Source organism: Bactrocera dorsalis, chromosome 1, assembly GCF_023373825.1.
Source record: "Bactrocera dorsalis isolate Fly_Bdor chromosome 1, ASM2337382v1, whole genome shotgun sequence".
NCBI classification, from domain to species: Eukaryota; Metazoa; Arthropoda; class Insecta; order Diptera; family Tephritidae; genus Bactrocera; species Bactrocera dorsalis.
Window position 1 is genome coordinate 109,603,419 of NC_064303.1, and position 72,089 is coordinate 109,675,507.

The 72,089-nt window shown below is 36.6% G+C and overlaps 2 protein-coding genes across 5 annotated transcripts; one reads left to right on the forward strand and one right to left on the reverse strand.

Moving 5' to 3' along the window:
* Positions 1 to 5,168: 5,168 nt before the first annotated feature.
* On the forward strand, positions 5,169 to 33,662 carry LOC105222727 (uncharacterized). Of its 4 annotated transcripts, none has more exons than XM_011200168.4 (4): positions 5,169 to 6,409; positions 20,659 to 20,746; positions 22,792 to 23,129; positions 23,231 to 33,662. In XM_011200168.4, exons 2-4 carry the CDS (start codon positions 20,737 to 20,739, stop codon positions 23,816 to 23,818), a joined length of 936 nt encoding a protein of 311 aa, XP_011198470.2. In that variant the 5' UTR covers positions 5,169 to 6,409; positions 20,659 to 20,736; the 3' UTR covers positions 23,819 to 33,662. The 4 variants fall into 4 exon arrangements, with proteins under 4 accessions (XP_011198470.2, XP_011198471.2, XP_011198469.2 ...); XM_011200169.4 differs by lacking the exon at positions 5,169 to 6,409 and adding an exon at positions 9,248 to 10,001; XM_011200167.4 differs by lacking the exon at positions 5,169 to 6,409 and adding an exon at positions 18,143 to 20,019 and having other exon boundaries at positions 23,234 to 33,662.
* A 2,573-nt stretch (positions 33,663 to 36,235) lies between these two features.
* LOC105222728 (uncharacterized) lies at positions 36,236 to 39,885 on the reverse strand. Its single transcript, XM_011200170.4, has 5 exons — positions 39,596 to 39,885; positions 38,694 to 39,545; positions 38,154 to 38,476; positions 36,976 to 38,096; positions 36,236 to 36,907 (listed from the first exon to the last, which is right to left on the reverse strand). The coding sequence occupies exons 1-5, from the start codon at positions 39,653 to 39,655 to the stop codon at positions 36,738 to 36,740; spliced, it is 2,526 nt and encodes an 841-aa protein (XP_011198472.2). The 5' UTR covers positions 39,656 to 39,885; the 3' UTR covers positions 36,236 to 36,737.
* Between the last annotated feature and the right edge of the window lie 32,204 nt (positions 39,886 to 72,089).

Sequence of the window (72,089 nt, forward strand, 5' to 3'; positions counted from 1 at the left end):
TCTCAGTTTGTATGGCAGCTATATGCTATTGTGGTCTGATCAGTAAATTTTTCTTCAGAGATCGTAGCGTCGCTTTGAGGAATGACATATGGCAAATTTCGTGAATATTTCTCGTGAAAAGAAAAACTTTTCCATACAAGTGTTTAACTCCAATTCTTCTTGGGTAGGAAAGATGTGCGAAATTCCAGATCGATATCTCGAAAACTGAGGGACTATCCGACGTTTCTTTGGGTGTTGGAAACATCCAGGCAAACTTAATATATCCTGTCTATGGTTTGAAAATTCATAATTCCAACTTCACCTCGGAACAAATTAAATCCACCACTAACAAGGCAGTTTCAAAGCCAACGCAATGTTTCCCAAAGTATAACAAATATGAGTACAGTGGTGGCAAAAGACAAACAATTTAGGTATATATAGAAGCCTGTTAATGACATTCTCTGATTATATTATTAGAAAACAAATCTGTTGCGGTGGGACTGAAGGCTTAAAGTAATATTAAGCCGAAGCAATAAATAAATAATAAACCGGGCATCTTACAACTCTAGGAAATCCATAAGAATATGATCGGTATTATTCATGACGACCTCGACTCGACCATTTGGCCGAAATACAAAAATTAACAGTAAGTGTAGGCTTAACACTCATAAGGCTCTTCAAATTATTTCCTGAATTTCATTCTCAGATGGGTGACCGGATCTCAAAGATGTGGTTCCAAATATAACTTGAAGAGCAATGAAGTGTATTCATTAAATAAGAAACCAAAGTCATCGCTAATTACCAGAGAAATTGGCATTTTTCAATGCAACTGAGAGAGTTCTACGAAAATTGCAGTGTTGGAAACTGAAACTTATCATTTAATAATCGCTCATGCGCTAAACTTGAATACCTTACAGAAATAATACCTCAGCGTTTGCCCAACTCATAAAAAAGACTTTTGGCAAAAAAAAAACGAAATAAACTCAAGAAAAGATACACAACCAAACGATATTTGATGCCAATGAAACAGGAAGAGAGTTGCACAAGGCCGTTGTAGATCACGCCGGACTAACCTTCCGTTTCAAATTAGGTTAATTTGAAGAGGTTGGAGCCATATGTCAAAATTCATGCAGGTAAAGAAAATTCTCTGAATGCCATTCACTTGAGATTGCCCAGTAAAGATTATATTACATATGGCTCAAGCAGCTCACGACTTCCGGTCTTAGACCAAGTATCTTCTGGATAACCAAAAACAGCCGAGTTAATGTGAGAAGGCGAAACATCTGTTGTGCGCTAGGTTTGGAACCCATCAAGTAAAAAAACACCCGCAATGAAAAGATACTCTGCTATAACCGCGAAAGTGGTGTCTACTAGCTAGGGAAGAATATGAAGTGAGTTTGTAGTCGTAGACATATAAGTTATAAAGGTCTAAGAAAACTAAAAATTCGGTCTGGTGGATGCTTAATCTACGAAAATTCAACAAATAGTAGAATAAACGATCGTCACTAGGATTATATATTACAGATATAGGCTTATTAATGATGTTATATATATACAAAGCTTTAACTGTTCAATACTTTTAGTCTTGATCTTTTAAACCAATCGTTGCGATCTTATGGTATGATGATAAGAAGACAAAAGTATAAATAATATACTATATACTGAACTTATAAACAGTTGGTTAAAGCAAGAAGGTCATCATCGCATGCGTGGTTCCTCAATTCAATTCCGTTTCACGACGGTTGGGTGTAAGTGACCGGAACGACCCAGATATTTAAATGGCCAAGGTTTGTCAACTCGGCACCATTCCTCGAATATACTTCAGGAATCTTTTCTGCCGCTACAATAGCAGGTTCTGCGATTCAATTATTAAGAAGTCTACTTACGATATTCATAAGCGCAATAGACATGAGCTATTATTCAAGACGAGTATCTACAGAGGAACAAATTAACTCCAAATTCACTTCCACTTTTGGGAACTTTACTAATATAAAATATGTATTGTCAATAATAAGAGACTCACCTGTTTCAAATGCAGAAGTCATTCATACTCCGCGTAGACTACATATACACTATTTCATATCTCACAATATTAACTGAAAAAAAAAAAATAGTAATTAGTTATTAACACATTATAATTGGTAATTATTAAATTTTTTGTTAAATAAATATACTACAGTATTTTTAAAATTAACCTACTTATATTTAACTAAAAATTATTTTGTTACTTTTTATATTTTACTCTGATTTTTGCATGAATATTAATTTTGATTTTTGTCCTTGCCTTTTTTTCAATTAAACCACCCTTTATAACGGAAACTTTTTGGGTAGCGTACTACCTATTTGCTCACCACTGTACAGTTTAGAAGCCGATGTATTATTTACTGGCCGCTATGCCACTAAACTGTCAGTTTGAAATTCAATCACACCTAGTCTCAATTCCAATCACACCAAACTGTTCTCAGTGCCCTTCTAACAAGCCAAACAAAACATAAAACCTGAGTCTGGATTTCAATATCAGTGGCAATTAGTATCAATTTTCTGATATAATATCTATGTTCTTATTGCTCACTTTGGAAAAGAGTGTTAAAGACAGATTTCGTAACATTTTATCGCAACCAAACGAAACAACATTACGACAGGAAACTTGTCACAGTTCCATGCGAAATCGCTGAGATGGTCTGCAAGAATCATATTCCTACAAATTTATTTACAATTTATATAACTACTAAGTTCCAAAAAAAGGATAACTATTTCTCATGGACTTCGTAACTGAACTCCCTCTGGTACCGCAAAGGACAAACACTGGTCTATGCGGGGCTCATTAGCTCGCCAGACTAACCTAACTTATTTAAAGTCTTTCCGGGCTATGCAACCAGATTCGACTGGGAACGAAGTAACAAAGGGTGGCGTTCCATTTGTCTTATTGAGAGATTTACATCTGCGCACCTGCGTCCAGGTCCCGCTTTTTCTGCGAAGCAAGATTGCTGCGAAATTCTTGATAGTTTCCCAGTTTGCTTCACTCTCCAACATTACGCTGACTAAATTGTCCGCGTTTATTGCGTTCTTGTCGCCAGCGCACACATTCGAAGAAGGTGTGTTCAGCGTCGTCTTCTGTCGCGTCGTTATATAGGCATGACGGCTCTTCGACTTTTCCCATTCTGTACTTTTTGAAGTATCCGTGACCGGATAAAAGCTGGGTTGTGTAAAAATCGACTTCTCCGAATTTACGGCTTGTCCATAAGTCTAGATTTCTTGGCCGTCCATCTGCCGCGACTTTCGTTCTCCCATCTTTGTTGCCATGCTGTTATTGTATCTTTCCTTATTTGTTGTATTGCGCTCATGTTATGATCGGATGATTTCTTTAGCTCCCACAGCTTTTTCCTTTCGTATGCTAGTAGGTCGATTGGAGCATTGCCGCTTATAACTAATATTGCATCGCCGGATACTTCACTCTGGCCATTACCTTACGCCGCTTTTCCTTTTTAAGCGCGTCTGCCCAGATCTCGGCTCCGTATAGTAAGACGCTGATTGTCGTCGACATTAGGAGCTTTTCTTGGCTGGGACCTCCTATGTTGGCCATTAATCGGCTCAGTTGAGAGGTGATCTTCGCTGCCTTTCCTGCGGCGTGATGGATTTGTACCCAGAAAGTCTGGGGTCCAGTCTTACGCTTAGGTAGTTTACTGCTCTTTGTGTCCTAAGAATGTCCGTAGTTCTGTGCATGCTTATCTCGAGAGGTATGTGCTTGTTTGTTAACAGTAGCAGCTCTGTTTTTTCCGTAGCTGGCTGGAGGTTGTGGGTGTCAAGCCATGTTTGCGTCCGTATCATGACCTGATTCAGCTTTCTTCGCGCTTCTTCTGTATCCCTTGCTGTTGTTACTGCCGCGATGTCGTCCGCGTAGCCAATTAAATATTATTCGTCTGGCATTTCTAGTTTTAATATAGCGTCGTAGCTAATGTTCCATAATGCCAAAACCATAGTACTTGGCCTAACTATACTTCTTCTTTACTGGCGTAGACACCGTTTACGCGATTATAGCCGAGTCAACAACAGCGCGCCAGTCGTTTCTTCTCTTCGCTACGTGGCGCCAATTGGATATTCCAAGCGAAGCCAGGTCCTTCTCCACTTGGTCCTTCCAACGGAGTGGAGGTCTTCCTCTTCCTCTGCTTCTCGCGGCGGGTACTGCGTCGAATACTTTCAGAGCTGGAGTGTTTTCATCCATCCGGACAACATGACCTAGCCAGCGTAGCCGCTGTCTTTTAATTCGCTAAACTATGTCAATGTTGTCGTATATCAAAAGGGGAGTCTCTCATCCAAGGCTGATTGTTGGTTTTCATTGGGGGTGTTTTTTTACGTGGCGGATCCCAAACCCAGCGCACAACCCTATGCAGGGGATGTTTCGCCTTCTCACTTTAGCTCGCCTTCAAACGGATGTTCTTAGGCTACCCAGAGGATACTTGGTCAAAGACCGGAAGTCGTGAGCTGCTTGAGTCATATGTAAAAGAATCGTTTCTGGCCACTCCCAAGTGAATGGCGATCAGAGAACTTTCCTCACTTGCGTGAACTTCTACACATGACTCCATCCTCCCAGAATCGAGAAAACAAATATTTGGCTTTTAAAAAGAAGCGCTTTTAATGAGAAACTCTTTAATAGGAGCTCTATAATGCAAACCAAGATATAGACATGAAAATATCTGCACTTTAAATACTTTAACACAACGCGTGTTGAAGCAGAATTCTGTAATAACAATATTTCCAGATCTCCTTTAAATGAAAATAATACGTTTTGAAGCCCCTGTATTTTGAGCATAGAGCTGCAAGAGTTACGCTCGGCGTTGACTTGAAAGAGTTATTTGTTGTTTTTTAAGTATACGAGAGAGTTGCGGCTGCATGCGCCGGGCGTAGAGTACAAGCATAGCGCAGCGCGGCCTGAGCAATAGTGGGCGCTGCTGAGCGCCATAAAGCACGCGCCACACGCTGCTGGCGCTGTTTTACAATGAAAGCGTAAAATTTATTTTTTTTTATATATTATATTCTGCTGCACTTCCTTACCACCGGCGAGAGCGCTTAAGTTGTCTGCAAGCGCGCAGCCATAATAAAGTGCTCCAGAGAGTGTCTACTTAGCGCTCAATGTTTTTTTGTTAATATACTTTGTGTATTTTCACTTGCGCTGCTGCTCTACAAAATTCAGCGCCGTAGTTGGAAAAAAATCTCCAACAATACAGTGTTCATACATCGATTGCGCTGCCAGTCAGCGGTGAAAACAAAACGCCAGCAGTACCTATTATCACTACCAGCACGTATAGTCCGTCCGCGGTGCTACTACTACTACTAACTAATACTACTACTGGACAAAATAATTACTACTAGCGCAGCGCGTTGCTTGTTGAGTTGTCCCACCGCACACCTACCACCCGCGCGCGTTGCGAAACTGGAAAATAAGAAACAATAAATAATAAGAAAAGAGCCTAATTTCAACGACAGATAGTCTGCAACGTCGTCGATACAAACAAAAAAACAAGTATTCCGGCAGTCGCGCTGCGCGTTCGTGGCCATTTATGTACTTAAACTCCGGCCGTAGGCGTTAAGACAGCGCAGTGCGCTTGAGTGTTTGCTCGCAAATAGCATGATGTGTAAAACAATTGAGTAATATATTTGAGTATGTGTGTGCGCGCGTGTGTGCTCATACAAAAAGCGATAGTAGTGAGCGCGACTCCTAGTAAAACCAGAAAGTAGTCAAACCACCAAAAGTTCGAGTAGCCGACAGCGCTACGATTCAGTGAATGCTGCTGGAAGAGGAACAAATAAAACTAAAAGTAACACAAAAAAAAAAATTGAAATCAAACAAGAATTACTACAACCGCAGCGGCAGTGAAGGCGGCAGCAATACAGCCCACAACAACAACAACAACAAAGCTACGAGTAGTAAGCGTAGTAGTAGCGACAATCACTAGAGCCACAGCAGCCGCGACACCAAAGCGCTAGTACTGTTGCGGCTCTTGTTGAAGGCGGAAGAGTGCGGTAATATTAGGAGAATAGGTGATGTTTTCGTGACCCGCGTGAGACGCGTCTATGCGCTGCGTACAGCACAAGCACGGTAAAAAAAAAAAACAAAAAAGCTAGTAAAGTTTAAGGTACACGGAGGAAGTGCAATAAAATAGCCGTAAAATAAAAATAAAAAAACAATATTACAGCAAGTAAAAGCAATAAACGCTAACGTTGGCCAAAAAGTCAAGCCGGCGGCGGCAGCACAAAATTAGTAAACGTTGCCAGCAAAGAAAATAAAACGAAAAACAACGAAAAGTACTAACTAAAGAACCAATAGTAGTAGTTAGAACAACAAAAACAGCAAAAAGAATAAGTGAGCGACGGCGCGCTATAGCGTTAACGTAGAGCGCAGCGCTGAAGCAGCGCGCACAGCGAGAAGCGGGTAAGTACAAGTTTAAACTATGTAACGTTATGTATAAAGACGACGCGCTACGCCGCGGTAGGCTATATGCTTTACAAACGTAATGCGCGCTGACAGTTTATGTTTATTGGTGCTTACCATTTGATTTGTTTTACAACGTTATCTTTTTTGCAGCAGCCGCAACTAAGCGCGTATTTGTAGTCACTTTTTGCCATTTTTTTTTGTCTCCCTTAAAAGGTTTTATGTATACGCGCCTAAGTTTAATAAGTTTTTACGAATATTTGTGCCAATAAAAGCAGCGCTGCTAGACTTAAGCACGCGCTGCATTCTCCAAAATGAAGAAAGAGCCAGAAGAGTGACTTAAACTGGTGCGGCGAATCAGCGCGGAAGCTTAGACTTGCTTTATTTGCTTAGCAAACTCTAGCGCGTATATTTTATACGTTTCTAAGTACTTGCAGTACATATTATATGTACATAAACACATTTATTTTCATATAATAAAGTAAATACACGAAATTTATGAAGCAGCGCTCAGCCGTAGTATAGTAGAATATAAGCGCACAGCGCAGCGCGCTGCCGGACGGAGTGCGCTCTTTCTTGGCGCTCATCTTTCATATACTGGTTACCTTCATCCACATCTTCCGCTTTAACATTTTCGTCATTTGCTGTTGCTGGTACTGACGCTGACGCTGACGCTGGTGCTGATTGTGTTTGTTTCTTATTCTTCTTATTGTATACAGTTTTGCGGCTCTTCTATTTGCAACGCTTTGAGATTATCGTATAAGCTTTGCCTTTTTATTTATTATTTCATTTCAATTATTTTTCACCCTTTTTTTCTGTGTACTGCGCTCAACTTGTCAACATCTTTGCCGTTGTTGCCTTTGTCATCATCATCATTATCATTGGCAGCGCACTTTGGCAAAACGGCTGAGCAATCAAGTGTGTGGGCACGTACGCGTATATAAATATTTATAGGCATATAAGCATATAAATAAGCTTGTACTATGTGCTTGCTATATGAAAGAGCGGTCGAGCTCAATGAGCACATTGAAGACGGTGAAGAGAGCGCGCGTAGGCCTGTCTGCTGTTTTACTCCACTGGGACGACGTGTAGCGAGTGACGAGTGGGTGGGTGGCTCTGGCTGTGTGCTCTCACCCAGCTCATGGGAGTATAAAATATTATTAGTCACTTGCTCTCAGTGCGCAGCAATTTGCCATGCTTACCAGCTTGTGATATGGAATATTTTAAAGCTTTTCGTTTTTATTAGACGGGAGTACTGTTTGTTAGTGAAGCTAGTGAGGCACTCATAATTTTTAAATGAGTTTTTTTGAAAATATCAAACAGATAGGAAAATTTCTCAAAATTTCTTCTCAAAATTTATTTTGTTGTAAAACTTTGAATTTTCGTAATGAAATGGGTAGTCGAAAAAGTATTTTCGTATTTTGGCAATAGATGTCGTTGAAGACGTTTATCTTCAGTGCTACTCATCACCTTGTATCATACGATATAAGGTTGGAAAGCTGAGATTTTAAGCTTCCTTTAAAAAAAATTAAAATCGGGGAAGTTGAAAACAGCTGACAGCTGTTCAAAAATGAGAGAAACTATTGAAGAATTTCGTTATATTTTGAAATTTTTGTAAAAAAAAGGGAAGAACATTTGTTTATTTAATTATTAGTATAAATAAAATAAAAAAATAAGTTGAAGTTTGATAAGAAATACGAAAAGACTTTTTCGACTAACCAATATATCAGTTATTTCTGACAGCGTAAGCTAAAAATTCGATGCTAAATATATATAATAAGATGTAGTGAGTCGTAAGCAATAGAAACGTCAATTACCATTATTTTATGACGAATTATAAGTCTTACTAAGCAATGAAAATATTATATCTTATTGCGGACTTCAAATTAATTGATAGGAAAGTATAGATTTTATCAGAAGTTCACCGTAAAGTCGTCCGTATAGTTAAGCAGAGATGGGATTTAAACGCGTGGAACAACCGCCAAAATGTAGGCAACGTTAGTATGTAATTTCAACGTAGTCTACCTTTAGGCGCTCAATGAAATGTATTGCTATTGAAGCCAGAAATGTTTTAGTTAGAGTTTGAATTTCCAATTTCTGTAATTTTAGAATAGAAAAATGTCAAATTTTGTGTAATTTTAGAATAGAAAAATGTCTAAATTACGTGAAAAAGAAAACACAAATATTACCAACTAAAACAATTATTTGGTGTTAAAATTCTAAAAATTTTCTAATATTAAAGAAATTTTAACATTTAATAAAATCAACACAAATAAAATATTTCTTAAACCGCCAAACAACAAATAATCTGGCAGCGCACTGGAAGATGAAAATTTTGCAGCAAGTTCAGAATAGCAGCAACAACGCTGCAACAACCAAGAACCAAACCTCAACACTTTTGAGAGTCACACAGGCACCCAGCAACGCGCTCAACACTCTCGCGCTGCTCGTGTGGCAAGTTCCACTGACTAACGCTTTGCGCAATGCCAGCTAACAAATGTGACGCCACGCTGCACTCGTAACTCACTTTTACGCGAAGCAGCAACAACAACACAAACAAAGCTTTTTGTTGTAGCTATTGGCATGCATGGACACCATTCATTCGCTTGGTGGAGCAGCGCGTGCTGCCATTGTACCATGCATGCACAGCCATAAGCACAACAACAAAGCGCCGTCACTGTATGTACTACAGCGAAGCGAGTAGTATATGCAAGCGTGTCCTTACATACATACTTTCATACGTACATACGTATAAGTCATAAAAGTATGTCTGTATCAACGGGCGCTTCCAAAACTCTTGTGGCTGCTTGGTTTTGGGGCCTTTTGTGACTTAGCGCTCACTGCTAACGCTGCGCTTTTACTCTGCGCCCAACAACGCGCGCCTTACACTCACCGGGCGCCACACTAAACTTTTGCTTTTCGCTGATGGAGACAATTCGTTTTTCAGTTTCAATTTCGTTTTCGGTTTCAGTTCCCTTTTGCAGCTTCAACAGGACACACAGAGCGGACTAACCAAAGCGCCGCAGTTGTTCGCACTTACTTACTACTACTAACTTACTACTACATAACACAGCCAGCTCTGCCAATACTAAATTTTATATGTATACATATATATATACACATATATGTGGAAATATATATGCTAGCGCGCCGCACAAAGTATATGGCATAGTGCGCTGGGGCTGGCTGTGAGTGATTGTTACTGTGAAACAGTGATTTTATGTGCGCCATTGTCGGCGCACCGCGTTGGTCCACGCCATCGATGCAGTGTATAACGCACGTTTGTTTGTGTGTGCCGTTGCGCGAGTGCAGTGCAGTCCCAACTGTCAGTTCAGCCAGTCAGTGAAGTGCCGTGCGGTGTAGAGTGCCATAAGAAAATAGCCATAACCATAGGAGCCGACGGCATCCTAGCTGTATTCAGTGCCACATAGTTAGTCTCAACATTTGGCTAGCATCGTCACTGGACGTCGGCAACGCCAATGTCAGTACTTCGAGCAGGACAGTGCCATAATCTTAGAGGCGCAGCCAAGAGTACACACTACTGCCAGCAGCAGTAGTAGCAGCAGCAGACGCAAGTGGTTCGTGAATTGCAGTAAGTGTGCCAGTTACAATGAGGTTTGACAAAATTTTTAAGGATTTCTGTTAGTTTTCCTTTTGTTACGCGCAACTTCCACAAATTATTTTGTTCCCATTTTGGTTGCCTTCGTATTTTTTTCCATGCGCGCTGCTCACCGCTTTACACATTATTGTCGGCAGCGCTGCTGTCGCGTCAAACAGCTATGTAAGTCATATGTTGTATGCTTGCGCTCCATATATGTAGCTATGGCGCTCTCATTTATTTAGTGCGCTGTCGCCAATTTATCCGGCGAGCTTCAGCGCGTCGTCTATGGCTAGCGCAAAAAAAAAATGTTTGTAGACAAAACGTTAGCGGTTATGTCAGCGCGTTAATTTCTTTTGGACCGCCCTGGCCTTCATCGTCTTCATTGTCGTTGTCCGCGTCTGCATCCGCGTCATCGCAAGCGTTGCCTCACGCCTCGCGCCTTGCAGTTATGAGTACGCAAAAAGTGAGCGCGTTTGAGAAGTCAATGTGTAAAGAGTAAAAGGGTAGAGGACAGTGGCAATGAAGAAGAGCGTGAGAGCGCGCAGGCGAGTGTGGATAAAATATAAATACGTTAGCGGCCAGAAAATGTGCGAATAATTTGTGTAAAAGTGCAAAAATCTTTGCAAAAATAGAAATGAAAATTAAATTGTTCGCGTTGCAGGGGGAATGTTGAAAAATGGCAAGTTAATAATTGGTGGCTTGTGTATATAGTAAGTGTGTTATATTAAATGGTTGGTGGCAAGTAAAATTAAAACATTTTTTTCTAATAATAAACACATTGACGTACTTAATTGAGTTCGAATCAATAACTAATAATTGTCAGCAATTAGTTCAGTATTTAATTGACTTAAATTAGTTGTGGGTAAATATAGTAACTAATTAATGAATGACTTAATTAAATTTAAAATAAATCAGTTATATTTTTTTGGATATATACGAAGTATCCATCTCAAATTAGTGATTAATCTTTGACGACTGTGCGTAACGGAATATGATTTAATTGAATATAATGTGTAATTGATTACTAATGACTTCCGCTTGAATGAACTCAATACTTAACTAGTTATAATAACTTCAATCAAAGAGATTAGAGTCTGCCAAAATTGCTACTAATGAATATTGCACTATTGAATTGGATTGAAAGAAGTCTCAGAAAGTCTAGTCGTGTGAACAACTTGAACTCTTTTCAGATCTTAATTGACTACATTAGCAATTTTTACTCAGTACTATAGTCAATTTACTAATTTAGGAACAAAATCGTAATTAAATAATTTAAATTAATTAATGGCTAATTGACTAATCAATGAATTTTTTAGCTAGTCTTCGATTAATCACTAATTAACTCATTGAGATTAATTATTATTTACTCAGATTAATTTGTACCTAATTAGTGCCTAATTGACTAGTTTGAATTGAAATTCTACATTAAATTGAATGAAATTCTTCGATTAATTGATAATTAACTTATTGAGTTTAATTAGTATTTATTGAGATTAATTTGCAACTAATTAATGGCTAATTGACTAATCAATGAATTTGAATTAAAAGTCGACAGATATGATGGAGTCCGTCTTGAGGTAGTCTCTGATTAATCAATAAATAATTTTCTGAGATTAATTATAATTTTTTGTGAATAATTCGTAACTATTTAATGACTAATTTACTAATCAATGAATTTCAACTAAAAACCGACACATGTGATGGATTTGATTAATCAATAATTAGTTAACTGAGATGTATTATTATTAAATGAGACTAATTTGTTAATAATTAATGACCAATTGACTAAGAAATAAATTTGAATTAAAATTTTACACATGTGATGGAGCCTATCTTTAGCTAGTCTTTGATTAATCATAATTAATTATTGAGATTAATTATTATTTTTTGAGATTAATTTATAACTAATTAATGACTAGTTCACTAATCAACGAATTTGAATTAAAAGTCGATGCATGTGATGGAGTCAGTCATTAGCTAGTCTTTGAATAATTAACAACTAATTTATTGAGATTAATTAATTAATGATTAATCAGACACTAGCTGAAGACTGACTCCATCGCAAGTCATTTTCTGGAAAGGTTATTGTATAATCGATTATAATTCCCTACTCAACTGAGAATAATTAAAAAGTAACTTTATCCAAGGAAGTACGAGTATTAGCAAGCTAATTTACAAATGATTAATTTTATTTTCTGCTTAGTTAACTGACTTAATTAATAAAACATTTCGCAAATCTTACCAATTTTGACTTATAACTGACTTAATTAATTCGTTTAATAGAGTCATTATGTTTCATTCAATTATGCTAACCATTTTCTGGCTAATGGAGCGAAAAAATAGAAGAATTCTAATAAATTTGCTTAACAAGGAAGAAAATTTAACGATAGTCTCTTACTTTCTGGAGAAAAGATATTATTGTGAACGACATTCAGAGTTGATGGCGATAGTTTGTTAGCATTTTGGAAGTCGCTTAAGTATATTTGTCAATTTGTCTTCACCTGATAGTCATTGACTGCAGTGATTGTTGAAAATTATTATTAACTAAATATATTTTTGACTGTAAACAAGTTGAGTTGATCTCTCCGAGTTACATCTATTAATGAGATTATTATTTGCTAAGCGATTACGATTGAATTACATAACAAGTCGCTCAATTTACACATGAATTCCACAAATATCTTCATACGATTAATTTAATTAAATAATACAAAAAAATCCATACTATTAGGTGTGAAATAGGCAGAAAGTCAATTAAGTGAGCAAACTTGTACCAACTTATGTTGTGAATGAATCACTCATCGACTTTTAAACCGGCCGCTTGTTGCAATGAAATTTTTCAACCAAATACAGGTGGCATGCAAGCGCATTTTCTCAATGACTGAGTGACAAGCTAGCGATATTCGCACTACAGCCAGCGGACTGTGTAAGGTGATTAAAGTACATAGCGCACTACATATACGGACTGTAGTAAAATACTAGCCGTCGTAATATGGTACGTGCGTGAGCGCAGCACATAGCTGGCAGTTGGTGCAGGCAGTCTACAGCTTTTGTGCTAAAATTAGATTGGTATGGTACCATACAGAAATTCAAAAGAAGCAATGCAAAAACAAATACTATTATGCACAAAGTGCAGTAGAGCGCCGCAAAACAACACTTTTCTTTCATTACCCAGACACTTCCAGTGCATTGTTGCTGTATGTGCGCGCTTGTTCTTATTGGAATTGTAGTGTTGTATGTTGCGCTTCGTACCCAGTCGCTGCCGCCGCTAACGCGTACAAATATTTGCACAAGCAAAGTGTCTACATATGAATGGCGCAAGAAGTGCGCGATGATTGGCGTGCGCGCTGTGGACGACGTCTAAGCAGCACAAGTGCACTTTTTGTTGCAAATATTAGCAAAAGTGAATCAATAGATACAGAACGCGCTGGGCATAAGCAAGACGCTGCAATGCAGGCGCAGCGCAGCAACGCGCTGGGGACGCGTCGCAACGCAGACTTGCATGTAGACAGACAATAAGGCAACTAGGCAGCAAAGTTGAAGAGTAAGACTAAAAAGGCGCAAGTGTTGCAGCAATTGTAAGCGGCGCTAAACGTAGGCTCGTTGTTGGACAAAGTGGTAGAGTGCAATGCAGGCGGCTGCAGAATTTGAGGAAAGACGCTGTGAATGGTAAAAGGTATGCGCGCATAACGCAAATGTGCAACTATAAGCAGCGCGCTTACCGGAATATTACTACTAAGGCAGCTCACTTTGAATAGCGAAAAAATAGCCAACGCGTCACAGAAAATCAATGAGAAGTATGAAGTGTTAATTAAGGGTACGCGGCGCGTTCATTTTATTAACGAAATATGAGCAATTATCGAAACTTTGTTATAGCTATGAAAGCGCTTGCTGCACGCAACACTTTTACACCCAACAGCGCTTACTACCGCGTGCGTAACGCGCGCTACTCATTGCATACGCACGCGAGTCCACCCATACCGCTGCGACTTGGCGAGCGCACACTAATTGTGACATTAAAGCCAAAGTCTACGCATATCAATGACTTTTCTGCTTTCGCATTGTGTTTGTTTTTGTGTGTTTTATTGCTATATTTGGCGTAGCGTAAGGTCCTGCGTATTACGCGCTGCATAACACACATGCGCTCATACACTCCGTTAAACTTTGGCTCACGCATGTTGCACGCCTCATAAAAGCGAAAACAAATGCACGCAATGGAAACGAAACGAAAATTTCACTACCAAACAGACAAAAATAACAATAGAACATACAGCAGCGCTTCGGCTTTAAACGACAGAGACGCTATGTGCAACTCTTCCGTACCACGAGTGAGCAAGCTTTTGCTACTACTACATGCGCCCGGGGCGCTTCATGCTGACACTTATACGCACGAACTGTCAAACGTTCAGCTAAATTTGACAAGCGCCTGTTTAGTTGTCACTCTCTGGTGAGTGCTTGCGTCAGCCCGCCGCACCACAAGTTGGCACGCCAGCGCGTCCCTACCTTTGACTGTCGGCGCGTCAGTTCGAAGTCGGCTTTGTCAAGTCTACAACTTTGCACACTTCAATCATTACATACACATATGTAAATACCCATGGCGGAAACTTACAAAGAGCACGCGCGCACAACACCAATGCGTACCCGTAAGCAACAAATTCCGCCTACTGCTACCTGCGCCACTCCAGCTTACACTGCGCCTGCAACAAACATGCCCGTTTTGTTGGGCTGCGCTTTCCCTGTAATCGTTTCGTTTGGGCCGCGTACTCGTCACCCAACGCTAGAGCGTAGTGTGCACCCGCCGGAAAATGCCCACCTACGCACAACGAGACAAGCCGATTAGTTACGAAGTTCGTTCGTTTTTACACCTTGGCGCGCGTAATTACAGCCTTCTGGCACTCTCGCACGTTTGCGTGTGTACTCGTATTCTCGCTTTTGCGAGTAAGTTGTTGTACGCTACAACAAAAGCCGCCTACACACCACACACAGGAACCGTACTAATATTGTAGTACTCATACACCTAAGTGGCTGTCCGTTTTACTAGTCTAGGTGCCGTACTCGTAACTCGTAGAACGTACGTTTACTCGTACTTATACACACTGGCGAGTATGTACTCCACAAGCGTACTCGTAATCCCGAGCTTATGTACATACGTATACAGTTAAGTTGACTTTTTTTGAGAGCAGTTTGTAGGTTTTAAAGTGTTGTCAGGGTTTCTTAAATTGTTAGCACTTTTAATAATATTTTTTTTTTATTAATGTTTTAATATAACTAAAGAACTAGCCAAGAGAAACCAAGGCTTCTGCTAATACTTCTTGTTCAGTAGTTGAGACTCAGAGTTCATTAATTTTATGGACTTAAGTTTCGGTAAGCCGAAAAGAAAATCAAAATTACTCATTTGGTTGGCCGAAACCGAACAGATCACGAAGAACCCTATGAGCACCGAGCCACTGCCAGCAATTGCCATTGGGAAGCACCCATTTTGCACGGAGCTTCTATAGCCATCAATTCGCTGTTATGATATACACATTCAACTGATATCTTTACAGTGCCTGCCATCTCTAACAACTTCACTTTACGGTCATTCAAAATTATTTTGTGGTCTTTTTTGATGTTTTCGTCGGTAACACCTCTTTAGAGCGTCCACAGGATTCATCGTCCTCGTTACCCATTTCACCTGGTTCAATCTTAGCAAACCGCTTTTCAATGGTCTTCCCTTTATCGCTGAGTTTATAACAGCGTGCCCGTCTTTCCTCCTTTTCGCTGTTTGGCGCCGATTGGAGATGCCAAGCGTAGCCAGCTACTTCTCCACCTAGTATTTCCAACGAAGTGGAGGCGTTCCTCTTCCTTTGCTTCAACCGGCAGGTACTGAATCGAAAACCTTCATAGCTGGAGTGTGCTCTACCAACCAAGCCTCAACTATGTCAATGTCGACGTATATCTCATACAACTCATCGTTCCATCGAATGCGGTATTCGCTGTTGTCAATGCGGAAAGGACTATAAATCTTCCGCAGAACCTTTCTCTCGAAAACTTGTAACGTTGATTCGTCAGATCTTGTCATTGTTCACGCCTGAGGACTTTACTACTCAGTTGCCTACTCAGTCCGAAGTAACACCTTTGGCAACAGTTCTTCCGCGTTGGATTTCGAGGCTGACGTTGTTATTGATGCTTCCAAGATAGACGAAATTATCTACGACTTCCAAGTTATCAATGTGGGAGCCAAGTAGTGAATGCGACAACTGTTTCTTTGATGTCAGGAGATATATCGTCTTGCCCACGGCACTACCAGACCCATTTGCTTCGCTTACTTATCCCACCTGGAAAAAAGCAGAATTAGCGGCGCTGTTGTTGTAACGAATGGTATCAATATGTTCGGCGTACGTCTGCAGCTATACACTTATAGAAGATTGTACCGTCTCGATTAAGCTCTGCAGCTCGAATTATTTTCTCCAGAAGTAGCTTGAAGATCGCACGATAGATAGTCGCCTTGTCTGTGTCCTCGTTTGATATCGAAGGGCTCTGAGAGGTCCTTGCTAATTCTGATGGAGCTTTTAGTATTGCTCAACGCCAGTTTACACAGCCATATTAGCTTTGCAAGGATACCAAATTCAGACAAGGCGATATAAAGGCAGCTCATATTCGTGCTGTCAAAAACAGCTAGTATGTTTCGATTCTCTTCTCACAGGTCTTTTCCACTGATAATTGCTATTCGGGCAATAGAATTTCCGCTCCATCATCGCCGATTAGGGAGTCGGGTTTATACTTATTACAATTACATTCATTACTATTACTAAAAAAAACTCATAAGATCGCCGATATTAAGGACTAATTAATATTGATAGATCCACAATTTCCTTACAACACCCAAATGATACCGGAACCGCGGTAGTCATCTTATATGGAATCAATCATATTGAGCTGGATAGTCTTTGAGGAGTACGAGCAAGGAGCCAGTGCTTTACGAACAGCTTAGCCGTTATTGCAAACCTCTGACGTTTGTCTACGACGTATTTTCTCAAACATACACCATCCAAAGTAGACTTGATACGACCCTGAGAACTCAATTAAGTCATATAAAATAATCACGGAAAAATCGAATTATCCCTATTTGATTTACAACCTCGGAGATATTAGTAAAACAACTTTCTTAAAAAGGAGTTTAAAGATTTTCCGTTGCTCAGAAAGAAACATCACGTACGTCGGATCTAGGTAACCGGATTAGACCCCGTTTTTTATGTCACCAAGAACTTTCAAATTGGGAAAATTGTTTGCTATTGCTTAGATAACTTGTGCTGAAGACTTTTCCAGAAGATCCGCTTACACCAAATGTTAGTGATAAGCTCATCACAGATAAGTCGAGGAAGTTTTTGAAGATTATGGACGTCTTGGAGCCTGCGCTAGTTCTAGAATAACAAATGAGCAACTAGTCCAACGAAATGTCAAGCAAAGCGGATTGTAAAGTTCTGGTATTTACTTTACCTTCAGAGACTGCCCAATATAACTTTGAGTCTTTAGTTTCAAGCACCTTTCTATAGACCATAAGGTCCGTGAAAATAGCTGATTGAAGTAACAGTAATACAAATTTTATTTTTATATATTTCTTCACTAACATATTAAACGTAAAAAATAAAAATAAATTTCTGTTCCTTCATCCCCTTCTTAAAATTTTCACACTCCACCAGAACCACAAACTGCTCAATGAGCATTGTGACCATGCACAACACTTTCGATAATCGATTACCCTCGCATTGTACATACTTCCGGCATTAATGCTACGCTTGCAAAAACAATCGCTAATCGACGGTGCGCTACTCGAAGCCATGCACATATGCCACACACTCGTGTTGTTTCAGCGAATTTTGTTTTTGTGTGTTTTTTCGTTTTTCCTGTGCTTTAACTTTGCAACGAACTTTGAGCGCCGCAAGACGAAAACAAAATTGCATTGACGCATTTCCAGTCTGTTTCCATTCTGTTTTGTTTTCGATGAATTAAAAGCGTAAACCCGGCGCAACACCGACCCGCGCGAAGGCCAACGAACAAGCTGCACAAGCCGCCGTACGTCAAGCGGCATCGCGTGACGCGAGACGTAGCAGACAGCAGGCGGATTGAAGCGTTTGTGGTGCGCTTGCGTCAAGAGAATGCGCTGGCGAATGAGCATGGAAAAGTGTGAGTAAAGAGAGCGTACGCGCTATAGATAGCAGACTAACGCGCGCCGAAGGACTTTTACGTAGTTTACGTTACGTTTTTTACTATGTAGGCGTATGTGCGAGCGACAGTGGTGGCCATGAGCGTGAATGTATGCGGGTGCTTGCTCGCCTGATGGTGAAGGTGTGCTATGTGCGGGTGGTCACCGCATTCATGCGCGCGTGTGTGCATGTGTGAGTATGAGTATGAGTACGCGCGAGTTGTATTGTACGCGCGCGCGCGCCTATAAATCGGCAACGTTTTACTGCCATACATACTTAGGACGGGATGTTTGCTGGCTTGCATGCGAGAGCAGCGTTGCATAGTTTTTCAATTAGTTTGAGAAAGGTGCTTGCCGGCGACAGGCGTTTGGCAAAGGCGTGCGTGCGTGTTTGTTGTGTTCAAGCTTTTATAACTGTTGTATATATATATGTATATGTGTGCGTTTTGAGTCTCTACTGGTTATGCTATTTATAAGCGCTCATACGTATACCAGACGGGCATGAAAAATAAATTTAAATTTTTGAAAAACAACAATTTTGTCGAAAAGCGGTGAATAATGCGGGCGCCGCGTCAATTGTGATTTGTGCGCACTCACGTAAAGAACAGCAGAACTTTAGGCGAATTTCCGAAACGGAATATTTTAAGTGAAAATTTTGTGCTTTAGCAAATATTACAACAAAAAAGTGAACGCAGTGTGCTGCGGCTGAAAATCGTCCTTACTTTTGCCTGTGTATATTTATTTTATTGGCTTCCGCGTTGCAAAAAGAAACGCACTTGAGAAATGCTTTTGGCAGGATTCGTCGTTAGTCGCCCGTCGTTGTCGACGTGCACGTCGTAGCAATAAAATCGATATTTCCTTGCTGTATCTTACGGCGAAAGGTGCGCAGCAGCAGCGACGACGCCGCGCTGGCAGCGAAGCGCTAACGCTGCACCGCTCGTACACAAATAACAACAATTCATCGTATAACGCTACAAATGCCAGCGACCAATTGAAGTTGCAAGCAAGCGACAAACGCCGGCGCTAACAGCGCGCTGCCAGCGCTAACCCTTGCGCCCACATTGGCGCTGTGGCTTGTGCTGCCAGCATTCACAACTGTGTATATGCAACGACTACGACTGCGACGACGACGACGACTTGAAATATGTCTGCCACAATGGCGATAGCAATGGCGTTGCCGAAGACGATGTCGTTCTTGACTGCGCATTCGTTATTGGCGTATCCGTGTCTCGTTGATTCGTGCCGCTCGGCTATAAACACAATCACAAGCAATACTAGCAACAGCGCAACAACAACTACAAGTAATAATACTACAGCTACTACTACTATGCTGCCATACAGTACATGCGCGCCGTTGTTATTGTTGTTGGTTTTATTATTGTTGCCACCGTCTGCAGTCATAGCATATGCCGTAAAAAATATAAACGTGACTCGTTCGACATTGATGTTGACGACAACGACGACGACGACGACGACTGTAGCGGCAGCGGCGTTCTAAATGCAGCTGCATTTGTATATGAAGTCATAAAGTCAGCGAGCCAGTCAGCGATCGGCGTAAAGTGTGTGCGCGTTGCAAAAAAAAAAAGCATATAAAGTAATAAACTAAATTGTCTGTGGTTCGGCAAGCAGCGTTCGGCGCTGCTAATTTGACAAAAAAAAATAAACGCCGCGCTTAGCTGGAGCGCTTTGTACGCGCCGCAGCAGTCATCATACTCGTAGAAACACTGAGTTGGTATTGTGTTAAAAATAATAATGATAAAGTTTGTTAGGCAAAAGAGTCGCGAGCATTCAGTTAAAGCATCAAAAAGTTTTTTTAAGAAAAAGGTGAGCGGCCGCCGCACACTGGCAAGCAGACATAGCCAGCGAAAAAGTGCACTTACATACACAGAAACACACACACACATACATGCAACGGCAGGCGCGCGCGTGTAAACGCTCCCCAAACACACATACACCCTCACAAAGTAGTAAGCGCCCAAGCGGTTGTTGTTGTTGCCGCTCTTATCGTTGTCGTAGTCGTGAACGCCGTATCCGTCGCCGTTTTCAGTGTCTACTTCTTTGCTTCTGTTGGCTTTTCCTCAACATTTTTTCTTTTGCCATTGCTTTTAGCGTTCTTATAGTTTGCGCTGCGCTTTTCTCTTCACATTTTTCGTTTTCCCCCTCCGTCGCTAAATGAAAATGTTTTGCGAACGCATCCCTGTCGCTAAAGTCCGGAAATTCCGTCGCCCACCAATACAATTATAGTTGTTAGTTTAAAAGGAAAAAATTCAAAAACAAAAACAAAACCTGAGTCAAAATATACATATTCATAGTTTTCTAAATGTGTGTGTGTTTATTTTACTAGCAACGGTGTAGGTGTGTGTGCGCTTGCAATTTATGTATACTACACGATTTTCATACACAAATGTATATATATATATATGTGACGCGCTGTATAACTGTATGTGTTTGTATTGTTTTCAGGGCGAGTCGAATGATTCCGGTACCGAATCTGATGGTGACGTCCTAGATGTTGACAAGCATCGCCCTTTAGACTTGGACATGGAAACCAGTGAGTCTTGCATGCATAACTTGAAAATTATATAAAAAAAAAATAAAAATAATAAAAATTTTATATGTGAGACCCTGCTGTAGTGGTGAAAAGTAAAAGTCCAGGGAGAAAATTAAATTTGAGCGATAGACCTTGTCTAGAACATTTGAAATCAGTTTAAATCAGTTTAGATAACAGAAAGAATACCGGAAAGCGCATTTTATGCTTCCATAGAAGGAAGTTCGGTTGCTAAATCAAAATAAAAGACATTTATGCAGAAAAAGTAGTCTCTAACGAAGATGCAGAAAGTAACTGGTAGATGAGTCACCTTCTTAGCCGTGAAGCTTATTAGGAAGTACTTTGTCGTTAGTCGAAATGACCTTGACACATACTAACTATTACTGCTAACGAAGGTTCAGTGATCACAACAGTGAAGTCAACAGTTATAAACTGGACACAGAAGTACTCGTAACATGCATCGTCTCTTAGACAAACTAAGAAGTAGAACAGAAAAGTTGTCGAGCAAAGCTAAATCTAAACTACAATGTGTCGAGTCTGAGATATCAGATTCACTGAGACAATTTTCTTTCATAGACAGTATGTTTTCAGTGAAATTTTCTATTATATCCGAGAATACTATCACCCAGCACACCTGAACTCAGTTCAACAGAGGTTTGGTAGTCAAGGATTGCGACCGCTCTCACCTTATATGTATATTTATCGTACTGCATCCATAAAATCAGTTGTTTACAACCAGGCAGAACACCATATAACTATCAGAACGGGGAACCAATGCTTTTTTTTTGCCTAAACCGGTGGAAGCTCAAAAGTTTTTATAAGATTCTTGTTAACTTTAAGTTTCTCCCTTCTTCTGTCTGTGATCGGCTTCAACGAAGACTGATTCGATATTATATGCCTAAGCCATACTCAATCACAACCTCAAATACAGAACTTTTAAGAAGGTTCGCAAGCGCCAGACCACGATCAACATTAATTACACTAAATCAATGGGAAGGCACATCAATTTTAGTATCAGTTTAGGAACTTGTCACGAAAAATACTCAAGGATTCATGGATTTTGCTGGGCATTGATAGGGTTCTAATATATCAAATCCACAATGGACCACAAATTGGTTTAAAAAATATCCCAAGGTAAAAAAATGCCGTAGAAAATCTTGTCGGATATAGTATGTATAATTCTGACAATGGTCTATTTAAGACAGTTTATGCGGTTTATCTCAGTTTACAACAGCGCGCCAGCCGTTCTTTCTTTTCACTGTTTGGTGCGAATAGGAGATTCCAAGTTTAGGCAGAACCTTCTCCACCAGTGCATTCCAAGTGGAGGACTTCCTCTGCTAATGTGGCTCAAGCAGCTCACGGCTTCCGATTTTAGACCGTTTGAAGGCGAGTTAATGTGAGAAGGCGAAACACCAGAGTTGTTCGCCGGGTTTGGGACCCGCCATATAAAAAACACTACCAATGAAAAGAATAAAACTTCCTCGGATGAGAGACCGCCCTTTTGACGACGATCACTGCAAACGTATTAAGAATTATGATTTAAGAGCGTGCACCTGAAATGAACGATCCCTTAATTGGGAAAGTACCGCTAACCAGCTGGTTGATGTCCTCGTTAGAGTTTAAGGCTCTCGGATTCACTTAATATTCTCGCATTATTTCTTTTCTGATAGAGTAACTCAGAGGCTCTCCTTTGAGTATTCAGAGAGTGTTAAACACAGTGGTTTGATAGATCTTTAGTTGTTTTTTATACTTAGAAATGTAGTCTTTGTTTTTTTAAATCATTTCCTAGAATAAGGACAAGAAAAGTCCGACTAGAGCGCTCCGATCTCTCAAACTCATGACGTCTACTAAGCAGACTGCTGATTTGTCTATATCAGATTCGATTCTTGGATTCGAAGTAACGTCAAAAAGCTTACTTCTTTATAAGTTATGATCTCATTTTACTCATGTTTTACGAACTCACGGACTCACTGTCGTTTGCTTATTTACGACTTGAGAAACAAAGCTTAAATACATAATAACTAATCACATTTCTCTTCTCGCTTTAGGCTTAAGCTCCTGCGCCGATGTGAATTCGCCAACAACAGACACCGCCTGCTCTTCGTCAGCGTCTTCTGCGATGATGTGTCAATCCCACCTTTTATACGATCAACACAGCTCCGAAGAGGAACTGGAAGTGATCAATGGCCCATCATCGGTAGCAGCCGCCGAAGCGGCATCCAATGTATTGGTGGTGCGTGGCACCACCTCATCACTCATATCGGAGCGTGGCTCGTCGTCGTTGGAGCCCGAAGAGCTATTCGGCGAAGCATCGACATCGAAACGTTCCAGCTCAACTTTGGTTGAGAATCGCAAACGATCTCTGGCGCATAGCTCCGATGATGACGTAAGTTGCTAATGCAATTTTTTGCAAATACAAAATCCCAAAGGCTTACTAATTGATAACGTTTCTTTTTATTGGCTTTTTGCTTGGTTTTGCACGTTTAGCAGCTGAGAAACTTCTTGGAACCAGTATTGACACCAGTGAATTTTCGCACATCACCACCATTGGAAGCTTTCAAGCCAAACCGCAGCCACAAATATCGCTCCACAACGCCACTGATACTATCGGAGGCGCGTTGCGGCATCGAAAATATTAAATTATGTGATAATAGTGTTAATGACGAAAATGGTGAGGCTGCTGCTGGCGGCGCGTCGTCATGTGCCGCAACAGCGGCGTCGGGTGCGTCTAGCGGCAATGCCGCACAGGCCGGCGGTGCATGCGCTGGCGACAACAGTTCAACGAGTGTGATTAAGGTGTGCGCCTCATCGCTTAAGATGAGCAATAGCAGCCATCATATCTATCAGCCGCAACCCAAATATAATTTCCACTATAATAGTTCGCGCAGTAGTCCCGCATCGACGACCGGTCTCGATGCGATGGAGGTGCGCTCGGTTAGTCCACCGGCGAAACTCTTCCATTCGGCTAGATCACCACACCGCCGACCGATACGCACACAACACGCCACACAGAGGCTACAGCGACCACATCGGCCGTGTTTAGATTTTGATAAAATGCAGCAAGTAAGTCTCTAATGCAGCGCCAAATCAAAGACTTTTTACTTCTCACTAATTACAAGTAAATGTACCTAAAAGCTCGCATTACCCATAACGAAAACATGAAATTGAAGAAAACGAAGCAAATACACGATTGCAAGCATGATGATTACAAGAGGCAGAGAGAGAGAGAGAGAAAGAGATAGGGAGAGGCAGGAAGAGAACGGAGTGGGCAAGAGAGATGTTGCAGATTTGGCAATGAAATGCAAATGAATTCGATGAAAATTAAGTTTATGGCGGTTTTGATGGTAAATATGTATGTAGGTTTTGTACAGCAAAAACAAAAATATAAATAACATACACCGCTAAATAATTTTATGTTAAAGAAAGAACCAAAAATACAAAAAATAAAGCGAAAACATGAGCGCCAAAAGTCAATAACAATGAAAGCTTAGTTGTGGCGCTGTGAAAGCGCGCAGTTTTTAAAAGCTTAGGAAAAGCACAATGAATGACAGCGAAAAAAAGCAACTGAAAGCAAGCCCCATTAAGCAAAAAATGAAAATAATAAACAAATTACAACAACAACAATAGCCCTAACTATGCAAATCCCCATAATTTACCGTAAAGAACAGACTTTTAGAAACATAAAATCAAAACCAACAACACTACACGCAAACACTTTACTTAAATGTATGTGAAAATGTAATTTGTAAGTTCCAGAATTTGTGGTCCCAGTTCTTCTTTGTTTATATAGTATATATATTTTTGTTCTGAAACGTTATGTAAAAGCTTTAAGTCTGAAGTCTGTTAAGTAACATCACTCGATTTAATGTAAAAAATATGATCTCGATACTTTTTAGTAACAGGGTTGCCAAATTGCGTAAAAGTTTATACTAAATATTTTGTTGAAAAGCTGAATTCGGTGTTTAACTAGTCTATATATGGTATGAGATGGCCAACTCGCAGTTCGACCGCGGGAAAGTCTAAAATCATGAAACATTTCATACTAATAGACTTCTAATCTCAGCATTCAGAGATATTGTGATGTTAAAAAAACTTTTTTAAAAATGCTAAAATTCCTTGGACGCCAGCTTAAAGCTTTCAAACGAGATGTCATATCGATCGTAAATTCTAAATATTAGACCCAATTTATGAATTTAATATTCGAATGTTTAGCATCATAAAGGACGATCATCAACTTAGTAGTAAAGGCGATAAGAGAGTTGATTTCGTAACAATGGTCGGAAGAGTTATTCTACTTATAGATAGCTAGGTAGAGTGGCTTTCTAACGATGCATTTACGAAGAACATTATAATGCTACTGGACTAAGGTCCCCTGACTCTATTGTCCCCTCTCTGCACCAGCCAAGCTTCTGATAATGTTCATCAGTACGAAAAGTTTTGTCTGTACGACCTCCGAGACGTCGTCAAGAAACTCTCGATCAATACATTTATTTTCTTATATAGAGGCTTATATTCTAATAGAAGTTGTTTTATAGTCTCCTCCTCTTCTAACTTCCAACAGCTTCTACAGTAGCCGTTCTATGGCGTAGTCTACTGTAACCTGTTAACACTCCTACTAGAGTTCGTATATCATTCCATTTAAATTTTAATAGTTCCATGTGCGTTCAGGTCACGCTTGCCAGTTTGCAGAGCAAATCAAGGATAGATTCCATCGAGACTCAGCTATTTTTATAACATATTTCTCGATGATTCTCCTACAAGTACCCAAAGAGATATGAATTCTCTCTTTATTGGAATCTAATTGTAGTATAGTGTCTGTTCTGATTAGTTCATCTGCTTCACAGTTCCCATAGTGATGTCCTGGAAACCATGATAGGTTCTTCTTGCCATATTTACTTATGTATATTAAAGTGAGAACCCTTTGGAAGAACTCCTTTAATCTAAATTTAAAAATTACACGACTTTTAAATGGACTCCAATGAATACTAAATTTCTAAAATGGCGAATGTAACATTAAGTATCGCCTCAAATTATCCATAGAGAAGAGATTTTCGAATACTATAGTAGAAACCCATTGATAGACCCTTAAATTTGTCAGTTCGTAAAATTAAATTACCTTGACGAAAGATTGGTATAGAAAATATAATCTCTAGCTCAACAGGCGTAGCTATCTTTATAAAGGTTTCAGAGAGACATATCAGCAAGCGACTTAGAAGGCAGGTCCTAAATTTCATGTAAAGAGGCGTGAAATCGCTACAATTGTATATTTTCCCATACAAACCACAAAACTAAAAAAAAAGTAATACATACAAGTATATACTCAGATATCTTCTATGGATACTACGTAGGAATTGTATTAGACATCCGGAATTCGTCAGCGATTATATGGTTACCACATAAAAGTGATGATACTGTTTGATAGTTTATTTGGAACACTTTATGGCAGTTACACGTAGGCGCGATTTGCTACTCTCCAATGTTTGGTGAATCGATGACCGCTTTACTAGTGCCGAGTTTATACATAACGTGAAAGCAAGCGGCAAAGATGCTCTCTTAATTAATAAACAGAAGAAAAAACAAGACATGGTCTAATATGTCCAACGCATGGACCTAATGTTTGTCAGTTGAGATCTTACCAGCGTTCTTGAGCATATTTTTTATAAGTTCGGAAAACTTAAAGCTTAAAAGAATTATGGCACAATTTTGAAAGTTTAGCTTTTGACAACCCTGTTTACACTTTTTAAGATTTCTTATGCAATTTAAGGCATTTTTGTTAATTTTTGTAATTTTTGAATGAAGAAATAATAATTTTTTCTTGGACTTAAAGTAAAGACAGCTGTTTTTATGAAATTATAGCATTTTAAAATTTTGATCTCGTTTATATTTATAGGCTATAAAATAAGTTTTTACTGTTTTTCAATGTTGTAAACCCTAAGTAAAGGCCAAAAAATGCATTAAGTTCAGGAGAAATTGTTGTAGAAAAGCATTCTGTTCGCATAATTTAGTATTTCCGAAGGCAGACAAACGAAAAACGAACAATAAATTTGTTAAAGAGCAAAAAACGACAGCACAACAACAATAAACAACTCATAACTAATAACTTTACAACAAAAACAAAAGCAAAAACAAGAGACAGCGAAAACAATAAACCTAAAACTTAACAGAGGAAACCGAAAAACAACAACGCATAAATTTAAAAAAGCATAAGCAAATACAAAAAACAAAAACAAATAAGCAGGCAAAACAGAACATTGAATAAAACAGGCAGTGCGCATGCGCACACACGCTGCATATTAAAATCAAATCAAATACAACAACTAATGTATATTAAAAACAAAAACAACAAAAAATAAGTATAATAACTACAACAACAATACAAAAAAAACATTATACATACATACATAGAAACAATAAAAATTTTGAAATACATTTTTGTAATAGGTGCGATAAAGTATACATATGAAGAGGAGTAAAAGAAAGAAGAAAAGCAGGAGGCGCTGGAAGTAAAGCACAAAGCGAAGGCGCAACAAGTATTGGCGCAAGAGAGAGAGAGAGAGAGAGCGAGCAAGGATCAAGCCAGCGCGTGCAATTATAGAGAAAATGAAGAGCAACTGGAGCTGTAGGTGTGGGCACGAGATGAGAGAAAAGGCGCGAGAGAGAATGAAAGACACAACGCAAGTTGGAGAGGCCCCGGTAAAATTGTTTAAATAAACAAAATATATACATACATACATACAAACAAATAGAAGCAGAAGCGTACATATTTTTTCACCATTTTAAATTACAACAAAAAGCAACAACAACAAAAACAATATATTGAGCAAACAATATTAATTACAAATTAAGCAAATTGATGTAAAAACAGTGTGAAGACAGAATTGGTAACGGTAATAATTAAGATGTAATGGAGGAAAGCAAAAATTCAAACATAAATAAAGCGGAAATAGAAAGAAAGCATACAAAAAGCAAAAAAAAAAAAACAAAAAACAGAAGAGAAACAGTTAATTAAAGGGGCGTGAGAGCGCATTAAACAATTAAGGCAGAAGGGGACTTTATATTAGCGTAAAAGTAAAAAAGGCAAAAATATAAAAACAACAAAAAAACAAAAACAATTTGTAAATATTGTATTTGTGCTGTAAAAAAACATAATAGAGATAAAAAAAATAGCTTACCGAAAAATATGAAAAAATCAGCAGAGAAGAAAACAGCAAGCAAAAATAAAAAATAAGCAGTAAAAAACTAGTAAAAAAAGAAAAATAAACACACAAACAAACAAACAACTCAAGCCGAAAAAATAACTGATAAAAATAATAAATAAAACAAGAAAAAAACACAACAAAATTAAAAAAAAAATATTGAAAATAAAGAATACTACAACAAAAACTGCAGTTACATATACAGAAACAAAAACCCTAAAACAACAATAACAATTTAGCAACAAAAATTCAATGTATTTTAATAAATGGCATACAAAGCATGAATGGCAATTGTCTTACAACGTCTCATAGCGCAGTAATATGTATGTAAAATGCGTCAAAGCGCGAGAAAAAGAGCGAAAAGCAAAAGCAAAACAAACGAAAGCAGCGAAATAAATTAATAATATTTATAAAAACCATAAAAGCAAACAGGCGAGCAAAAAATAATAAGATAATAATTCATAGAAAAACAACAACAAAAAACTACAAAAAAAACAAAAACAACAATAAAAAGGCCCACAAGGACTTTGTACAATTTTTTACAGTAAATAACGCAGTAAACGAACCTAAGCAAATTGCAGCCAGAAATAGACTAGCATCTCAAGACAGCGAAAACAGCCCACATAAAAGTAAAAATCACACATACATACATACACACACAAGCAATCATATACGCAAACTGATATAGACCAACAACAAATACAAAAAATAATTTTTTTCCAACAAAAAAGTCGCGAAAAATAGCATTAAAAAGTATATATGAACAGCAAAAATCCTATTAGTTTAGTAAATATGCAGGCATTTAACAATAACAAAAGTAACAACTTTGCAGCAAACCAAAAAAAAATTCAAAAAAACTATACTGAAAACGCAAACCTAATACTTAGCATGCAGTGGAAAAGGTAAATGCAACTCTGTTGTGCTAATTAGCGTTAAGTAAAATGAGTTATAGTTAAAAAATAGTTTTTTTGTTAAAAAACGAACAGTTATCGATATGTTTCGGTTACAAAAAATACCATTTATCGATATCGATATTTTTAACAAAAAAAATAAATTATTTACATCGATTTTTTTTACAAAAAAACGATAAATTATCGATATTTTCGATTACAAAACCAAAAATATTAAACGAAATATCGCAATCGATATATTTTTTCATAAATATCTGTATTAACTGATAAAATATTAACAAAGATTGAAAACCGATTTTTTCTTTTTAAATGCATTTTTTGGTTACAAAATCGATCAGTTATCGATATTATTTCTTTACAAAATCTATCAATTATCGATAATTTTTGATTACAAAACCAATAATTTTAATCGAAATTCCGATATCGATATATTTTTGCAAACATATTTGCATTAACTGATGAAAACATTAAAAAAAAAAACAAAACATAGGAATACGATTTCAATACCAGTAGTTGTAATCGATATACCAATAACAAGATTTTTGGGCCTAAAAATATCATCAATAATAAAATTTAATAACTTGAGGATTCCATTAATAGTGGATATAAAACCACACAACTTCATTTTTGAATTTTTTTAAATTATTAAATATCGATAATCTTACTCTTCGATATTGATAATTTGTAATCCACATTTTTTGCATTGTCGTAAGAGCTTCAAAATGTAGTATATCGATAAAAAAAATTGAAATATATCGATATATGTATTTCGATATCAATAATTTATAATCGATATATATTCTTTTATGTCTTTGAGAATTCAATGAAATGTGGGCATAAAACCATGAAACTAAATTTTTTAATCAAATCAAGCAATAAAATATCGATATTTTTGCGTTTCGATATCAAGAATTTGTAATCTACATATATTTCTGAATGATTAATTATCGATAATACCAATTTTCGCTATCAATAATTTATAATCTATAATTCTAACTACTTTCTAAATGATTAGATATCGATAACACCACTTTTTGCTATCAATAATTTATAATCATATTTTGTATATCGATAAAAATCAATAATATATGGATATCTTTCGATTTGAACAATTTGTATTCCATATTTTTTACTAATGTTAAATATTTAAAAATTTGCTATATCGATAAAAATCGATATTATATCGATATTGATAATTTGTTAACCATATTTCTTACTAATGATTGAAAAAATTTGGTCCTTCGAAAAAAACGATAATTTATCGATATCGATAACAAAAAATTTAAACGATATTTTAGAAACCCGAAATAATTTTTTTTCCTCAAGAAACCCTTACTTTAAAAAATATGACGTAATTAGAGTAACAGAGTTGTAATTACCAGAAATGTGCTCCTACTAAAATTTTTAACCGAAATTATCAATGTCCTACGAAAAAAATAAAATTAAAATAGAAATCAGTTACTTACAAAATAAAAATAAATAAATTTAATACACTGGATAATACGTTTACTCTTTAAGATTTGAATTGCTCGAACAATAAACCAAACTATGTATATTAAATTAAGTAACTTGAAAATTAAGCAAAAAAGAACAGCATAAGCCAGTCTGGAAAACAGAAACGAAGAAGATATAGAAATCTTTGTATCAAACAATATAAATTCATGTTTTACAGCAACGAATAACTGTTTGCAACTCAAAAATACTAAGCTACAAATTAATAGATTTTGGCGAGCATTTTGTAAGTCGAAGATTATAAATTAAAAATTTAATATATTTTTCATATAAAAGACTTTTAATTATTTAAAAGCCAACACGACAATTTTATTTTTTTTTATAAATTTGGTTTTCGATTACTATTGTATTGAATGTTGGTTCGTACCATAGTAAATTACGACATTGTAGTTTGAGTGTAGCCATTTTAGAATGATTTTTCATCAATCGTCGTTGGCATAGACCATAGGCTTGTTGGGATAGACCATAGACTTAACGTAGCTTCACAGGAAATAGTCTAACGGCGTCAAATCGACCGACCGAGGCGGCCATCGACGGGGCCATTTCGTGAGATAACGCGTTCATCAAACTTGGTTTTCAATAAATCGATTGTGACATTCGCTGTGTGGCTTAAAGTACCATCCTTTTGGAACCACATACTGTCCAAGTCAACATCTTTGGGCCAAAAATATTCGGTTATCATTGAGCGGTAGCGATTCCCACTCACAGTAACGTGCCGGTCTTGATCAACACGAAAGAAGTACAGCCCAATGATGCCGCCGGCCTATAATACGTACCAAACCGTAATTTTTTTGAGATGCAATGGCGACTCATGGAGTACATGTGGATTGCTGCCTGACTATTAACGCATATCTTGCTTATTGATGAAGCCATTCAGCCAGAAATGAGCCTCATCACTGAAGATAATTTTTCGATGAAAATCTGGACCATTTTCAAGTTGTTGCTCAGCCCAATTCACGATCATACGACGATTGTGGTGGCCAAGAGGCATCAGTGCTGACATCAATTTGATCTTGTATTCGCCACAATGACGTGCCAGAGATGCCCAACTTAAAGAAGGACGCGTGAGAGACTGATTTGGGTTTTCCTCAATTGATGCGGGCTACGGGCACTTCTTTATCTCACTGGCACGGAAACATTTCGTACTGTGCCTGTGGATTAAAATTTTTCCACTCGACGCTCAATTGTTGATCTGACAGGACAATTATGGTGACTATGAATTGGATATAGCGCTCTTAAAGTTGAAGCCACATACTCCGAATTTCGGTAGTAAATTTTAATAATTTCGACTTGTTGTTGGATCGTACATCTTTCCATGATGAAATGGCAACCCTTATTGAAGAGAAAAGTCAAAGGTGTGGAATAAAATATGGCGTTGTTTGCTGTCACTATCGGTCTACTTTTGAAAGATCCGTTAATTCTGAAAACACGTTTTTCTCCAGGTTGGCAAAATCTTATTCTTAAGATTATATGACTGTCTGACGGAATTTTTTTGAAAAAAAGGTAATTTCATAAGGAAGCTCGCGTCTGCTTGACAGCTTTCGCTCAGTGCACTCAAAATATTGCTATTATGACGTCACTTTAGCGCTTTCGCTCAAAGTTTATGTGTTCGACAAGCCTAGATTTTGGTCACCGGCAATTTTTGTACTGATTTTTTCACAAAAAATTAGATGTATGTGTAATTTATTTAGATTATTAGAAGCACAGCATAAGACTTTGGTGCTGAAGGCATTGGGAAGATTAAAGCTGTTTCTAGCGAAGCGACTTTTAATCTTTAAAATTTAAATATATTTTAAACACGTGATCGTACATTTCAAATAAATTGTGCAATGCTCTCTGTTTCTACTTTAATTTTTATTATTATTTTTTTTTAATAAATTAATTTATAAAAAAGAATTTTGAAGCCAATTAATTGTGTAATTAGCAATAAAAAATGTGTCAATGTTGAAAAAAATATATACATACATACATATGTATTATGTTTTGTAACTGTTTATGCAGCAGAAAATCAATAATTTCGTAAAAAACAAAAATATATGTATGCAAGCGTGTATTTATGTAAAAAAAAATAATTTCGAAAAAATGGAAAAATAAATATTTTACTTATTTATTACAACATAGCTGGAAAATAGCAAAATAAATCGCTAAATTATTATGTTTACCAATATTAAGACAAAAAGAACTTACAAGTACCGCTACTAATACATACAAAGCTCAACCACCCCACCCCGTAACCCGCTTAGAAAATATAAAAATAAATTTTAAATGCTAAAAATTACAATAACAACAACAAACATACACCTTAACCAAGAAATGCATGGGAATTTATACAAACATACATACACATACATACAAACAACGTATCAACAGCAAAAAAAACAAAAACAAATGAAGCGAGCCCCAAAACTGTGGAAAAATATAAATTAATGCAAGAAAACAGCAAATTTTACAGTAACAGCGAAAAGTAAGCGTACATACACACACAAACATATGTAAAATATGTGCGAGTATGTATGCACACACAAAACAATCGTAAGCGGTCATCGGTGTACAGCGACGACAGTGACGCACGAAGGTCAGCAGACATGTTAATTCATGAAATAAATTTAAAAAAATACAAAATAAATAATTAAATAAATAAAAAATCATAAAAATACTAAAAAATATGCAAATTCATGTATATACATACATACATACATACATAAATAGAGACGACGTGCGCGTGACCAGCGTGTGAGAGAATTTTTAATTTACTTAGGTATTTGAACATTGAATATCATTGACTGAGAAAATACGTATAGTTCGTAAGCATAACAAGTACTTATACATACATAGAAAAACAAAAACAAAAACTGAAACATTATTATTATGACTATAAGTATATATATATAAATATGTATGAAACAACACAAATTTCAATAAAGTCAAGATACAAAGCAAAAACAAAAACAAAAGCATAAAATAACTTCATAACCAAAAGTAAATGCTGAAAAACGGTAAAAATAAAACAAAAAACAAATAATTAAATGGGAGCGTGGAAAATGAGGAAAATTAAACAAAAACAATTTGCATAAGTGTAAAATCGTAAATTATTCATAAGACAAATGTAAGAGAGAACTGCAGTAAAAACCAATTTACGAACGTAGGCAGATAAGTAATGAATAATGTAAACACAAACGAAACACATTCTCATCTAAATATTGTACATATAAGTAAGTACAAGTGCAAGAAGATTAAATAAAACAAAAATAATGAAAGTAAATAAAGACAAAATTAAAGGATGCTCTGCAATAGCAATAAGTCCTGTGCATTTTATTTTCTAAGTTTGGAAGGGGATTGGGAAATTAGAGAAACAAAAAATTATAAAAATAAATTATATAAATATTATTAAAAATAAAAACTAATAAATTGTGGAAAAATAAAATATTATTAAAAAATTATATAAAAAAAATATATATATATACAAAACAATAAAAACAATAAAAAAAAAATAAAAAAAAATATAAATTAATTATAAAATAAAAAAAATATAAATACATTTAAAAAATTATAAATAAATAAAAAAGCTTTAAAAAATTACAAAAATATGACGAAATTAAAAAAAGGTTAAAATCTTTATACAAAAATTAAAAAAAAATATTTTTAAATAATTATTTGCAACCTCAAAAAATTTCCAAAAGGCTTAAAAACTAAAATTAGAAAATAAATTATATAAAAAAACTAAGATATATTTAAAAAAATATATGTACATACATATATAAAAAATTTAAAAAATATACAAAACAATAAAAAAATATAAATACATTTAAAAAATTATAAATAAATAAAAAAGCTTAAAAAAATTACAAAAATATGACGAAATTAAAAAATGGTTAAAATCTTTAAACAAAAATAAAAAAAAAATATTTTTAAATAATTATTAAGAATTAAAAAAAGATAATAAAATAATAAATTATACGAAAACATAAATTATAAAAAAATAAAAGTTAAATAGGAAAAAATTGAGTTCAAAATAATTAAAAGCGGTTGAAGAAATTTATAATCGTGTAAAATGTTTCATTGTTAAAAAAAAAAATTAGGACATATATTAAAAAATAAATAAAAACAAAACATAATTAAAAAAAAAAAAACAAATAAATAATATATACATACTTGTACATATATGTATGTATAGAAAAATTAAAAACGAAAATTATTACAAAATTAAAAAATAATAATGTTAAAAATCTAAAACAATGATAATAAAATTTAGAATTTATTGAAAAACATTAAAATAATTAGATTACAATCTAACAATAAAAATAAAAATGAACGGTGCCAAAAATTGGCAACTCTGTCACAGATAATAATTTCCGATTGCTAAGTATAAAAAAAAATAAAATTTGAAAATAAATTAAATAAAAAAGAAAAAAAAAATAGAAAAAGAAAGAAAAAAATAGAAAAAAAATAAAAAATCAATAAAAAAGAATAATAATAAAGTTAAAAAGCAAGAATTAAAAAATAAAAGAAATAAAATAAAAATAAAAAAAATAAAAAAAATAAAAAAATTAAGAAGCAAAAAGTTTAAAAAAAATATAATAAAAATAAAATAAAAAAATAAAAAAAAAAAAAGCTAAGTATAAAAAAAATAATTTGAAATAAATTAATAAAAAAAAGAAAAAAAATAAAAAAAAAAAAATAATAAAAAAATCAATAAAAAAAATAAAAAAAAAATAAAATAAAAATAAAAAAAATAAAAAAATATATATTTTTTTAAACAAATAAAAAATGAAGAAGCTAAAAGTTTAAAAAAATATAAAATTGAAAAATTAATAAAAAAAATAAATGAATAAAAAATAAAATATAAATAAAAAATAAAATATAAAATATAAACCGAAAATAAAAAAATTTAACTGAGCCACAAATATAACCAATTTGAAATAAGTGCTTAATTTCGATTTGTGTTGAGGAGTTTTAAGTATTAGAACTAAAGGGTTTTCCAAAATTAAGAAAGCTCCGAAGTAAAATACGAGGTATGACAATTAAGTAGTGAGACTGATTCCATAAAAACCGTACATTTAAAAATTATTCTATAACTCTGAATATGGACGCTGTGGGTTTAGTTGAGAGTCGACCGAGTCGAGAGTAAACCGTTTCTTTTGGGCACATACCATCGGTTCTCGACATCAATATCGTGCAATCACCATTGTACGAGGTGATGAAAATTCCCTCACGTTCCCACGACAGTCGGGTGTACGTAGCCGGAACGGACCCGGATTTTTTTTTCGGGCCAAGGACTGTCAACACGGCAGAATTCTGCCGCTACAACTTGAAATTCCCTCCGATGGTTGAGGGAGTTGCGAAATTTAGAAGTGAAACAAGAACGGGGAGAGAACAGCAATCTGTGGGATTTATAGTAATAATTACTTAGTTCGTGCATTTGAAGTAATTTTAAGTGGAAAAATCTTTCTCACCATCAGACCTTTTTCCGAAGGGCATCCTGAAGTTCGACTACTGGATCGAGGTAAGTTAAATGTAAAAAAAAAATCACACTCTCGTATATAACCCTTAAGATGCCATTCTAATGACTCCTGAGTTCCCAACAGTATTCAAACCGGTTTTATACCAGCACGGGCTAGAAACTCAACATCACTGCTTACAATTATTTGAAAATTTAATTCTGCCCTTACAATAACAGCAACAATCAAATAAAATAAAAATTCGAATTTTTACAGTTTTAATAAAAAACATTCGAAAATGTAATCCATACGTCATTTATTAGATACTCATTGAGTTGCGAAGATTTGAAATAACAAACGATTTCGCTTGCACATATGACTATATAAGACATATTGTATGTATATTTTTCAAACTTAAATGCAAACTACCAGAGCGAATGTGGGCACATTAGTGTACAAATTTATTTACCGTTGTGCGTACATACAACTTACTAGATACAGATTATGTATGTACATATATAATGGTTGGTATATAAAGTAGCAATATTTTGTACATTTACGCCTTGAATTGGACCGAATCTCAGCATGGACGCAGAGGCGGCAGCAATTTTTGAACGAAACAAACCACGCCAACTAATACGGAACATACATATAAATACATATATGTACGAAAGTAAATAATGAAAATTAAACAGCGACTTAACTACGAAGATGCATATGTATGTGTAACTTACAAACGAAGTGATGAAAGCGCAACAGTTTGCCGCGTCGGTGGACGCTTTGGATTGATGGTGGCACACCAAGGCATTATATAGAGTTGTGCTGCACTAACTTACATATGTACATAAATACAATTTATTGACGCTGAGTATGTGCATGCGTGTTTGCTCATTCATTATATTGTATTATTTAAAAATTTTTCAGTCTATATTTCTAACTACTTCTTTGCACTTTTTCCACCTTTTGCACTTTTCGCATTTTTCACACCTTTCGCACTTTTTGTGGTCTTTTTAGCGTCGTCACGCTGGTGTATGCGCTCGTGGCGACGCAAATCGCCTATCATGCGAAAACGTTTCGAGCAAATCGCGCACACGTTGGGCTTTTCACCTGAAATGCGCAAGAAAATTGCATTAAAAAATATTTCTCTAGAGTAAGGTACGACTGTGCTGCGTTACCAGTATGTATTCTGCGATGATCCTGTAGATATGTGCTCGCGCGGAATGCCTTACTGCAGAATTCACACTTGAAATTGCGCTCGCTGGTGTGTATGCGACGATGCAGTACCAGCGAGTATTTGCGCGAGAACGCTTTACCGCAATATTCGCACTGGTGGTTCTTATCGTCGGTGTGTTTCGACGTGACATGATACTTCAGATCGCCCCATTGACGGAAATCACGTTGACAATAGTCACATTTATACGGCTTATCGCCGGTGTGCGTACGTATGTGTGCCTTCAGCGCATTTAAGGCCAAAAACGATTTGTCACAATGGTTACACTGATGTGGACGCAGGCCACTGTGTGTGCTTACGTGATATCTAAGCGCATTGCGCGAATTGAATTCACGATCACATTTCGTGCAATTGTATTTGCGTTTCTTGTTTTCCGAGACAACGGGTATATCCTCATCGTCGCAGCCATTATCCGGTAGTATTTCCTCTATTGGATTGTATTCGACGAAACGCACTTCGCTTTCCTCATAGGTGACGGGTTCTTCTTTGCAGATCACCTCCTCCTCCACCACCACCTCATTACTGTCTATAGCATTTCTTAGTTGTGCACTTTTCAGACGCACTGGTACGTCGGCATTTTCGGCCAAATCAAATTGTGACACATGTAATGGTTGAAGTAAGTCCGTGGTTGTGTTTGGCTCTGGCGGTGACTGACACTGTAATTGTGGCTCATCCGCTTCAACACTGGATAAGCTTATGGGCGGTAATTCATCATTATAGTATGTGGTACCGTTGGCTTCGTTTGTAACCACAATGTTGCCACTTTCTTCAGCAATTTCGTTTACAATGTCGTTCACAATGTCATCATCATCATCATCATCATCAACAACACCATCATGGTCGGCAGGTATTTGGAGCTCCATTTTTTGTATGTTACCATCAGACTTTTGGTATGAGAGTAGTTTTTCTGCCGGCGGTAGCGTGTTTGACTCTTTCGGCGTTGTATTGGCTCGTGTTAAAGCGGCGCTACTCATCATGGTCATGGGGGGTAGTGGTTCCGTGAACGTGACATCGCTATATGATTTGTTCTTGAAGGTAATGCCATTGAAGTTGTCGTTAGTGAACCTACATAAGCAAGTCAAATTGAAATTTTCTGCATACACAAGCGAAACAATACTTTACCATGTGCCACGTATGCCATTGGAAGTCATCAAGTCCAGCGCATCGCAAGTGTCTTCGATGGACACTTTGTCCACCACATTACGTATGCCCTCGAGCATATCCTCGCTGTCGCTGAATTCCACCTCAACGGTGCGTTTTGACGGTGGCGAGGCAGGTCGTGGCACAAAAGTCATACATTTACTAATGTCCGTTGTATTCATTTCATTGTTGCCATCGCCTACTGTGTTCAAAACATGACGCATTGGTGACTCGTCCACGCCAGAAAAGTCAGGGAAATTTAAGTGCACATCATTGAAGACTTGATCGACATTCGCGTCAGGGGACTGTTTGGAATTAAAGAAAAAAGAACAGGCGCGCGATTTGAAAATCCAGCGTTTTATATATTCTATATGGCAGCGCTGCAGTGATTTGCTAACAATTTCTTTGCATACTTTTAGGCGCACGTATACCACTCGCCTCTAAAGAAATATAAACAAAATACACCCACAACACTGCCACACATAAACACACTTTTCTCAGCAATATTTCAAAATTTCTCACTTTCTTAATCGCCGTCAATATTTTTTGCGGCTCCAAAGCCTCCAGCGAAGTTTTCATAGCTGCCAATATCGTATCCGGCGTGGTAGGTTCATAGTGCTGCTTTAGATGCGCGAAAAACTGCAGCTGCGAATCCGAAGTATGCCCACAAATCTCACAATTAAACATCGACACATTCAGGCGCCCCTGCTGCTGCAATTTTTGCACCTCACCCAAGGGTACCTGTGCCATTTCATTATCCGCGCCACTCAGCGATACACGCAACTTGCGTGAGATGCGCTTTTTGTGGGGCAGCACTTTACGCGCATTGGACACATGACGCTCATACAGATCATCAACACTAACATTCATAAGGTCCGCCGCATCGTCTAAACTCACATTACCATCGGCTAACAGGAATTGTTGCACAGCAGCATCATCGCCTGCCTGATTGACTGATCCACTGCTGTTAAGGAAATCACCATTTAATGTTATATACTGTGTGTGCTTGTTGTGGCTATAGGAGGTGGCATTGTTGTCAGATCTACTAGTTAATACCATCGGTAATGTTGCTGCTGTTTGTGTTGGCGTATTTAAAGCGCTTAAGGTGGCTTCGGCTACATTTGTTACATTGCTTACGGCCACATCGGCCGGTGTGGGTCGATAGTGGAAAATTGTATTTGGAAAATGCAGATCGGGTGTGAGTGAAACTGTATCAGACACTTTTACATTATAAGCGCCACCACCGCCGCTGCCGTCCGTTGTTGGCACTGTGTTAGCTGAGGTGACTAATGGCGTTGACTCCATAAAATCAATTAAGTAGTTGTTGGTGTCACGTATGAATGAGGGCGCTAAGAGCGATTGCAAAGGAAGATCCTGTAAACGTTGCGATTAGCAGTGGTCTAACGCTGTTGCACTTAACTTACATGATCAATGTATTCTGACTCCTTGCGCGATAGCGCCTGTTGTAACGGTGGCTCGTCCATTACCTTGCCGTTTTTTTCCTTCTTCGACCGCGTTTCACTCCGGCTGTTAATGCGCTGTCACGTCGTTTGCATTGAAATTTACGCGACTTTATTGGTATTTTGGAGAACGTTTTTAGGAATTTTAACACTTTTGTACACAATAAAAGTAATGTAATTTTTGTAATTACTTAAAACCGTGCGTTGAGCAGAAAAAATAAACAGCCGATTGCCAATTGAATGCGAAAGTGAGGAGAATAACAAAATGTCAAAAAGCGATTGACATTTCACCACAGAGAAGCCAAACAGCTGTGAGTGGCAGAAGTGCTTATACCCAGCAGGCAATTAAGGTGTACAGCGAAGTTAACAGCGAGTTTAGAGTATGCAATTGTTTTAGGTTATGGTGAATTTGATTGGGATAAATTAATATACGTTATTTTCGGAACAATTGCGTTTGTTTTATTTGAAATTAATGTAAAAGGGGAAAATCTTTGTTTATTATTTTATATGCTTATAAAGAGCTAGGTGATACTTTTATAATTATATTTTTAACCCAAAGAATTTTTACCGGAATATATTTTTTTTTCAAATTTTTATAAATTTTGGAAAATAATGGAACGAAGGTAGCTTTGTTTAGATTTGACTCACCCTTATTCGATTGCATGAACCAAGTAGTTTTAGATTGTTGTTGTTGTAGCGGCTGTAAATGCTGTAAAGATAACAGCCCTTGGCCCGGTATGTAAGCCCGATTGGGAACCTTAGAGAATCGAGGATTTCGAGAATTTTATTCTAGGTCGGGGAATATATTTTTCTTTGAAAGCAGCTCAATACTCTACTCCAGGCCGGAGTCCAAGCCAACGGGTCTAAGTAAACGGAACTGTGAACTCAGCAAGTTTCCTTCGCTACAACAACAACAACAACTCGAATTCAGAATCACAATGATTATCCTAAGGAAAATATGCTTGTTCTTGCCTCTCTAATGCATGCAAATATATATGTATGTATGTATGTATGTATTTAAAAATAGAAAATATTTTCCAGAATAACGTAAGTAAGTTTGTAGAATAATGACGCACCTTTATTCGAACTACATTTACGCACTTGCCGCACCAATCATAAACAAGTAAACAATAAACAATTAATTATGAAGAAATTTAGACACATGACTATCGATCAAGAAATGGTACAGTGGGGACTCAATAAATGAAACGAGTAGGTAAAATGAAGAAAATACGAAAATTAAAAATTTGATTAAAATTAGAACGAGCACCAAAATGTTGGAAATCGTTATTCATAATAATTAAAACCAACATCATTGTTTGCTGTCATTTTTGAAGTATACCGACTCTACAAGTGATCACCTCTGCACTAATTTACCATAGCCCATTCTCTTTTATGTGCCGTTTTGCATCAAGCCCTTCACACTGCCGGATTGGCTTGTCAAACAAACATCATTTCGCACAAATTTCTGATGTCGGCATGAATATTTCTATTGGATTCCGTTTAAGTAGGCGTTTTGATCTTGCCGTGCCGCAGTTGAGGGTCAACTTTGATCATAACAAACTAATCAGAGAGCACTTGTGGCAATACGCACGTAAACACATGATTATAAAAGAAGTGTAAACACAAATGTACGAACGGAGGTTTTTCTGATGGAGCTGTATTTATAGAGAATTGTTAGATAATTTAAGTGATCGTCACAATTTGAGTGGGTGGAAAGTTTTAATCAGTAAATTTAAAGGAAATTTTTCAGATGCAGTCCTTCTTAAACAGAATTCTTTGCTTCCAGTCCTCCAGAATTCTCGGAAAATTCGTGTGTCAGGATATGACTATGAAAGAAGGCTCTGGCCATTTAGTTATTTGGGTGTATTAAGCGGGACCTCCAAAGTGAAGTTTACAAGAATCTTGAGAAAGCCCTAAAGCATAAGGGTGTTTTTCTTGACATAAGCGAAGCATTCAAGAATGGCTCCAAAGGCGCAGTTTGGAAGCAGCTGGGATAGAAGAATAAACGGGTAAGAAGTAACTACTAAGGATCATATCACATATCTGGAAGTAATTTTGGACAGCAAATTGACGTGGAAACTCAACGTAGAAGAGAGGGTAAATATAAGAAGGTGTTAAGGTCAACATGGGGCCTGTTCTTAGAAACAGAAGGAACAGAAAGAAACAGTTGAAGCGAAGAACTAAGGATCACACCAACGCCTGTACTTGAAAGGTTACTCAAACTGCCATTAATTGACATTGCAGTGGAAAGGTCGGCAGCAATGTCAGCAAGGGAGCCGAAGAAAAATACACCTTTCTACTCACATGGTCTCGAAAAGATTGTTGTCATAGTCACAGCTCACAACTTACTGGCATCACATGCGAGCTGTATGGGTATTATAAACGATGACACATGCAGAAAATGCAGAGAAGTAGGCATGAGCGAGACGCCGAAGCACCTCCCCCACTTATGTCCGGCATTATCTAGACCTCGACTGGAATAACAAGGAGCTTCACAGTTCAAGCACCTGGAGGAAATATAAGCATTAGTCTCCACTAAACTTCGCAAAACGCATTGACGTGATGTATGAAGCTTGCTGCAGCTAATAACTGAACAAAACTCCATTTGGCGTTATAAAGGACCTTTAGGTGTACATATGTATGGCGTGAATCTTAACCTAAAGCTTTGCAGAACGTCTTTTAATGAAAAGCGTTTTGATTTTAAGATCTTACTTTTAGAATACCCGTTTTAGCGATCTGGTTAGCCATAGTGTTGAAATGTATAATTATTTTAATTATCTTGAGACTTGTTATAAAACGAGAAATAGCGTTAGCTTTCAAATCCAAATTTATCATGAAATATGTAGAAGATGGGGGCAGAAGAATAGAGGTGTTCTCATAGTTGGAAAGACTATAGGACTCCAATGCTTAGTACGTAGTAATATTATAAAATAAATCATAATATTATAAATATAAAATATAATTATCATAATTATTAGCCAAAGTGACAAGCTAGATATAACGAACCGAAGAAAACCATATTTCGCTTCACACTAAAGCACTCGGCTTCAGTCTGCATATTAAGAATTTCTTGTATATTTACACTTTAATGTCTGTATGTATCCACGCACACACACATATACACAAATAAATATGCCCATAAATACGAGTATTACTCATGTAAATGATTCTTCCTAGTAATTTGAATGTTTCTAATCCCGTCAGCCACTTGAATTACTACTATGGTTTCCTTATGACAGCCACTTTCAAGTTTTATGAAGCCATAATAATTGTTTATTAAACATTATCGAATTGTTTGAGTGACTGTGCCGCTACCAAATCAGCATAAATGCGACTAATACCCAACAAAACAGAAGGGCAAACGGCAAAATTGGACAAGCAACTCGGCGCAGTGCTGGGAGGGCTAGATGTGGAGACGCAGCAAGTTATTAATGCCAAGGAAAAGTGACAGAGGGCTCATTAAAAATCAAGAGAAATTTATTTATCAGCGATTTGTATCAGTCCATGCAACGCGTATGGGTGTGAGTAGTGCAGCCGAATTGCCCAAATGTGCGCACAACTCAATGAACCACTTAGCGAGCCTCTAAAATGCAATTTACGAGCTGTTACTTGTACAACTGTCGTGGCTGTGGCGGTTGTTGTGGTTATGGCTGTGTTGTTGTTATTGGTGTTTGTGGAGTAGAGGAAGTGCGGGCGGATGCTTAGCCGGCTTGTTTGTGTGTATTTATGTTCACACTCGATGGTGGCGTTAATCCAACCTTGGCGTTGCATTCACCCAGAAATTTTCGGAAATTATTTTATTAGTGATGCAACACAGCTCACGAGGATTAGTGGAGCGATTAGCGGCTGCATAACGATGCTTGTGACCATATGGAGTATGAAAACCGTTTGGGGCAAAAAACAAAAACATGAAGTTTATGAGCTAGATGTACATATGTAGCTGTCAACAGAACTATTGAAAAATAATAGTCGGAACGAATGAGTACGACTTTTGAAAATGATTTGTTGACTGTGGGTTAATTTGTAATTAGTGGGTTATGCGGGAAATAAATAAATATGTGGGTATATATGAGTATGAATTTCTTCAACCAGGAAGTAAGAAGAGATTGCTATCGGAAATCCTATCGATTTAGAGTAGTTGCTTTGACGGAATCTAGTTATGTACTAGTCTAGCGGAAAAACTATTGCAGCTTTTCGTACAACTTTAGCTTTAAATATGAGCCACGACACAATTTCAGAATGTTCAATTCTCTAAAGCGTTTTTACAAGCTTTGGATTCATCAAGTATAGTCCACTAGGATGCCTGCAGATTGGACTTCGATATCGATATCGATCCAAGAACTCGGAATTATTACGCTTGAACATCTCCAAACTCCCATTCAATGATCAATTTGCGGTTGTTTTTGCTCAAAAGGAAGCTTCTCATACTCAAATATTCGTGAATGATATGATGTAGGATGTACATGTTCAGATGATATATTTGGAGCTCCTGCAATTGGGAACAACTTCATCAAAACTATTTTGTGGACTTTTTTGATGTTGTCATTGGTAACAACTGCATTCAACGTCTTCAGTACTCATTTCACCTCATCTAATCTGAGCATACTTAGTCCGGAAACTCGTCATCAAGCCAAGTCTTTGCTTCAACTGTATTTTCTCCATTCAAAAAGCAATATCCTATCAACACGCGAAATTAACTTTTATCCATTTTTCTCACAATAATGAAAGTTGATTCACTTAAAATGATATATTTCAAAAACTAATGATACAACACCTGTCAAATTTATATATGTTTCGTTTAAAGGTTAGGGCTAACTAAAAATCATATGGATTTAATTTTAGTATCGTCATCTTTGTCAGGCCGAGGACTCGATGGCTCAAGTGAAGTATTCATATAGATTATCAAGAAAAAATAATAAAAAGGTTACCAGCGAAGGCTCAAAAGCAATGGAATTTCCAAAATTTTTGATATTTGCGTTAGATATTCGTGCCTATGGGCGCAGTATATATCCTTTTAATCCATCTATCTAGATATCTCTGGCATTTAACTGGAACACTTGAAGCAAAATATCAGTGCAAATATGTTAACCAATATGGGGTTGAGGCGTAGATCTTTAAAGCAAACATAAATACGTTGGAAAAGACATAAGTAAATAAATTTAAAAAAAAAATTATATTTCCTCACCGATTTCCCTGCATTTGCTGTTTGTATACCCAACTCACCAAATCGAAATACAACATACAATTAATGCTAAGCAATTATGCCACGCCTACGCCTCTTCCAAGTAAATGAGAAATGCTCACTCATACCGCTGCCAAGCCAAATAACAAATAACAACAAAACATTTCCACCGTACACCAAACAGCAACTCATTAAAATTTATGTTATTTTATTTATTTCAACAATAAACGCCAAATATTTGCAAACTTTGCGCTTTTACTGTTTGTTTTTGAGCATTTCTCTTCCAAATTTTTAAATCATATTTATTTTTCTTGAATTTATTAAAGAAAATAAACACAATTTGCTGGTAAAATTTGAGAACAAAAACGTCGAGGAAGCGAAACTCACATGAATAGCCAATTTATGCTGTGTGTGTGTGTTTATGTTTGTGCCAGGCAACCGCAGCTGTTGTGCCACAAATTGATTTCCACTATTTTGCTAGCCATCTCTAGCTCGTCTACGCAAATATTTCGTTAACCAATTTGAGCCTTTTGCATTGTCGTTGGCCGAAAGCAAATATTTTCTTTTAATTTGAAATTTTACTTGCACAAAAATATGCATACAAATAAATAAGTAAATAAATAAATATGTGTATAAAGCGGCAGTTGTGCGTCTGAGTGAGATAGTACCTGCTACCTGCCACTGCAGTCGGATGCTGCACAAATGCAACTCACGCACAGCCGGGCATATCCTTTTATCATATCTATCAACTTTATGCACGCAGCTCAAAATTAATTATGTGCATTCGTTACAGCGGATTTACAAATTGGAAAAATCAAATATTTGTCAAGAAAAAATGTCGAATTTCGAAGAGTTGGAAATCGTTTTTTGTATAACTTGGAACGATTTAGGGATTATATTCAATTCTATGTACTTATATTTTTGTATGAAAATAATTATACGAGGGCTGATATATATATTTCTGGCCTAATAATGAAAATAGAAATATTTATCAACGGAAATGTTGTTTTTTTCGTTGGATTTGGCTTGTCTTGGAAGACCCACACGGTCGATTGCTGTTTTGTTTCGGGCTCATACGCATAGATCCATGATTCGTCACCTGTGACGATCTTATAAACGTCTTTTGAAGCACCGCGATCGTATTTTTTCAGCATTTCTTTACACCAATCCACGCGATCCTTTTTTTGAGCGATTGTCAAATTGGCCGGGATCCAACGAGAACAAACCTTTTTTACGGCCAGGTGTTCATGCAATATCGAATGTATGCTGGTGGGAGAAATGCATAGGCATGCCTCTATCTGAAGGTATGTTACATAACGGTCTTGCATTATCAGTTCACGTACGGCATCGATGTTTTCTGGCACAACGGCTGTTTTTGGACGACCTTCACGGAATTCGTCTTTGAGCGAGCGTCGGCCACGATTGAATTCGTTGTACCAGTTTTTCACAGTGCTATAGGATGGTGCTTCATAGCCATACAAAGATTTTAGTTCATCGATGCACTCTTGTCGTGATAATCCACGTCGAAAGTTGTGAAAAATGATCGCACGAAAATGTTCACGAGTTAATTCCATTTTTTGGCCGAGATGAATTTTTTAATTCCCTGTAAATAAAACAATTCACGTTAAATGACAAAACGTTCTGAGTGACGTTATGCTAAAAAATGTCAAACTTTCCAATGGAAATGTCAGATTGCACCTGGCAACACTTAGTGTTGCCTAGGCCAGAAATATATATAGCAGCCTATGTATATACTTGTACATCAAAAGTGCTTATACATAAATAATATATATTTTATTATATAGATTAGACTATAGTAAAGCCTTCTAAACTCAAAAAAATTTACAGATTTTACAGAAATGATGAAAATAAACTTCTCCAGAAGTATACTTTTAGGCCTCCATTACACTTGTCCAATAATTTTATACACAGCAGGTGATTCTACCATACACAAATTCAGACTTTCTGACTTTCTTGGTCAGGTCAAATTACATAACTAGATACCTCAATAATCTATTTAGTAAAGAATCTTGAAATAAAAGTAGATGGAAAAATTAGTTTCCATAAATTTTTTTTGGCGATATTGGCGACAGGAATCTATACAGACTGAAGACGGAACTACTTTGGTTCAGTCCAGTACTTTGGTTATCCCTACTTCTTACTTGCAACCAATGAGGGAGCTATGCCCGTACTTTGAGAAAAAAGGTGAAAGACACTAAAACTACAAAATCAGCAACACAAATCTGATATAAATATGACGAAACATAAACAAAAGAACTTCTGAACAAGTTTTGAAGTGAAATATTTGTGCTCACAGCCTCTATTCGAAGTTATTGGCCTTTTGTGAACATACATACTTCAAAAGGGCTGATTGCATCCATTTTTGAAATTACTCAGGTATACTTAAGAATATACGATTTTAGGAACAAAGATACGTTGTTATTGGTGTCGCTCTATCGTTTTCAGTAAGATAACTCTCATATTGGTCAATATATGTGATATAAAGTAAACCTGTAGTTCGAAAATCTTTATCGCTAAGCGAATGATCCGATTCAACCCATTTTTGGGCCAAGAGTGTACGTTATTATTATCAAAGAAAAGTTCTCCCCAAATTTTCAATAGCATATCGGGCAGATAGACTGATATTTTCGACAAAAGTCAGCCATGCGTACTGGGGTCCACAAATTCGGTATGTGTGGTTTGGACCTCATTTTTAGACTCGAGATGGCATATCTCTCACAGTTTTGCCGAGTAACACTTACATAAAGCTTTATTAAGATATCACAAGTTGTGCTCAGGCTTACACGCTTTACAAAATAGCTTTTTACAGGAGTCTTCTCCCGCCGTCACCGTCCCTCCAGCTGTTCATCGCCAGTTTACTCTATAATTTCGATTCATTAGTATACTCAAGCTTGTTATTTTTGTCAATACAATCACTTTACGTGCAAAAGTAACTATTTTGTCGAGCTTTTATTTTCTATTTGTGTTTGTTGTTTTCGATTTTTATAACACAACCGCTGACAAAAGTGGATATTTCCGCCCCCAATTGCGCAAACTCGCCCTCTTCATATCTCATTAGAAAGTTGCACAACAAAAGGCTGTGAAAATTACTGACAAAAAATAACAACAATAATAATCAAAAAGATAGAAAACACCACACGGAGCTCGCAGTAAACAAAAAATCCATAAAAAATAAACTTTCGACTCAGCTAAAAAAGTGGAAGCAAAGCCTCACACATACTCGAAGCGGAAAAGGAAATTGTCTGACAATACGGCCCCTTGGTATATAACAAAAGCAACAATAACTGCAACAAAGTGTTTCCTTTTTTGGCTGACGCAGTGAACGCGGATGCCAAGTGCCTTCTTTTGTTTTTTGTCACGTTTCTGTGGCGGCCTCGCACTTTTCCACACAGGAAATACAAAAACCCACACACACACATAAAGCTCGTACCCATGTAGCCGAACAAGGCAGTGTGTGCTGTGAGTTAAGTTGGCTGCTGTTTTGAAGTTGCACAGTTCGTGCTACAATTTGAAAAGTGACAACAGCAGGAAAAAATAACAAAAACAACACAACAACAAGCATTATTGCATAAAAGCAACAGCAATATGTACAAAACTTGATAATAATATGTTGCAACATTGCAAAGTGTAGCAGCAACACAAGTCTTCATTATATACTATACATATACCCAGATATATTTGTTTCGAGAGTGCTGTGCGGCATATCGATTGTATTCAATAGGATAAAACAATTATGTAACATCTTTGTGTTGCTGCGGCCCCTGTTCTTCTGTGGAGGTTGTTCTGCTTGCTGCTTTGGGTAACAGGAAGACGCGTGTTCGATGAGGCATCAATGGTTGCCACAAAGTATGGTAGTCGTACGACAAAAATGCGCCACAATGCTTCAGAGTGGTTTTACAAGTGCTTCAAGGAAAAATACAACGCTGAAGTAGAGGTACCAGCAAGTGAGGGCGATATTTGAAGAATGGGGGGTTTAAGATAAAATACGTGAGGAGGCATGGTAACAAAAAGTGAGGTGTGTATTGCAGGGAAGCCAGGAAGTGAAGGTCAAAATAAAAAACTGAGAGTTTCATCAATTTCGTAGCAAACTTAATATGTTCTGTTCAGGGTATAAATGGTAAAATAAGGATTTTTTAAATTGCTTATGGAATATTCTGGAAAAAGTTGATTTTTAATTCAAATATATAGAATATATCGCTGTTTTAACCGCCTTTCTTCAAACTAATATTAATTTTTCGTAATTCCTGATGAGCCCCACATTAATAGAGAATCCGGTTTCATTGTAACAGATATAGTACATTTGAGTATTTTGAAATAAAATAGCAAAAATTGTATGCTCGCGACCCATAAATTGATTCCCAAATCAACGAACAAGTCTAACTAGTAAAATAATCATTCAAAACATAGGCACGTGCTTGTTGTGTCAACTTTCACACCAACTTACTGCACACCACTACTTATCATACATCCATATCATATGGATTATCGCTATCGCGTTCGAATCGCCAGTCATGTTGTCAACAACATCATTAAATAACAAACAAACGCAACAGCAAGAACCACCACAAAGCATATGTAGGTTGTATGCATGACAACCATGTGAAAACATATGTGTAACTGTAATAAACGCATTTAACGCAATTACGCTCATGTAAGCATTTTTTGTGCACAGCATTAAGTTTGGACCCCTAACAAAGTATTGACAACCTGAAACCCAACAGCCCACCATACCAGCAACATCACGTTCATCTAAGCATCCTCCACAACAGCCATAAAAACAACAACAACGACCTCATCTTCAATACAAGTGTCGCGTGCACGTGCCAACCATACCCTTACCAACCATTAGTACGGGTACGTATGTATGTATACATATATGTACATACTTTCCACAACCATGAGGCGTTCGTGCGTGCCTCAAAGCGTTTGCCTTATTTGTGTGTTTGGTCACAAAGCTGTTCAACACTCCAGCGGGTTCGTGCCATTTCGAAAAAGCCTTCGGCACTTTAACGCTTACTAAATGTTGTTGCTTTTTATATTATTACAATTGAGGCTATTGGTAATGCCACTGCCGTTGCAGGATGTTTTGCTGCTGCTACTGTTGTTGTGGCAACATTCGAACAATTCATTAGGAAAAAATACACTAACATTTATACTGTTGACGGTGACAATGCCACGTTTCAACCCCCACCCTCAGTAGATCCGAGAGTCAGACACCCACCCACCCCTTGTACCTTACGGCTTTTGCTGCTTCTGTGGTAGGTCTATTTGTTGTTGTATTTAGGAATGTGACTGCTGATAGCATCACTAAGTAATTGTTGTTATGCGCAGTTTAGCACCGTTTATCCCATTTGTCGCTTATTTATGTCAAATTGACAGATTTTATTATGTCCTTGTGGCGCAGATGTGGAAACCGGGTAAATGCGATAAGGTGAGTTTGATTGATTTAATAAAGTGTGATATGCAAATTAGTCGCATCTGAGATTTTATAACATTATGGGGTTTAACGGTGTATGTTTCACAAAAAAGTTGCGTAAACGAATTTATCAGAGGTTCTGATTTGTTAGGAACTGTATGGTATAGGTTGTATATACTATTTATATACTACTGAACAGGGTATATTAGCTTTGCCACGAATTACAATAACCAAGATCTTTTTAAATATATACATACATATGTACATATGTATATAAATTATTAGGGAGATGTTTAGAGTCGTTTTAGCCATATCCGTCTGCCTGCCTGATATACGCGAACTTTTTCTCCTCATTAAATTTAAAATATTTGTTGGAAGCACTGATATCGGAGCACAAGATAAAATATCTGACATCGATCAAATTAAGTTCTTGTATGGAAAATTTTCATTTGAGAAGATCTGTTTACGAAATCTGGCAAAGATTATTTTCCAAAGCAACGCCACAATTTCCGAATAAATTGTTCAGATCGGACCAGCTATCATGCATGAGACTGATCAAAATCACGATAAAGATTTTTTTATGTTAGAAAAAACGGATCTGCGAAGAATATTATAGCTTTGGTGCAACAGAAATTAATTTTAGTAACTGTTTAGGTAAATTAAATGAGTCCCCGGATTTTTTTTATGAAACCAGAGTTAAAAATAATTCTTGATAAAGAATTGTAATAATAAATTGAACTATTTTGAACGTAATTATGTATACTTATTGCTGTTAATCAGATTAATATCTAATAATATTAGTAAATAAATTATATAAGTTTATAAATATATATAACTTTAGTATATGGAAATAATTTGTAAAAACACTCACCACTTATTTACAGCATGATACTTCTGCAGAGGTTTTATCAGCATTTTATACAAAAACCATTGAATTGCTTTGAAACACTTTAAAAACACTTACACCTAACACACACAAACACTTTATTCGCTTACACGATTTTACAGCTTTTCGATATACATACATACATATTTGAAACTAAGCATGTAAAACATTGCAACACTTATACACCTTGCATTTGCATTGCTTAGCTACACACATCACATACACTATAACACTTTTCATAGGATCACTCTCATTTTTTTGATTTCTCATTACACCACAAGCACTTTTTTATCCTTATTTTACTCTTTGCCTTATTGAAAAAAACTCAAAATTTCGCGTATACTTATTAGCGAACTCTGTTTCTACTTTAACAATGTTGTTGTTATAACATATACGAAAATTACCGAACTTCACTTCCATTTGCTATTGCTTTTGCTTACACCACATACACACGCACACAGATTGCGCATGCTAGCAGAACTTTAGCGCTGCCGACGCCACCCTCTGCTTGCACATTATTTTTACCCGCGAATTATTTAAAAGAAAACATTGCTTCCACTGAAACTTTTACATCAATTGATTGAAATATGCTTCAAGATTGCTTTTATTAACAAATTCTATTATTTATCACACAATTTACCACGGAATTTCAATATTTTCACTAAGCGAACGTTACCGGCCAAATTTTTCGCGCTGTCACAAAAGGAACGGGAACTGAAAAGAACTGTTGGAAGGTGACGTAGGGTTGCAATCAATTTTGAAATATTTAAATTTAAAGTAATGCGTGATCATAAATAAAATTATTTTATATTTAATCAAATGATTATTTTATAATAATTAAATTAATATTTACTTATGCACATTTTAATTATCTAACGAAAATTTATTTTATGCAGGGCGCGAAATTTTTTTAATATATTTATTTTTTTTATTAAAGTGTTTATTTTTAATTTTTTATTTTTAAAACATTGTTGATATATTTATTTTAAGAAATTTAAATACAATATATATATGCGTTTAAAATACGTAATTATTTTAATTTTCAGTTGTAAATAATATTATTAACAAATAATCAAATAAATATTTTAAGTTTTAAACTATAAAAATTAGTTTTTTTTTAAGAAAACTTAAAGTAAAAAGTGTAATTACAAATTCTTAAAGAAAAATTTATTTATTTTTATAAATTTATCTTAGAAATTCATTTTTTTTTACAAAAAATTGAAATGAAAACCTTGAAAAATTATAAATAAATTTTGCTACTAACATTCAGAAAAACATTTTTTAATATTTGATTTTTTATTTGTGTAATATTGGCATCAGATTAAAAAAAAAAAAACAAATTAATTACCAACTGAAAAAAAGTATTAATATTTTATTAAGTTAAAAGAATTTTAAAATATTTCGTGAATTATGTAATTAATATTACTGTTATGAAATGTAGATTTGAAATGTTATGAAAATTATCTAAGGAAACATAAAACAATTTTTTATCTATGTAAATATATTTTGAAAACAATAAATAAATTTACTTACAATCGTCGATCTATGTAAACTTACCATTATTAAAAAAACTCAAAAGCTTAAGCAACCCAACTTCCTCTCTCAACAGTTCTTTTCAGTTCCCGTTCCTCTTGTGACAGCGCGAAAAATTTGGCCGGTAATGTTTGCTTAGAGGAAATATTGAAATTTTGTGGTAAATAGTGTGATAAATAATAGAATTTGTTAATAAAATCAATCTTGAACAATATTTCAATCAATTGATGCAAAAGTTTAAGTGCGCGCAATGTTTTCTTTTAAATAATTCGCAAGTAAAAATAATATGCAAGCAGAGGGTGTCGTCGGCAGCGCTAAAGTTCTGCTAGCATGCGCAATCTGTGTGCGTGAGTATGTGGTGTGAGAAATAAGCAAAAGCAATAATGTAAAGGAAGTGAAGTTCGCGAATTTTCGGGTATGTTACAATAACAACAATGTTAAAGTAGCAATAGAGTTCGCTAATAAGTGTATGCAACATTGTGAGTTTTTTTAAGGCAAGTAGAATAAGGTGATAAAAAAGTGTTTGTAGTGTAATGAGAAATTAAGAGAATGAGAGTGGTCTACGATGGAAAGTGTTATAGTACATGTGCGTACTTATGTGATGTATGTACATATGTATGCATACGCAAAGTGTATTAGTGTTGCAATGTTTTGCAGGCATACATATGTATGTAGTTGCAAATATTTCGAAATATGTTTAGTTTAATTTTATTATAAATTGTGTACTTTATAAATTAAAAAAAAAAATCATATAAACCATATACATACATACATTACATAATAAAATATTAAAAAACGGTACTAATTACATATAATACGAGATATCATAATCCAGTGTTTAAATTGTGAAAACAATTCGAGTTGAATTTATATTTTGAATTTAAATAATAATATTTGGCTGACCTATCACTCCTGACCTAAGTCATATAATCAATTGTATTTTACTTTAGAAAACATGCGCTAAATTTGAAAACTTTAATTTCAAAAAGTATAGCTAAATTTAATTATGTATTAAAACTGATTTTAAAATATTTGCTAACTTTTTTTTATTATAAAATAAGTAAATATTAAAGTTATCATTTAAATTGTTGCGAGACATGCATTTTTTATTAAATTTACTTATTTAAAAAGTTATAAAGTTTGTTCTTATCTAAACCTTGTATTAATCACTGCAATAACATAATTTATTTTAACTTTTATTTATTTCTATTAAACGTTATTAAAAATATTAAAAAAAAACTGATGCAATTCTTTTTTCTCTCCCGAAACAGTTCTTTTCACTTCCCGTTCCTTTTGTGACAGCGAGAAAAGTTAAGTCGGTTGTGCGTCGTGTGTGAAAATATTAAAATATCGTGGTAAATCGTATGTTAAATAATAGAATTTGTTAATAAAAACAATCTTGAACAATATTTCAATCAGTTGATGTAAAAGTTTTAGTGCAAGTAATGTTTTCTTTCAAATAATTCGTAAGTAAAAAAAATATGCGCAGCAAAGCGTTGCAAGCAGAGGGTGGCGTCGGCAGAGGTTGGCGTCGACAGAGCTTGCCGTCAGAAGAGAGCGAGGTCGACCAGGCTGAAGCTCTGCCAGCATATACTCTGCCTTTCGTGGTATGTGTTTAAAGTAAATGGTGTAATAAAGGTGAGGTTCGCCAAATTTCGGGTATAAAAAGTGTTAGTGATGAAAAATATACATATGTATGTATATTGGAAAGTGTTATAGTATAGTATAGTGAATGTATGAATGCATGTATACTTAAGTGGTGTCACTCCTGTCAAGTATTGCCTGCGTTATTTCAAATACTTATATTAGAAAGCTTGTAGAATCAACTAAACTGAATTGTAGTGGAGTTAAATGGTGAGTGTTTTTATAGTATTACTATGGTATACAGTAATATATTATAGAAATATGTATATTATAAATATATAGACTTAATTAGGTGAAAACTTTTTCATATACTATAATTGCTTCATTACATTTTTCATAGCCTTTTTATAATATGAATCAAATACTGACTTACTTTAAAACCTTAATACGGTGTCAAAATTTAGTAAAATAATTTAAATGCATTTTTAATGAATTCATTACAATATGAAATCAATTTTATTTAACATTTGGTAGTTACAATTTAAATATTTTCAAATATGTATGCAAGACTTAACGCATACTATATCCGCCAATATGTGAGTTATCTTAATAAAATTGAGATTGTTTTTTTAATAATGGATCATCTTTTTGCTTAGAATAAAACGAAAATCGTGTGATAACTTGCTCTAGACCCCATATAACTAACAGACCTTATCCACCTGAAGGTATTTTCCTGGCTTTGATCCTGGCAGTTACAAGAGTATGATATTTTCGTTATGTCCGAACTTAGCAGTTCCTTTCTTGTTTTATATTTTTAAATATTGTTAATTTTTTTTACAATTTCGTGTTCGAAATTTTCGTTTCTTTTGTGCACTAGATGCACTAAATATGAATATTAAGGTAGAATGATAACTCTGTGATTTTGTAAACAACGAATATTTTACATAACCGCTTCAGGTAATTAAATATTTTCCTTTAAGAAAAGCAGTCCTTCTTGATTCAAATCAAAATGAAAGTTTTTTTAGTTAATAATTTATCTTACGATATTTATGTACTATAACTTTTCGGTTCGCTCACCTTTGCCATGATATTCGGCCGATATATCGTTTGTTTCCGGATCGTAAGCATAGATCCAAGACTCTCCGCCCATAATAATACGTTTCATGAAAATCTGGTAGTCAGAAAGCATTGTTTCACATACTTTAACGTGGCGGCGTTTTTCGAAATTCGAAACATTCGTGCTTTCACTTTTCTTAGGCCCAAATGATCTTTCAAAATGATTTTCACTGATCATTTCGATATTCCAAATATGCTTTGATGTAACATTTGACACACATGTCTCTAACATTCATACCAACCCAGAAACAAAATGTTTCGACGAAAGCGTTTTCGTGTGAAATATAAGTTAAGAAGTCTCACTATTTTTAGTCCACACATCAATCTGGGGTTCTTCATATTTAGAGTTCGTCACTCGTTTGCCTGTTCTTGGTTTTCTGGTGTATAATGTTGGTTTAATGAATTGTCCATGGCCAGGAAAGTGTGCAAAGTTTCGACGAATTTTGTTTAGATCACAGAAATTCGTACTCAGTATTATGTTGTTAGCCTCTAAAACCAAAAATAAATGATAGAAATCAATTTTTCAACAAATGATTTATATTATTTTAAACGGCATGAACATTTGACAAAGCTTTCGAGTTTTTTTTGACTGTTACTATGCAGTTTTGAAACCCTCGCTCTTAACAAACAACGCTCGTATGGACACTCATGAACATTCCATTGTTAAGAAATGCATCGTACAACATACACTCGCATGCATGTCCCAAATACAGTAAAAAGTGGTGCATGCCACAGACGGGCATCACTGGCCACAACATTTTGTATAGCTTGCAATTCAGTCGAGTGAAAAAATCAATCTCGTATTAAATGTGGAAAAACAAGCAATAATAACCAAGGGAAAAAACAAAAATTGGATAACAAAAAAAAGGAAAAAGAAAACCAAATCAGCACCAAATGAAACAAACAACAAAGCATACCGAGTGTATAGAAAATGTGGTTTTAGTTTTGTATAATTCAAGTTGGGCTGCTGCACGTTTTGTTTGAAGATTATTTCCGATCAAATGAATACAATATGATTTCAGCGCTTTCAAGCATTTGTCGCTCCCTTCCCATGCCACTACTAAACTACTAATGAGCACATAATAGTGTGCGTTGCATGAATCGATTTTGACGACAATTCGAGTGGAATTAAAATTTGACCAACAAACGATTACATTTGGCCGCAATTAAACCGCCCTGTTGACGCTACGAAATGTGTGTGGATGATGATGAGAATAAAAAAAAATAAAAAATAAACAGACTTTACTAAATACTACAAATCAATAAACATGAAAGAAATACGCAAACAGTGGTGAGTCTGTGGTGGAACCACAGAAAATTGTTTTTCCAGTGGTTGAAGTCGGTCGGCGGGAGTCTGCGGCCACCAATGTGTCAATGTTCAATGAGCGCAAATAAATGTGGAAATCAAAGTAAAACGCTTAACAGTATTTTTCACAGCTTCGATGGAGATTTCAATGTCAGCAAAACCTATAGTGAGTGGTTTGTCTCCAAGTGGGCAGCTAATAGCACCGAACACAGTGTTTATTGCGTCTCTGACATGAACCTTGGTTCGTGGGCGTTTGTGTGACCCACAAATGGCACTGGTTAACCGAGCGTCCAAATAAGCGGTGACCTTGATTTGGTAATGACATTGGACACCAACAACTCAAGGACATGCAAAGTTTATGTTAGCACGCATCGCCTTAACAACCACAGCATTTCAACCATTTGCCAAAAATGTAGTAAAATATTTTCAATTGATTTTGGCAATAAGCATACATACTTGCACTCGTACTCTTTTGTTTGACCCACAGTAACTCCTACTGTTTCTTATCGTATCAGTAACTAATGACAAATACAATTGAAACGCCCTATATATACGTACGGCTGTGCCTTTTTTGCAGACCTCGTATGTACGTATTTTGGTTGAATTGAAATTTAGCATTCCAGCGGCGTTTGGCTGCGCATGCGCAGTTGGAAAGAGCAGCAATTTACACCAGCAGCGAGTGTAGCAACAAACAACAACGCACAGGATATCATAGCACGAGGATATGGGCAATTCATATGTAGACCTGGTAGTATTATAAGTATACATTAGGGTAGTTGGTAGTTTCGTAAACTAGTAAACTGTATTTGAAAAGAACTTAAAGGCTTCCTAAACTACGTTAAATCTATGGAGACAACAGAACTAGATTAATTTTAATACGGAATCGCAGGAGATACGTAACGCCGAGGTCGTAAAAATAGTGCTCACCGGCTACTAGTGGCAACTTAAACTGGGCACCGCGGGCACAAGAAGCAGCTATTCAACAAGGGTATAAGCACTTCTGCAAATAGTCGGTTCGGCGACTGTAACCGGAAACTCCACAGCTCCTGCTTTTAGATCGAGTAGCGATATGGTGAGGTAGGCATAAGGCTCTTGGATCCATTAAGTTGTGTAGGGTGCTCATTGCCACAATGGCGCTTATGAAGATATTTTGAATAGATATTGCTAAGCTTACTAGCTTATAACCGTGTTTGAAGCCGAAGTGCATTTCTTCGTGACGAAAAGATTTTCACAACAAAATGGGCCACCTTAACATACACACCAATACATACAAACGTTCGTAAACATGTCAAATCGATCTTATTTTGCAATACATCACAGCTAAAAGGCATAAATTCCAATTGTTCAGGCCAAAGATCTTTGTTGTTTATGCCTCAACTGCACAGCAGCGCATTTGCTCAACTACTTACTCGAATGCTTGGTGAAATCACCAGCACGCCATGTCGATTGTATGTCCTTTCGTGCAATAAATGATAACAGGCTGTTGTCCTGCGGTGTTGTCACATTGTCCAACACTACTCTGCAATGTCAGCTCTACGCAATGCACTTCCTTGCAACAAGGCAGGCTTGGTACACTGCATTGCCGAAGAATGCATGTGGCGCACTGCAGCTCCTTGCAAGCTGTTTTATTTTCGATTTTATTTTCGTCTTTTTGTAGTTTTCTAATTTCCTCTACTATTTATTGCCGCTTCTTTCATTGACTCTGTGCCACTCTTTGATGTCTTGCTGTAATTCCATTTTATAACGCTTTCCACGCCATTGTTGCTGTTGTCAGCAGCATGCGTTGACAGCAAACATTTCAATAAAAAGAAGAAGACGCACAAAAGCATAAAGAATGTACAACAACACTGTTGCACCTAATGGTCCTGTCGCCTAGCAGGAGATTACAGCACTTGGCCTGTCTTCTACATACAGTCTATATGTTGCAACAACAGCAACTGCTACGACAGACAGCAAGCAGCAGCGTGTGTGCCGGACAAGGCGTTGCCTTAATTGTTTCTTAATTTCAAGCTGCGCAACGTACGATTGGTAATTTGTGATTTTGCGCACATTATTGACATCATCATCACCATAACAAAGCGAACAAGTAGATGCGTTGAAGCAAGAGAATGAGCACACAACGAAACTAATAAAATCCATCAGTCTTTCTTATTTGGTGTGTGTTTGCTGCGCATGCGTGTACAGTACATGCGCATGTCCTTGAGCCGTGGAATGTGAATTATTTGTTGATCCACAAATTGGTTGTTGCTTCAACCAGCCTTGTGTTGTTCCTTTGCATTTGGCTCGACTTGTCAACACATCAAGGTCAATGTTCATATTTGGGCGCTCGGTTAACCAGTGCCATTTGTGGGTCTCACTACGCCAGCAAGTATGATTTCGTAGCGTGTATGTCCTCGAGTCTATAAACCACGTTGACTCATTAGCTGCCCACTTGGTGTTCAACCACTCGATTCGCTTGTTAGCTGTGGGCTAGGTGACACTGAAGTCTCCATTGGTGTTATTAAACAAAATTTTGCTAATTGAGACATTCGTTTCGTTTCGTGTTAATGGCACATTTACACTTAATAAATTTGCAATAAGTTTCTTGTTAATAGTCCTTTTAACACAAGGTTGGTTTTGATAAGCCGCTGTTACGGTCTTTGTGGGCCAATATTTTTTCTTCATTTATTTTTTTTTTATGTATCTAACAGTTTGATTACCTTCAACTTGTAGTTGACATTCTTAAAACATAATAAGAAGTTTAACGAGATCCTTTAAAGGTAGTGAATTTAATTCTTCTCGTCTAAGTATGTGGGAACACGTTCCAAACTGTCAGTGCAAACACGTTCCAAAATGTCATCCAAACATTTTGCAAGCTGAGTTATATTCCACTAGTAGCTGTGTAGAGATTCATTCTCAGTGATAGTCTAACGGCACTTCAGGCAATCTCGTCCGTTGAAATTAAATCAATGATGGTACTGAAGTGCATAAAAATACTTTAGAGAACTGACATATCTATCATAACTTCATACTAGCATGGATCCCTGAGCATAGATGCATTAATGTAAATGAATTTGCCGATTTCCTGAAGAAAGAAGCTGCGACAAATAATCCGATAGCACTGACTGTTTCTGGGGGAGTTCGCTACCGAACGGTTCGAGGAATTAATACATCTCTCCAGCAACAAATTAAAGCTGCTTGTGGGATTTTATACAGGTCAGTACAGGCGAAGGTGCCATCTGAAAAGAATACTGCTGTAATCAAAGTACAGAGACACCTCCTTGATTGCCCTCCAATAGCAAAGGGAAAGAGTCAGTCTAACGGGCAAATAAATCCGGTGAGAGGACACATTACAACCATTAATACAAGGGCTCTTTAATTTGATTGGATTCAACGAAGTGTTGAGATAACAGGAGAGGCTACAATAGACAACAGGTCGCAGTGCATTCTTCATTTTTGATTGATTAAAATGGAAACATCTGTATAAGTAATTATTTGCTGTATCAGGAAATTTCCGTTACTGACTTAATTCCCGTCGAAAGTTATACGAAATAATTGAAATTATAATCGAAACAAATCGTGATTTAATTCCATTTTTTGGCCGATGTTACTGTGAACAACACAAAATGGCCGAGATGATTATTTTAACTTGCTGTAAAAAAAGCAAAATGGCGCTCGTATGTCAAAATCGAAAATGTCAAACTATACGACACAGTTGCGAGTTGCCAGATTACAAAACTAGGGTTGCCACATACCGAAAAATAAAAGGCAATCTATGTTCATATGTATAATGAATAACCAACTCTTTCAACTTTTTGAATTAACTGTTCGTAAACCTGATCAAAAATTTTACACGAATATAACAAAAGAACCTTAAATCTGCGAGATATCCTTTAAGATCGCCTACTTGGTTTGACTTTTGGCGTAAAAGATCTAAACAAAATTAACACTTTCGTCCCGCATCTCCTTTAATTTGTCAAAAGGGAATGAAAAAGGGAAAAGGCGTGACATAGTGGAGAATTTTGAATCTGGATACCTTTCGCGCAGTTGCTAATGCTAGGTTAACTCTGTAGATTCAATGCTAATATATGCACTCAAAATTTTTGAATGTGTGTGTGAGGTCGGTAGCGAAAGTCAACGATTAGTCTGTGGAACAAAGATCCACAATATTATTTTCATTTCACGGCTACACACGAGTGTGTATAAGAACAAAGAAGAGACGCAAATATTAATTAACAGAGCAGCGCAAAAACTTTTGACATTTTCAACATACTAAAGTATACCCCTTAAATGTGTTCAAGGTCATTGAAAGTGATCCACGCAAAACGTCACGTAACTCTCCAACAACAACATATGTATAAGGAGTAATGTTTATGTTGACTAAAGTTAACTTCGGGATACACGTTTCCATTGTTCATCTCACAACGACACCGAAATGGGGAATAACACCCATATTCCTTTGTGTCCGTTATCCCTTTTTTGTTTACGTAAAATGTTTAAAGACATTGGAAGCGCTTTTGCAGCTCCTTTTCGAGTTTACATATGTAAGTAAATGTGGGAGTAAATTAAGTTGCAAAACGGCAAATACTCTGAACAATGCAATCATTAGTCGAACTCGATAAACTAGTTTTGAAAACTAGCCTTAGCGGCCTTTTGAAAGCATTTGGGCGCACCTTTCTATTGTTCGCAGCTTAAGGTGCCGGCGTCGACAGGCGATCGAAGGTCAGAGGTAGCAGGTAGTCCTTAGTTGAAGCAATCTTAAATATTTCCATTATCTAAGTATAGAAGTAGCTTCGAAATGCAAATCTTCCACATTGCAATAGTTCATGCTTTCTACGAACGACGCAATTTCATTCCACATAGTCAGGTAAAGTTTGTTTCAGACCAATCAAAATCGCGCACTTTATGTTCCACAACTTTAAACTAAAATGTCTAATTTATGTCTTTCAAATAGACTTTCCGTTAGCGTCCATGAGTATTTGAGAGACAGCGGGAAGCATGCTTTATGTATAATTTTATTTTTTGGGAGTATCATATATATTTACTGTCTCAAGATCATTGAATATAAAATCGTCGGATAACTTTCCTCAGGAGTAAAAATGAGATTTTTTGCAATTTAAAGCTCCACGAAGATTTTGCTTAATTATATGTAGTATACATATAAATTTTCCTAGGAAAAGGTGGAACATATCGTATCTATAAAGAATTATAGTCTGATTTACGCTAGGCATTTAATTTTTCTGCAAAAATAATGATTTTCTGCGCTTCTGATTATTAATAGATATGTGGGTCCAATCTGCAAGCAAAACAATTAATTTGGATGTTCAAAACTTGATAAGGTTGGGTAAGATAAGACGATCGATCCTTTGACGTATATATGTGTACCCCAAATATTATATATGTATATATCTTTATATATATAAATCTTCTGACCGTGTGTTTGCATTTGAACTGCTCCTAAATGGATGGACCGATTTTAATGAAATTTTGTGTGTATGTTCAAGGAGATTCGAGAATGGTTTAGATTTACAATTTGGTTCACTGGAAAATGTTTTTTAAGTTATTTTTTCATTTTTATAGCGGAATTCTGTAACCAGTCTCTAGTATTTTATAAAATTCAGTTTCGTGGCGGTTGCGTAGAATCAATGGTCTTAGGAAAGGTGAAAAGATTTTTAGTGCTCCCACTTGCTTGAAGGATTTTTGTGGAATTGAGAATACAGATTAAAACTTAGAATGATCCCTTAAAAGTATTAGTATATCTTAGTGTTGAATCCTAATTGCGAAATCTTAGACGTCATATCATTGATCATAAATGTATATGCAGCACATACATATATTAAAGCTCTAAAGCAGGACTTTATATCTAAATCGGATAGCTAGTATGTAAAATGGTGCCAACACAGGGAAGAGCTTATCCTTGTGACACCACAACTTTCTCATATATTAAATTAAAATAAAGATATATTAATTCACCGTTCAACTCAATAATGAAATACTCAACAAAGTTGCGCGCGCAAGCCTTCCTCACCTCTCTGCGTCACACGTCAACATTTAATTTTGCTGTCAACACCTAAGCATGTAATCGCTTTGATCATGAAACCAAAATGATGGCCATTAACTCGATCAACGCGATCATTATCGACCAAATGAGGCGAGAGGCAATAAGAAACGAACAACAACAAGTAAGAAAGCACGCACACGTATACTTACCAGCATACATACATGTATGTGGCGTGGCATGCACCAAACGAAGCGCCATGTGCTGCAGCGCTGAAATTAAATCAAAACGGCTTGAAGCAACTCTAATATATGTACATATGTATGTGGATATACGAGCAAGAAAACGACGAAAAAGCGTAGCGTGAAGATCGGCAGAAGAAAGTGTTGAAGGTGATCAAATTTACTCGAACGCTTGATGTCAAATTATGACAAGGCGCCTTGTCATGTTTGCGGCTAATGGTTGGACGCAGTGCGCCAACAATGACGCTCCAAAATGAAAGTACCCAACAAACAAAAAAAAACAACATACAACAAAAACATTGTCAAAGCGACACTTTGGTTACACTTTGGAGCGTGTGCTTGTCAACGACACGCCGGCGACGCTGGTATGCAGCTTGCGCGCGGGAGACGCCATGCGCTGTGGCAAGTATATAGCACATCATTTCTGCTGGTCCCCTCCCCACCATTTCAGCAATTTTGTGGAGCGATTTTCGGAAAGTATTACATGTGTTGGGACATTGGTTGCCGTTGGTTGGCGCTGCTGTTGCAATCACATGTTTTTGTTGTTGCAACGAATGGTTGTTGTTGTTGTTGCTTTGAAATATTTTTTGTTGTTGCTTCGAAATAATTTTGTTGTTATTTTTCTGTCCCCTGTCCTTTGCCACTGACGAACGGCATTGCATTTTTGTGCGCTGCTAGTTGTTAGTGCTGTTGTTGTTGTCGTGTTGGTTTTTGTTGTTGTTATGCTCACACTGCCATTGCTGCACATTGTGTCTAGTGAAATTTGATACATTGTTGAGAGCAAACATATGCAACGCTTTTCGTGCACCCTGTCCGTCCGTCCGTCCGTCCGCTGCAGTTAGTCGCTAACGCTTCCACACAAGTGTATCAAATGCTAAGCATTCAACTTGGCCTGTACTTATGTGCACCCCGCGCCCCACCTACTACAGCCGCAGCGTTGTTGGTGTTATAGCATTTGTTGTGTTCAAAAGTCGGTTAATTACAAAACAAAAAATGCAAAAAAAAAAAGAAAAATCAAAAATTAAAAAAAAATATGAAAAATCTTAATAGTCTACTTACGCTTATGTGGTGTGCTGCCACTTGTTTCAAGGTGTCCATTTGTATGTCACACATGTGTATCCACAATAGTATGCATGTCTGTATGTTAGCTCCCTTTTGTTTGTGTTGTATTTGTATGCGTGTGCGTTGTTGTGGAAGCGAATTAGAAAAACACTTTTCTCAAATTTCAACGTCAACAAGACGCAAAGATCAAAGCGCCGCCGCCGGTAATTGAAATTTTAAGATTTTCATTTTTCGGTTTTTTTGTTTTCGTTTTTGCCTATTACTGTTGCTTGTGGGCGAAGGCTGTGTTAGCACTGAAGCGAAAATATTTGGTTGGAAAAACACGTGGAAAATGTCACTGTGGCATGTAAATATTTTATAATCACGTACATACATATGTATGTACATGTAGATTTGGGTGTGTGGTTGTGTGCACTTGAACACTTCGCGTCGCAATTACCCTTAATATTGTTGTTATTTGCTCCTTGATTTGAGGAAGTGTTTCTTCTTAAGTAAATATAAATATTTCCAAAGTGGTTAATTACTTTGAAGAGACCTTGGATTTATTGTATTAGGATTTTAACGTCTACAAATTTTTTTCATATTTTTATTTTGTACTAACAAAAATTTATTACATTTAAAAAGAAAAGAATTCCATAAAATGGTAACCTTTGGCATCCATTATATTATAGTTAGTTAATTGCAACTCTGTCCAAAACCCGTTATTATCCAATTTCGACTAGGGTCCCACGTTCAAACGACGGTCGCATCAGAATAATCGGAACGGGTCCAGAGAGAACCAATGGGAATGATTTCCAACGAAGGAGAACCAAAGAAAACCACTGAGTATCCGGAAAAGCCAATAAGAGCTAGCAAGATAAATTGTTAAAGCTACTGAGAGCTATTGCGATGCATAAAGAGCCGGCAAGAGCCACTGAGTACCAGTGAGAACCAAGGAGAACTAAAGAGAACAACTGAGAATCAGGGAGAACCAGTAAGAATCACTGGAAACCCGGGGGAACTAGTGAGAGAGCCACTGAGAACCATGGAAAAATAGTCAGACGTACTAAAAAATGGAGAGAATCACCGCAAATAAAGAAGAACCGAAGAGAACCACGAAAAAACTTGGAAAAACAGGAAAATCCCCTGAGAACCGAGAAGAACTACCACTAAGTATCAGGGAGAACCAGCGAGAGCTATTGAGATCCGAGAAGAACTAGTGAGAGCAACTGAGATTGGACAACCAGTGAAAGCCAATGAGATCTAATGAGAACCAGGAAGATCTACTGAGTATCAGTGAGAACCGGGAAGAACAAGTTAAAATCTGGGAGTGTCAATGAGTGCCACTGAGAATCTGAGAGATCCAGGGAGAGTTACGGAATACCAGGGAGAGCCATTGAAAACCTGCGAAAGCGTAAGAACCAGGGAGAAAGTCTGAGAACGAATATGACTTGAACTTCCACACAATCTGAAATTGTATCAATAATCCCTTCTGACCATGGGCGATGAGTATCGAAAAAGATGGTACCACGAACTGTATGCGCTATACGGAGACATGTGTACAGCTAAGCGCATATAAATTCAAGGAAAGCGCTGGCTAGGCTACGTCGTTTGCATGGAAGATGATGCTGTAGCAAAAAGCTCCTTCAACTCGAGATCCATAGGTAGACAACGAAAGCATGGGCGCCCACAGATCCAATGGAAGGACCAAGTGCATAGTGACTTGACTGCTTTAAGATGTACAACTGGCGATATTTTATTGCTTTCCTTTTTCCTTTTTGTGTTCAAAAACGAACATATTTCAGTAAAAATTGAATTTTTTGGGAGCTTTAAGGGTTGTGTTCAATAAAATTGTTACTCAAATAAATTTAAAAATATTTTATAATTTTTTAGTGATAAATTTACATGTCTGCTCGATACTAATTTAATGACTATTTAGCTTCAGATTAGCTTCCCACAAACTATTTCCACCTAACCACGCTTTAATTTCTTAGCTATGCTCTGGTTTAGTAGGTAATGTAGGAGGATAATAATTTTGAAGCCATTTGATTTTTGTTACATTTTCACCTGTTTTCTAAATACATTTTCGAATTTTTCAAGCAGCACTAGCATTTTAGACACGCTCCCATTTCGGAAAATAATAAAAACAGCTGACTTCGCGCTAATCCGCTCAAAGTACTCACATAAATATCGCAAATGCTTCAAGAACGCCGCCCCAATTGACTTCGTGCCATTCTAGGAACATTTGGAACTCCAGCTTACGTCAAATACGCATTAATAAACAGTTAATAATTCAATTACGAATGTTGACACCAACCAAATGATGACATTTCCAACTAATCTCTTCACTTACACGAGAGCCGCCGCCGCTGCATTGCACGGTGCATTGTCAACAATTTTCACCTGCAACGTGACTCTTTGCTAATCTGGCGATTTTTTTGCTATTGTTGTTACGCATTTTTTATCTTCTTTCATGCGACCAACAAATGTCAGTTGCTTTGTTGCCACTTGTAGGCAGGTTGAAGTTGTCGGCGGCGGTAGCTTCTACAATACGCTCCCAAAGAAATGTCACAAATGCCGCCAACAAGCGGCTTCTTTGAGCGGCATTTTGAAGGAAGATGGAGAAAAGTAGTGCAAAGAAGAAAAATAGAAGAACGTGCGTTCCAAAAGCGGAGACTGCTGACTCGGCAGCGCTGACGATTGGTTAGACAAAGCGTTGGTGGCAACAAAGCCTGGCCAAAATGACAACAACAGCCGGCTAATAAATGCGTTTTCTGTATTTTTGTCTCAGCCACAAAATCACAAAAGCAGGATGTCTCAATTAGAACGAGAACTCCATACATTCACACATACAACCATGCAAACAGAAAAATATTACCTTGGCTATGACATTGTGTGGCGCGGTGACAACCGGCTGCAAAATGCCAGCCATAAAGGCATCATCACCTTCCGCGCCGCCTCACAATGTCTCCTCACTTTGGTATGCTCCTTTGTGTGTTTGTACCTACGAATTGGTATTGATGCTCGCCGCCGAAAAGTGAAATGAAAGGTGAATTGTTATAACCGCACTGCGGGACATCTTGATTTGTACATTTGGCCGATTGGCCGATTGGCGGCCGAACAGCGGTTTGATCCTGAACGTAGCTCCGCGTGAACGTAGCGTGGTAGCGACCGAGCGTTGCACAAACAAAACAACAAACAAACATGCCGAACGCAATAAAGGACGACAACAAAATCGCTGAAACAATCAACACGCGTAATGCCAACGGCCAGGATATCTTATACACACATACGTAATTTGTACAGGCATGTGTGGCAACAAAAAGGATATGGGCATTTAGCCGCTCAAACGACTGTGTTGGGCAATCAGAAAGTCAAAGAGCGAACAATAGACAATGAAATGACTGCTGTAATGTTATAGCACATACACATATATGTACATACGCACATAAAAATCTATATATGATTACTTAAATATGTATATCTGCCGCTTTGTTTTCTAGCACACACCTTTTGGTTGGAGCTAAACCTCAAAACAATGCGTGCAATCGAGGGAAAACATTTTTTTCTAAAAATTTTAAATGGCCAACACGCAAAGTAAAATATTTAATCCTGCAATTACTATTTAACTTAAGCGTTTTGGATCGAAAATGTGTCAATTATCATTAAGTAAGATGTTTAAGCACAAAAGAATTGTATTGGAAGCTGAAAACTGGGGTCTTTATTGATTAAGAAACACTTTTCATGACACCGACAAGAAGCTGCATCGCTTTTTGATGTTCTAGGGATTACTAGAAAGGAGAAGGTATTAAAAATATAGCCCTAGCACAGTTTGTCATTAGAGAAATAGCTCCAAACTACTCATGACATGACTTCTCATGCGTTCTTCATTCTTATCAGACTCTTTAAATGTTTGTTAGTTAAAGTGAAGTAATCCAATAGTACTTCCCATAGCTCTGGAATCTTCATTCAAACGTGACTAGTGATATTAACCACATGGAAATATGGCGCAAATACTCTTAAAATGTAATTTAACGTATCATTCATCCTTTTAAGAAAAAAGGGATGAAATCTCTTTAAAAATATGAATCCCTCAAGTTTTCAGTCAGCTCATATATTATCATTCTGAGAGATCTTATGAAATCATGTACAAAGAATGAACTTTTAATATTTTCTCATCTTCTCGAACTGCTTGTCCTTAGCATTTTTGCTAATTATGTACTTAGGGTCTGTCCAATATTACTCACAATTGCAGAAATTGCTGTTTTAAACAGAGATGCGCTACGAACGTTACTTTCTTTCATAATACTTGTAGTAATCAAATATCGAATAATCTCCCTGAAAGTATGCTTCAAAAGTAGTAAATTTGACATAAATCATCAATATTCATGAGTTCTTAACCGAGACAATGTACGAGTACTTCTGTAGTCATTGCAATAGATTACACCTCAAATATTGTAGAAGTGTAAATACGATTAACAACTTAAGTCTCTATCGTTAAATTAAAGGCGGCAGACTAAATCTCCTGGCTCTTGAGATACTCAAGATTACGTCAGCTGTCTCAGTTTACTATTTTCCCCAAGTACCGCTGATGCTACAACCCTTTCTTTAAATGCTTGGGTAGTGCCTCTTACTTCTAGTTAATATTCTTCTTTATTGGCGTAGACACCGCTTACATGGTATAGCCGAATATAGAACAGCGCGCAAGTCGTTCTTCCTTTCCGATGTTTGGCGTCAATTGAAGACTCCAAGGTCCTTCTCTACCCGATCTTTCTCTTCATCTGCTTTTCCCGACGGGTACTGCGTCGAATATTCTCAGAGCTGAAGTGTTTTATCCATTAGGACGACAGGACCTAGCCAGCGTACAGCGGCTTAATCCGTTGAACTATGTCAATGTGGTCGTATATCTCATACATCGTTCCATCGACTGCGGTATTCGCCGTTGCCAATGTCTATTTGTGTTGTTTACAGTAACTGAAAATATTCTTCTTGACCAAAAAATTACGACTTTTGACGTGTGTTAACTCATCAAGAGTGCTTAAAAATACAAAAAACCGTTCGCATTAAATAAATTACGAGGCCGACGTTTTTCAACACCTGAAGAGGCGGTAGATGCGTTCAAAAGGCAAGTTTTGGAGATACCTCAGTCAGTATGGCAAAAGTGCTTCGACAATTGGTTCAAACGCATACAAATGTATCTTAATGGAGAATATTTTGAAAACCAATAAAGCGGTTTTCGATGATTAAAATTAGATTTTTTTCTCGAATACCGAAGAGAAGACGATCTACGTAACATATGTATATCCATTATAAGTTATAGATACGGATATATCCTATAGCCATATTTTTTACACTCTTTTGAAATTTCTCTTCAGTAAAGGTTGCCATTTCATCATGGAAAGATATACGAGTATGATCCAACAAAGAGTCGATATTATTCAAATTTACTACCGAAATTCGGAGTTAGTGGCCTCATAAAAGTAGTGAACTAATTAGAGCCACATTTGGTAGAATTTATGATTGCGAGCTTCTTGAAATGACTTCTGGTTATGAAATACTTAAGCCCTTTTCTATTGGCCAAAACTTAGCGAGTGGCGAATCGAACAAACATTAGATATATATTAAAATAACTCCTATAATCAAAGAGAGAAAGGATGACAAGCTGCTACGCTACTTTAACGAGGCATCCAAGCACTCTCTTGTATTGAATTCAACTAGATAAGTCTATTATTGCTTTCTCATGCAATTTTTTTGACAAGAGAGCATGCGATATACATATATCAGCCTCAAATCCTTCAGGATTTTTTATATCCATTTGTGACTATGAAAAATCTCATTTCAAGAACCTTCTATTTGTTAGCATTTTAATGCAACGACACTTTTCTGCTTTTTGGTTGCACATACTCTGCCAATGAGAACATGCTCCTTCCCACCAAGCAAAATTTTATGACCATTTTGTGCATAAAAAACATTTTTCACGTCGCAACCATTGCTTTGTCCTGCTGATTGAGTTATTTCCATTTTCCAATTCGCCTATCAATCCCTATATCCTTTTCAAACACAACACAAACATGCACACCATAAAACCAACACCATGTGCAAATGCCTCAACACCAGCAACAACAAGTATAGACAAAGAATGGCAGAGAATAGAAACAGAAGAGAAATGATTAGAACGTCTAACTGGTGGATGGAATCGATTCGTCACGCCGATTGCGAGACATTAAAAGTGATCATTTGACAACAGGACGAAAATATTTTCATCCATTGTGTACATACAGTTGAGTGAAGCAGAGCTGCAGGACACCCCCAATGCGTAGCCAATCGGAAATGGTGAGCCGGGAGTATTTGAGTTTTTATGTGTGTTTGTGTTGGAGAGAAGCTGAAGTTTACGATCAATGTGGTAGAATTGTTGTGCATTTCTTATTGTTGTCTTCTCAATTTTAGTGTAGTTGTAGCGAATGGCCAGGATATACTTTAAATGAAGTCAATTGAAGTCAAATATCTTGAAAGCTGTGACTTGTTCTGTTAGAAAAATTTTGCAAAATATTTCATTATTTTAGAAAAAAAAATGTAGTGTTTTAACATATAGCTTTCTTCATAGTTATATGTAACTATATAAGTTCAACATCCTTTAAAAAATATCTAGCTGCGCGCTAAAATGTATGCTACGCTTTTTTCAACTACTTCTGGACAATCGTTTCTAGATTATTAATTTACTAAATGTCATTAACTTTAATTTTTTAAAATTCTAGATAAGAACTACTAAAACCACTCTAATATAATGTCACTCTCTTTTTTCTAGAAATTCAACTCAATAACGCTCTCTTCGTTTTATATTACTTTAGACTTTTTGGCACACACTAGCTTAGTCCATCGCGCTATTGCCTCCATAATTAGTCACACATTCGGTCGCACATTGGTCGCTCTCTCAACCGCTCATGTGGTCACCATAATGATCGCATGATCACATGATCACTTGTGGTGCTCGTCTGCAGTCGCCTTTAGTTCCACCATTGACATCCAAAGATTCATGCCAAAAACTGCGTCATGATTGCCAATAATGTACCAATTCTTAGCATTGAAAGCGTAAACAATGGCAGAATTCGTTACCCGACGTGGGCGCAGCACTACGTTGGAGATCGAGAGCTCTTTTTCGGCGATTAACAGCCATAATTTAGCTGTGCGGTTATCTTCGAGGCATGTCGAACTCAATTACAAGTAGATACGTACATAGTTTGACCGTTTTTTGCAATATTCTAACCATGAAGATTCTGATTAGTGCTATGACAAAATTTGTTAGATGTAGATTAGAGCTACTAATCCACCATAATCTGCAATGATTTTCTTTTATTAAAGGTCTAATTCGGCACGGTATTCCTTTTGTATATTTGGAAGTATGAGAGATTGCACAAGATACTGCTTCAGAAGGGTTCCTCACTGCTTTTGATACGGATTTTTGTTGAGTTGAGGTTATTGGTTGTAATCTTAAATCTAAATCTGAGAATTTTTTACTTTTGACTTAAGTTCATGGAGTTTTGTCGAAATTTCTTTAATATGTCTTTTACAAGAAATTTCTGGAACAAATATCCACTCATACTTACATAGAGTATGTTGGAATATAATGACTTTTTCTTTTGTCTTTAGCGGCTCGTTCGATATCAAGGCATACCTTCATAAACCTTCAAGAGAAAATCTATAGATTGGTCTGTAAAAGTCAAAAAGCTAAGCTCTTTATTTAGAAGTACATTCAAATTAATCTTAGTAGAACCGAGTTAAAAATACAGATGTGTAACTAATTAAGGTCGCATCTGATTCACTGTTTTAGTAACGGATAAGTTTATGAAACCCTTTTCATTGTGGACGAACACTATCTTTCTTGGTTAAAAAATCAGAAGATAGAGATAAACCTTTGTAAGCAGTATCGTCGATTAAAATTTTACTGATCTCTTGGACACATGTGAAATCCTTAGGCCATAGACGAGAAGTATTATTTATGAAATTAAATTGCTATATTGAAAATTCTGCCAGAGAAGGGTCGGAAAGACTGAAGTATTGTTATAGGAATTTATAGGCTCAATTATAGACTTTCTCGAAGAAACAAGAAGTCTAAAGGGAAGAACCGTAAACATAGTCTATATAATTGATCAC

Bases quoted from the DNA above. Each gene is read 5' to 3' on its own strand.
- LOC105222727 (XM_011200165.4), top strand. From the start codon at position 19,948: ATGATAAAGTTTGTTAGGCAAAAGAGTCGCGAGCATTCAGTTAAAGCA. The intron at 20,747-22,791 runs GTGAGTCTTGCA...TTCTCGCTTTAG, and splicing joins AGACTTGGACATGGAAACCA to GCTTAAGCTCCTGCGCCGAT. The intron at 23,130-23,230 runs GTAAGTTGCTAA...TTGCACGTTTAG, and splicing joins CGCATAGCTCCGATGATGAC to CAGCTGAGAAACTTCTTGGA.
- LOC105222728 (XM_011200170.4), bottom strand. From the start codon at position 39,655: ATGGACGAGCCACCGTTACAACAGGCGCTATCGCGCAAGGAGTCAGAA. The intron at 39,546-39,595 runs GTAAGTTAAGTG...CAACGTTTACAG, and splicing joins AGTCAGAATACATTGATCAT to GATCTTCCTTTGCAATCGCT. The intron at 36,908-36,975 runs GTAACGCAGCAC...TGCGCATTTCAG, and splicing joins TCATCGCAGAATACATACTG to GTGAAAAGCCCAACGTGTGC.